Genomic DNA, 72089 nt, shown 5'->3' on the forward strand with positions numbered 1-72089 from the left:
GAAGTGCGGAATTCAATTCTTAAAATGACAGGCTTTTTGGAGTCATGAGAAGCTCACTTTTGGAGATTTCATTGTCGTTACCTAGCACACAAAAAATGTCAAAAAAAGGGAAGGAAAATGTCAAAAAAAAGCAAAAAGTCATTTTCCATTTTTCTTCTTTCTCTTCATCTCCATTTTCTTGCTGTCTTTTCAGTTTCTTTATAGATAGTCATGCAGTGTAATGGAAAGGAGAACTTTGGATTCAAAATGGGAAATGTGTAATTGTGGGTTCCTATGCAATTCATACTACTTCCCTAAAATTCATGTACAGACAGCTTCTTGCATTAATGGTGGGTTTAATGTGTATTGTCTGAAAACCCTACCCGTGCAGCTGTTATATGAGGAAGGGATTTTCTTTATTGTATGTGATAAATTGTACAAACAGTATAGTTGAAGGTATTGCAAGCCTTTGGAGAGAAGGAAAAAAAAGGGTATTGCAGGTCAGGGGCTTTTCAGTATTAATGAGAAGCCATTAATATATGTATGTAATTAATAGTGGAATAATACAAAATTGGTATATTAAGTGATATGGTAGATTTTGAATGATTGTTTAAATCAATAAATTATGTTCAAAATCCAATTTATGAAGCCTATCATGTCATTTCGTATATTAAATATTTTAATCTGTCTTGCATACTGCCATGGTAATTACAAAAAATTGCTCGTCTTAAATAACTTTGAATTAAGTATATGGCTGTTATGGTATGTAAAATATTGGTTGAATAATCGCAGGAATTTAATATTGAGGGTTTTCGGCAAATAAAAGAAACAATGTATATTTCTGGGTTGCTACCGGTCCGTGGTTTGGAAGATTTCTCTATTCATCTAAGCAAAGTTGACGACACTCAACGATATAAATAATATAGAATTGAACCGGTATGATTATGTCTTTTAATCTTATCTAATGGAAGATGTAGATTGGGCTCTTCTTAGGGCCATAAAATATGGGATAATGCGGCGCGTGTCATTTCACAATTGTAAAAAAGTAGCTCCTTCGACCGGTACATAATCACCAATGTTAAATAATCATGGTCAATAGAAGCATTCGTTTTCATGAGATTGTTGATAAGCATACGAGGAAAGTAACTAAGAGACGACAAGATTCTTGGACACTTTGGGTTATGATTGCATAGTGCTTTACTACGTTGTCTACTGTTCATGCCCAGTTTTGGATGGCTGTGATTGTCACAATCATGTCGAATAACAACAAAACTAGGCATCACAATTGTATGTTCCATATTGCAATGATCAAGCAATAGAGGAAACATGTAACATGTCGAGAATTTCTCTAGAAACTAGTTTTTTTTTTCTTTTTTAGAAACTAGTTGGTTGATGAAAAACGATTTATTGAAATTTTTTTCAGGCTTTCAGGCGTTTGAACGACGAAAAACTACTTGATTGGCACTTCCATTGACTGAAAAGAACAAGCTTAAATTTTGAAAAAACAACTTATCTTTCTGACAAGAAAGATTTCACTATCCTTCTTTTTCTTTTTTCTTTTCTGATGAGTCCTGTGTGTTTTTTCCGTAAATCTTATGTAGCATCTCTTGAATACTTCATTAATTCTCATGTTCTTTTATATTTGCCGAAGAAACATGATCATAAGATTTTTTACAAATATGATTTCAAAAACTATTTCCTAAATTTTTTTGATAATTCTTGTTATTTTGATAGATTAGAATAAATAAAGAATATTTTAGACTCTAGTTTGTTGGTCTTTACATGTCGTTTCTAACTATACAAGTTGCCTTTAGTAGAATCGCTGATTATCAAATACCATATAATTAACTTTTTTCAACTAATTTTCATCGCAAATAAATCCCAGAAAATTATTTACTTCTTGTGAAATTGAATTTCCTAAAATCACTTTCCATGGACAAGAAATTTTCAGTTAAACAAACATATCTAGGAAAGATAATTTCTTTCAATTGCATGCACTAATTAACAATTATCAATTAGTCACTACCTATTTCTAATCAAAGATTAAAGCAAATTCTACAAAATTAAGAAGGGGCAATTTACCAGTCAACAATTTCTCTCTCTCTCTCTCTCTCTCTCTCTCATTTTCTCACAAATCTACTGTTTGAGCGCATGTCAAATACAGAAAAGTAAAAATAAATTAATTCTGATTACAAAATAATTTTCAAATAACTCATGTCTTACCCACATGTTTGACTCTTTTTTTTTTTTTTTTTTGGTCAGCAAATATTATATCTTATACTCATTCAAGTAAAAGTTTGCGACAATATACATGTTTGACTCTTTACATGGCATATTTAGCTTTCTTACGGTAGATGGACAGAGGCCCCACATCGAGCGTAGATCAACGACCAGCACAGCGTGAAAAGCGCGAGGCCACGTGCTGACACGGCTTCCATCTATATTATAAGAAGATTTTACGTGTTCTATATTAATATTAATGGTTTCACACTGTCAGTTTTTCATTGGTTAACTTCTATATTGGGAGGGAGCGTGTGTGTTTATCTGTTTCTAGATTATAATAATTGCTTTCGCAGATGAGGAAACAACGAGGAGAGAGTGTTATGTGAGAATGGAGAAGGAGAAGGAGAAGGGAGAAGAAAGTCAACTCGTTTTTATTTTGTGTGTGGGTATGTTGCAGTTCACGACCCAATCAGATCCCAAGACTGGAGAAAAGTATATTATAATGAGTTTGAAGCGGGTGCTTGGTTGTTGGGATGCATATGGATTGGCATGACGAATGCTAATTCTTGTGGAAACTTGTCAATCTCAATTTTGGTTGGTCAAACATTGAAAAATGAAATAGGTGAACAAGATAAGGTGGGTTGAAAATTGCTAGGAGTAAATATTTACATTAACACCTTAAGTTTACTCGGAGAATAATAATAACTATAGTTGTTGTTGTTGTTGTTGTGGTGACACTAACATTAGAAGTGTACTTCATCGTCTTTTCTCGCCATTCACCGAACTCCCATAAAAGCAAAACCGGACTATCATTTTGAGCAAACCAATTACCTTGAAAACTTTTGTTTTCATTCTTTTTTGGTTACTCAATTACTAGTCTAGCTTTTAATGAAATTAAAAACTTTATTTATTATAATTTCTAGCATATGAGATTCCGTTACTCGATACGACAATTGTAAATTACACTCATTAAGATATGCAATATCAAACTATATATATGTGTGTGTGATCAATAATTTCTTATTGACAACCGAGTAAGTCAAAGTGTCTTAACATAAAATTGTTCAAATATTTTTAGTTTTGTGTTATTAGAGAAATAACTCAAATTTCTCTTGAAAGAGAAAAGGGCAACTTAAAGAAAGGGAGGACAACTCGATCAATCATATAATTATATCGTCGAGTGAAAAAAAAAAATTCGCCTTTCAAATAAATTGTTTGCGAATTTGGGAGTGCAGAAACCAAACATAACCAACCAATGAAACGTGGACCCGTCAATCAACAGTAAATAAACCATTCCCTTAGGGTGGTCTCCTCAGAATCGTTCTTCCACGTGGCTTAATGTTCTTTAGTTTTCATGCAATGAGGTTTCTCCTGAATCGAATTGCTTTATTCTTTGAAATTTGGGTTTTATAGGTTCGACTTTGCTATCACGAAGATGATGAACAATCGTTTCGTGTCCTCAAAAATAATGAAGAACTGATTTTGAGAGAGAGAGAGAGAGAGAGACGTGATGGAAGGAGTTGCCCACAGTTTGCGCTACTAATTACAATTGGCACATGACCTTTCCTTTAATCTTGATTTCATGGGTTAAGCAAGCTCTTGGAGAAAATATTGTGTAAGATTGTCTTGCCACGTCATCGCTAAGACAATCCATTATGTGTGCGACATGTGTCAAAGTGAGTCCCACCTCTCAGGGGATTTTGAAAATTCCCTCCCATCTCTGTCTCCATTAGTTTCGTTAACGCTTGCTCTCTCTCTCCCTCCTCCCGAGAAGAAGCTCTCTCTCTCCCCATCGCTCTTCACGTCAAAAACACAAACAAAAGCTTCACGAACAGTAGCTTTCTCTCTCCCAAAATTGCCTTTGTCTTCTCATTTTCTCTGAAATCTCAAGGAATGAAGCCGCTCCATTCTTGCCGTCGCCGCGGCCATCTTCTTCCTCCTCTTCTCGTCATTGCCGCTGATGGAAATTCCGGAAATGACCTTGAGCTTGTGCTCGGGCTCGCCCTGCCTCTCTCGCTTCCCTCACTCTTCCTCCCTCCACCTCTCCCGATGTTGCTCCCCGAGCACCAACACGATCCTGCTGTCCATTCTCCTCTGCAGCAGCGGCGGCGGCGGCAATAGCCACTGCCCACCGGCTCCGCGCCATCTCCGGGATTCGGTGGCTCCTCCCCCCGCCGTCTTGCGGCGCTCCTCCTTCGAGTGCAAGGCCTCGTTGAGCGAGAGCAGCGTCGCCGGCATAAAAAAGATGTAAATCCAATCTTGATGTTCCCCTGCATAAAAAAGATTGAAGTTATGAAATAAACTTAAGTATATTAGAATTATTTTATTATATTGAACATTAAATTCTCTGTCGATAGCGTACAACTGGGTGTCAATGAGTCGGTTATAATATCATTTGAATACCAATGTCGTGGATTAATTTTAATATATCTAACATAACTTTTCTAGTTGTATATTCCACAAGTTAGCTTTATGAATATGACTGGTGTAGATATCATCTTTGAAAGCATAGCTATTAAATATGTCTTGAATTTTATGTACTCGCTCCGGTTCATTACCCGATCCGACATATTTTTTGTGCGACCCAAAAGTTGAGAAAAATTGGGATTTAGTTTGTGAATCAGCCCAACCCGGAGCAAGCAAACAAATCTCTATGGCGGTCTGCCCAAACTGGAGCAAGCGAACAAATGTCTTGGGGGGTTTGGGGGCTACGCCCCCGAGGAAATTTTTTGGGGAGCCTTATTTATACTGCGGCTAGGTTTTTTCATTGATTAAGAGAGATTTTCGTTTTGGGAGAGATTTGTGAGCCGTGAGATTTTGTTAAGTCGTTTTTTCGACTTTTGAAAACCGTACTCTCTTTAATTATAGTGTAATCTTGTCTTGCCTCGCCCGTGGACGTAGATCACTTTGTGATCAAACCACGTAAATCCTTGTGTTCTGTATTTATTTTTTCGCGTTTGTTTCGATCAATAGCAAAAACCCAATACTTTCACTTGGGGAGACAGTCAAGAGAGAGCTCAAGTTCGAACCTGTTAACATATCCAGTTGAATCCACCTTCACTCAAAAGCTTAAGCCAATGAGTTATGGGCCAACTAGGATATATTAACTACTCGACACCACATCAATTATTTGATATGAGACTTCTCTAACACATTTCATATGTGCACTTCAACAATCTCCCCCTCACGTGTGATCTTAGTGTTAGTCTGCTCCCCCCTTAATTTAGGTATTATTCTGTATCAGCTTATCTCAACTTGAATCTCTAAGTCATTGCAATGCATCCGTAACTATGCACAACAACCATCATTAACTGCTAACTTAGGATTGCATAATCTATGGTCTCTATCTTGCGTCACCAGACCAACTGTCCATGGTCACTTCTCGCCAGACCAAGCGTGATGGCAATTTCTACTCAAAACAAGGGTCGATCATGAGATTTCTTTGTTGAGATATTCACCAAATACCTAAACAGATTGGAAGCCCACCAATAAACCATCGGTTTTGATACCATTTGTTGGGAATGCGCAGCAAAAGCCCGATACCTTCACTGACGCAGAAAGAAGCGATAATTTGGAAAGCTCTTCCACGATTCGACAGAAATTCCATTCAATTCAATAATGCCCTGAATACAAAGCTGGACGTCCTTTAATAACGATAGGACTCCTAAAGATATCCGAATTAATGAAGACAACATTAAAGCAAATCAAATCTAATCTTATCTAATAAAATTCAAACGAAATATTGATAATTCGAAATAGCCTAAAGTAAAAACAAACTGCCTGAAACTCTATCCAGATGACTTCGAAATGCTAAAATCCATTGTATATTACAGCAATGCTGTGAGTCCGAATGATACGGCCGTTTTGCTTCAACCGACCAATTTTGACCGCGATCCGAGGTCGTTTTCCCCAAAATCAGAAAAATTGCCGAGATTTCCGGCGATCACGGCGATCACATTCTTCAAGATAATCACAGGCTAACTGTTCTACATCATTCCCTCCCTCTTTGGAAAAACTCGCCCTCGAGTTATGATCAGGATAGAGGGGTGTATCGGGAGCATGATACTCAAATAAGTCTGCCACATTAAATGTAGGGGAAATGTTGAGATCACCAGGAAGGTTAACTACATAGGCATTGTTGTTGATCTTCTTCAGGATGCGGCAATGACCAATCTTCTTGTGCTTCAGTTTATTATAAGTACCTACAAGAAAACACTTCTTTCGCAAGAAAACCATTACCTCATCGCCTACCTCAATAATTTTCGAACGTTGTCGTTTGTCAGCATCCTCCTTATACTTTGAATTAGAAGCAGCCAATTGACTAGCAACAGCAACTTGGACTTCATTAATTCTGGTCGCCAAATTCTCCGCCGCGACACTATAGCCAGGAATCTTGGGCAAGGGAACCAAATCCATAGTATGCTGTGGTGTACGCCCATAAACGACCTAAAAGGGAGATGTACCGGTAGAGCGGTTAACCGAGTTGTTGAAGGCGAACTCAGCAGGAGCAAGATACCGGTCCCACTGCTTAGGCATATCACTACAGAGGCAGCGAATGATATCCGCCATAGTACGATTCACAACTTCCGTCTGACCATCCGTTTGGGGATGAAAAGAACTACTATACTGTAAATCAGTCCCAAACAAACACCATAAAGTACGCCAAAAATGGCTCAGAAATTTCGTGTCACGATCGGAAGTGATTGTCTTCGACACACCATGGAGACGGACTACTTCACGAAAGAATAAACTTGCCACATGCGAAGCATCCGAAGTTTTCTTACAAGGGATGAAGTGCCCCATCTTCGAAAACCGGTCAACCACCACGAAAACATAATCTAAACTCCGTTGAGTGCGAGGAAGTCCCAACACGAAGTCCATCGATATGTCTACCCAAGGACCCGAAGGAATAGGCAAGGGGGTATAAAAACCAGTGTTCTGAGAGTGGCCCTTAGTGGTCTGACAAACGTAGCATTTACTGACAAATCGCCTCACGTCTCGCTTCAGTTGAGGCCAATAGTACCGCTCCTCCACCAAGGCTATAGTTTTATCTCGCCCCAAATGTCCTCCGAGAGTACCACCATGAAGCTCTCGAATGAGTTGTTCATGCAAGGAACCACGAGGAATGCATAATCTATTGCCAAAGAACAAGAATTTTTCTTGAATTATCATATCGCCATGACAACCTGTTTCAGAACACTTCTCCCATATCTCACCAAAATCATCATCCTCAGGATAAAGAGAACATAGGTGATCAAAACCGACAACATCAGTGCGCATGGTCACAAGTGTCGTAGCACGTCGACTCAGCGCATCTGCCACTTTATTTAAATGGCATGCTTTATGACGAAGCACAAAATTAAATTGCTCTAGAAAAGAAACCCATCGTGCATGCATTCAATTTAAGTGCTTCTGACTCTTGATATATGTAAGAGCCTGATGATCGATGGTAAGAACAAATTCCTGCTGATAAAGATAGGACTGCCAATGCTTTATAGCTCGCACGACAGCATAATATTCCTGCTCATACGTCGACCAACGCCGGCGAACTTCGTTAAGTTTTTCACTAAAAAAGGCTATAGGCTTACCTTCTTGGGAAAGGACAACGCCAATCCTGACGCCGGAAGCATCACAGTCCAGCTCGAACACTCTCTCAAAATCAGGGAGCATCAATACCGGCGCTGTGGAGAGCTTTTCTTTTATAAGAGCAAAACTGGCCAAAGCTTCATCTCCCCAATGGAATTTGACCTTTTTTAAACAGTCAGTGATCGGGGCCATAATAGTACTGAAATCTCGAATGAAACGCCTATAGAATGTTGCAAGGCCATGGAAACTTCGAGCCTCGCCAACATTCTTTGGAACTGGCTAATTGCGAATCACGGCCACCTTATCTGCATCAACGTGAAGTCCATCCGCGGCAACAACAAAACCCAAAAACAAGAGGTGTTCTGTCATGAAGCTGCACTTTTTTCAGATTAATGAACAATTTATTTTGCTGCAAGGTTAGTAGGACATCCCTCAAGTGCTCCATGTGTTGACGCCCATCCGGACTATGTATGAGTATATCATTAAAGAAAACTACCATAAACTTGCCAATAAAAGGTTTGAGAACCTGAGTTATCAAATGCATGAAAGTACTAGGCGCGTTAGTGAGTCCAAACGGCATGACAAGCCATTCGTACAAACCCGCACTTGTCTTGAAGGCCGTTTTCCATTCGTCGCCAGGACGGATGCGAACTTGGTGGTATCCACTTCGAAGGTCGATCTTCGTAAAAATCCGTGATTCAGCAAGTCTGTCTAGCATATCATCAAGTCGTGGAATCGAAAACCTATACTTGACAGTAATCCGGTTAATGGCACGACTATCTACACACATACGCATGGTGCCGTCTTTCTTTGGCGTGAGAAACGCAGGAACTGCACATGGACTTTTGCTTTCACGCAAGAAGCCCTTTCGAAGGAGCTCTCCCACCTGCTCCTGTAGAATTTGATTCTCCTTCGGATTCATCCGATAATGCGGCAAATTAGGAAGACTAGCACCTGGAAGAAAATCAATCTCATGTTGGATATCCTCAAAGGAGGTAATCCGTCAGGTAAATCCTCAGGCATAACATCACTGAATACCTTTAATAAGGGCTTAAGAATGTCGGGAACACGAACCACAACTTGCTGGTCGCCCTTGTCCACAATCATATACATCCCTTCACGCTTTCGGATGTTTATCATAACCCCTGCATTCTGCTTCTTCACAGTCTGAGGGGAATTACTCTTTGATCTCAAAGTAATTTTAGTCCTTTTCCACACAAAAGAATACGTATTCTCCCTAGCTCGGTGTGTAGCATCAACATCATATTGTCATGGCCCACCCAGTAAAACATGACATGCATCCATCTCCACAATATCACAGACAATAGTATCTTGATATGATTTTCCGATCGAAATAGGTAAACGGCATAATTGGTTTACCTTTAGTTCTGCTCCCTTGCGAATCCATCCGATCGTGTAGGGCGCAGGATGCGGCTCCGTCTTTAGTTGCAAGTGATCCACCAAGGCCCTTGACACTATATTCTCTCAACTTCCGCTGTCAATAATGATATCGCATACTTTGCCGTTGACAGTACAGCGAGCGCGAAAAAGCTGATTCCGCTGGGTATCTTCTATCCGCGGAGCAAGCAATAGACGACGCACAACACAATTAACTTGCTCACCCACTTCATCTTCCACTCCCACTTCTTCTTCCTCTTCCCAATCTTCCTCATACACATCTTCGTCATGTTCAACGATATTGGCCATTCTACGACGAGGACAATCGCTGGAACGATGGCCCAACTCGTTACACTTGTAGCACTTGATCGGTTGGGGCTTGGCATATGGATTCTAGGTATTCTGATTGGGAGTGCGATTGCTTGCTACGACTGCTTCCTTAGGCGTCCCAGTAGTACCCCCTAGAACTCGGCTCGAATCAGGGGTTTGTCGATTAGAAGAACTTGTAACATCAGGCTGTCTTCCTTTCCCGAATAACACACGACCCGAATAATTGCTACCACGAAAACTAGGGCTAGTCCTCTCCAATTGCATCTCAATTTTTCGCGCCATATCCTGGGCGTCTTCGACAGAGAATAGTTGATGCAAAGAAATCCGATCCTGGATATTAAGTCGCAAACCATTAATGTACCTAGCAGTTTGTTGTGCCTCCTGACTCATCCAGGTTATTGCGAGCGGAGAGTCGAAGGAACTCTTCTGTATAAGCTTGGACCGATCTATTTGATTGTCGGCAATTCTGGAATTGCTGAAATAACAGTTGCTCATAGTCCGTTGGGAGGAACCTCTTCTTCAACTTCTGTTTCATCTGACCCCATGATCGAATAGGAGCTTTGCCTTGTCGACGTCGCGTCAATTGAGTCTGTTCCCACCAAGCTGAAGCGCCACCCTTCAACTTGTACGCCACAAGTTTCACTTGACGATCCTCGTCAATATCCATAGCGTCGAAGAATTTCTCGACCTCCCAAAGCCAGTCCAGGAAATCTTCAATATCCAAATTCCCATTGAAAGTAGGGAGATCTACCTTTAGTGATACTGCTCAGGATCTCGTCGATAACCCCCCTGCCGTCGATCCCCACGAACATGCTCCTCCTGGAATCCCCTATATCGGCGACCACCACGAATCTGCATCTCCTGGAAATCTTCGTTTTCGTCTTCTGTATCCTTGACATAGTCTTGACGCCTATGTCGGGGGATTCCTCCACGCCCCATAGCATCTTCGGGATCACGAGCGACAGGAATTCGCTTGGCTGGAAGAACGCCAGGTGCATGTTTTGTGGACAAACGCTGGATGGCATCAAGGATCTCTTGAAACCGCCGATCGTTTGATCCACGAACTGATTGAACTCAGCCCGCGTAATAGGCTCGTTCTCACGGCCCTCAGCAGCGGGGAGATTGACATTCACGTTATTCACCATCGTCATAGGAGAAACCTACTCTGATACCAAATGATGCAAAAAGAAGCGATAATTTGGAAAGCTCTTCCACGATTCGACAGAAATTCCATTCAATTCAATAATGCCCTGAATACAAAGCTGGACGTCCTTTAATAACGATAGGACTCCTAAAGATATCCGAATTAATGAAGATAACATCAAAACAAATCAAATCTAATCTTATCTAATAAAATTTAAACGAAATATTGATAATTCGAAATTGCCTAAAGTAAAAAAAACTGCCTGAAATTCTATCCAGACGACTTCAAAATGCTAAAATCCATCGTATGTCACAGCAAAGCTGTGAGTCCCAATGATACGGCTGTTTCGCTTCAACCGACCAATTTTGAGCGCGATCCGAGGTCGTTTTCCCCAAAATCAGAAAAATTACCGAGATTTCCGGCGATTACGGCGATCACATTCTTCAAGATAATCATAGACTAACTGTTCTACATCATTCACTTGGGGAGATCGCCAAGAGGGAGCTCAAGTCCAAACCTGTCAACATATCCAGTTAGACCTACCTTCACTCAAAAGCTTAAACCAATGAGTTATGGGCAAACTAGGATATATTAACTGTTCGACACCACATCAATTATCCGATGTGGGACTTCTCTAACACAACTCACACGTGCACTTCAACAATCCCGAAGCTCAAGAGCTTGAGGAAATATTTGTGTAGGACTGTCTTGCCACGTCATCGCTGAGACAGTCCATTAGGTGTGCGACATGTGTCAAAGCGGGTCCCACCTCTCGGGGGATTTTGAAAATTCCCTCTCATCTCTGACTCTGTTAACGCTTGCTCTCTCTCTCCCTCTTCCCGAGAAGGAGCTCTCTCTCTCCCCATCGCTCTTCACGTCACAAACACAAACAAAAGCTTCACGAACAGAAGCTTTCTCTCTCCCAAAATCACTTTTGTCTTCTCATTTTCTCTAAAATCTCAAGGAACGAAGCCGCTCCATTCTCACCGTTGCCTCCACCGTTGCATACAAGAGCCCATCAGCGGCTTCGGCTTGTTTTCTCCGTCCGACGAGCGAAGATCTGCTGGAGGTTGGGGTTTTTCTCTCGCGTCTCTCCCCAAATCGCAACAAGCTTCCGTCGTCGCCTCACTCCGTCGCGTACAAGAGCCCATCAGCGGCTCCGGCTTGTTTTCTCCGTCCGACGAGTGAAGATTTGCTAGAGGTTGGGGTTTTCCTTTCGCGTCTCTCCCAAAATCGCAACGAGCTTCCGCCATTGCCAAACTTCGTCTTCTCTTCTCCAACGAATGAAGCCGCCTCCGCCATCACCTTTCAAGAGCCCATTGGCGCCTCTTGCTCGTTTTCTCCGTCTGACGAGCGAAGAACAGGTTAAGGTTTTCCTCCCCTTTCGTTTATATTCGTGAGTCTGTACCCCCATTTGCTTAATTGGAATGAGGTTTACTTAGGTCTCTCTTTGCGGAAAGCATTTAACTTTGTTGGATCAAATGTTGAGGGTTTCTTAGTATGAGGTCTATTGAAGAATCGAAAAAATCAGTTTGGTAGTTTTAATACAATGTTTGGGCGAAATGCTTAGTTAAATGCTTAGCTGCGACTACGCAATCGTCAGTATTTGCGAACCCTTCTTATAATCACAGTTTCAGCTGAAGAGGTCGTCTTCTCTTCGTCTGAGGATGTCGTTATGGGAAGTGCTTGGTTTACCTCCTCCTTTGATCCTTTATTGATTTATTCACTGATCGATCTTTCCATTTACTCGTTTAGCTGCTTCTGGATTTTGTTATTTGGGGAATTCGTAGTGGCTTCTTTCCCATTGTAGCGAACTATTTGTTTGAGGATGTCCATGATGATGAATATGATATCACCGATCAGCTTGTTTTATAGAATTAGGTGTTTGGGCTTAGAACGGGTGATAGACTGAAATCTACTGGTTTTGATTGAAATATATTTCAGTTATTTAATCTTGGGGAGTTGATTATCGTCGAGTCCTAATTCTCTCACAGTTTGGAGTCTTGCCAGACTTGACAAGTGGTGATCTGCCTTGAGCTGATGATTATCTAAAATTAGATAAGCTTTATCGTTTCTAGAGGCAATTATCCAAGTAATAGTTGTCTAAGGCAAATGCATGGATAATTAGCAGCCAAAACAGCTTTCAAATTTTAAAGCAAGAAACAGTAGGATTTTACCTACACACCGGGAGAAACCCCTACTTGGCATATCAGTCACACTTAGAGTATCATAAACCCTTAGTGATGCTGCAAGACCCTGAACTAACAGTGTGTATAAGCGCACGTCAGGCCTGGACCATCTCCACCGGTCGACATAAGTACCGTCTTCACCTGGACCTGGCCATCATCAAGATATCAACACTAGATTCACAGTCACACATTTTAAAAGATCTCCACCTCATTCCAGTTGAATTTATAGACTTGCTCCTGCAAACCAAGCATATTCATTGTCCCTCCCTACAAAAAATTATCTAAACGACATTTCTTCCCTCTTTAAGCCATGGAACAGAAGAAAGCACCCACTAAGTAAGAGAGGAAGTTAAGGCACTAGTATCAACCGGCAATTGCAATAAAGCATTGAGCACTTCACACGTTGCGATTATTGATGAACACTGAGTTCAGAAATCGGAACCCCGAAACACCATGTATATGGAATAACAAGACACACCTTGATCGAAAGTCACGCGTATGGCGTAGAACACGGACATAGCCAACTCGGCATTGCCGTACTCAAGCGCCGCGGCCATAATCGAGCAGCAATCCAACACGCCGACCACGCTGCCCCTCCCACCAGCCTTCTCCACGATGATCCACAGCGCCTCATCGGCATCCCTAGCGCCGAACGCTTCGCTGACCACCTCGTCGCTCAAAACCGCCGAGGAGGAGGATGACGGCTCGCCGGTGACGCTGCTCTCGCTCTCGCTCAATGAGGCCCTACACTCGAAGGAGGAGCATCGCGAGACGGCGGGGGGAGGAGCCGCCGAATCCCGGAGATGGCGTAGAGCCAGCGGGCAGTGGCTGCTACCACCGCTGTTACAGAGGAGAATGGAGAGCACGGCGGTGTTGGTGCTCGAGGAGCAGCATCGGGAGAGGTGGAGGGTGGAGGAGTAAGGGACGCAAGAGAGGCAGGGCAAGCCCGAGCACAAGCTCAAGGTCATTTTCGGAATTTCCATCAGCGGCGACGGTGAGAAGAGGAGGACAAAGACAGCCGTGGCAACAGCAAGAATGGAGCGGCTTCATTCCTTGAGATTTCAGAGAAAATGAGAAGACGAAGGCAATTTTGGGAGAGACAAAGCTTATGTTCGTGAAGCTTTTGTTTGTGTTTGTGACGTGAAGAGTGATGGGGAGAGAGAGAGCTCTTTCTCGGGAGGAGGGAGAGAGAGAGCAAGCATTAACGGAGCTAATAGAAATAGAGATGGGAGGGAACTTTCAAAATCCCCCGAGAGGTGGGACCCACTTTGACACATGTCGCACATCTAATGGACTGTCTCAGTGATGACGTGGCGAGACAGTCCTACACAATATTTTCTTAAGCTCTTGAGCTTCGAGATTGTTGAAGTGCACGTGTGAGTTGTGTTAGAGAAGTCTTACATTGGATAATTGATGTGGTATTGAGCAATTAATATATCCTAGTTGGTCCATAACTCATTGGCTTAAGCTTTTGAGTGAAGGTAGGTCTAACTGGATATGTTGACAAGTTTGGACTTGAGCTCCCTCTTGGCGATCTACCCAGGTGAATGTATCGGGCTTCTGCTGCGCATTCCCAACAAATATATCAGAACCGATGGTTTATTGGTGGGCCTCCAATCTGTTCAAGTGTTTGGTGAATATCTCAATAAAGAAATCTCATGATCGATGCTTGTTTCGAGTGGAAATTGCCATCACGGTTAGTCTGGCGAGAAGTGACCATGGATAGTTGGTCTGGTGACGCAAGATAGAGACCATAGGTTATGCAATCCTAAGTTAGCAGTTAATGATGGTTGTTGTGCATAGTTGCGGATGCATTGCAATGACTTGGAGATTCAAGTTGAGATAAGCTAATGCAGAACAATACCTAAATTAAGGGGGGAGCAAACTAACACTAAGCTCACACGTGAGGGGGAGATTGTTGAAGTGCACATGTTAATTGTGTTAGAGAAGTCCCACATCGGATAATTGATGTGGTGTTGAACAGTTAATATATCCTAATTGGCCAATAACTCATTGGCTTAAGCTTTTGAGTGAAGGTGGCTTAAACTTTTGAATGAAGGTGTGTCCAACTGGATATGTTGACAGGTTCAGAGATGATATCTACGCCAATCATATTCATAAAGCTAACTTGTGGAATAAACAACTTGAAAAGTTATGTTAGATATATTAAAATTAATCCACGACATTAGTATTCAAATGATATTATAACCGATTCATTGACACCCAGTTGTACGCTGTCGACAGAGAATTTAATGTTCAATATAATAAAATAATTCTAATATACTTAAGTTTATTTCGTAACTTCAATCTTTTTTATGCGGGGGAACATCAAGATTGGATTTACATCTTTTATAGAATCTTAGAATTTGATGCTTTATTTTTTTGTTTGCTTCATTTTAGGGATTGTTGGATACTATTCGACATTGTACTTAATTTTTTTAGTAGCTAGCAAATTATATTATATTCGATTGAGTGAAGTCAAGGCTCTTCAAGACCTTGGCACTGCCAAGCTTTCTCGTCCTGGCTGCCTCCTAGCTAAGCGGTCTATTCTATTATTAATCCATCTTTGAATTGAATACGCAATTCTCGAAAAGATATTCCCACCTATCTATCGATTGGTCATCCCAGCCTAGTTTTGGTACTCAATCTTGATATTGTCAGGGCACCTTTCTTTAGGGTATGAAGAAGGGAATGGTTTCGCTCGGCTAACAACTAAGCTAGCTCCACTGAACAATATGCTATTGCTACACAAGATCGCCTTTTTTTGCTACCATGGGGTTGACCTGTGAACAAGGTAAACCCAATGGGAACCAAAAAAGGGAGGGTACCGCATTAGATAGAAGACGATCCACAAAGCGAAAGCTCACCAAGCTGAAAAAAGGAGCTTTGGAAGCCGATAGCAGATGATATAACTAGTAAATGGGTTTCAGAAGCGACAGTAGTTTTGAGAATTCAAGAGGAGGTCAAGGCAAGACGAGCTATTTATCATTATGAAGCTGTCATTCGATCACGGTAGGGGAGTAAGTTAAAATAAACAAAACTTGCATTGGTTTTAGGGATAATACGCTAAGTATTTGTTTCCTACGGTTTGAATTTTTCTCTTTACGTTTTTAATTATAAATATTGCTTCTCAGTTCATATAGAAATAACTTATCCTTTTAACTAATGAAATATTGAGAGATTATCTCTGTTGCACTTCTGTGCGTGCGCGCTTTGGGCGTGTGTTCACAAGTTTTACAAATGTCTTTGCCGTTTCCTCTGCGTCTACCTCAGGAGTATCATAGCCTGAAAAACCGTGAGAACATGTATCGGCCGTTTTGGAGACAACCATTTAATTAACAAATATTGAAAGGTGTGGCTCATCAAGGAGCGTCTCAACAGGTTATAGAACAACGGCCGAATGCAAGGACTATCCGATTGAAGGCTTTTTACCTAGAGAGACAATCCGATTGGGGTGACAAAGCGGCATCGGTGGGGAATCGAGCCCATGGTCAACTATTTGATAAACTTGCCCTAGCAGTTAGGAACATCCGATATCAAGCCTACTCGGAGAGATTTCCATGGTGACTACGATGAGTATAGAGTTCGCAGAGGATGTGGTGACCACGACGACTACTGTATTCGTGATTATTATGGAGGTCGTGATACATACTGTAGACATGATGGTCGTCATGTTGAAGATTGACGTGGAGATTACAAGCAAGATCACGACCATCATCAATGACCAAGAGAGTTGTACAAATTTAATTGCGATATTACAAGTTTTAATCTGTATTTCTAGGCATATAATAATAGGACTCTTCCTCAAACATATGATGCCGTTAATCAAATATCAAGAAATAAAATATGTCCCATAGAACCATAAAAGAGAGCACACTCTAACAATACACCAAGAAGAGAAAAAGAAAAGCGGTGCATAACAACTAAGCCTAGTTTTTCATGGATTAAGCCCGAAATGACACCACACTAAAGAAGACCTTGCATCATAGTCATACAAGACCTTACATAACCCATGAAGTAACCACTAATCGTTCTAAAATCTTATTTCTATTCTCGTAGATTGTAAATTCTTACTTTTGCTAGACAATCCTAAACATGGGGTGTCGTAAATTAGGTTTCATTCCCGTCCACAGTTCAAAAGGAGTCTTTGGAACTGCCTTACTAGGAATCCTATCTAATAAATACGCGGAAACCTTTAATGCATACATCCACACAAATAATGGTAAGGATGAATAACTCATCATACTCCTAATCATTTTCATTATAGTACGATTACGCCTTTATGTTGTGGTGTACCTGGCATCCTGTATTGAGAACAAATACCATATCTCTTGAGAGAATTTAGCAAATGGACGCGGACATTATCTTGATTCATTATACTTTTCGTAATATTCACCTATTTTCACCTTTTTATTTAATTTCCTCTAAACTTTGTTAATGTACCCTTCAAAGGCATTCACTGATTGAGATTTATCATGCAATAGATAAATGTAACCATAATGTGAAAAATCATCAATAAACATGATAAAATAACTTTCCCCACCAAAGAATGAAACATCAAAAGGACCACATATATGAGTATGCATAATTTCAAGAAGCTCTTGCGCTTCTTGTGGCACCTTTCTTCCAATGTTTTGTTTGTATACCTTTTGATATCAATACACACTCCAAGATTAGTAAAATCTAAATTTGGAAGAATTTTATTCTTTACTAATTTTTTTATTCTTTCTTTGGATATGTCACACAAACGTCTATGCCACAAGTAAGCAAAATTCTCATTAACTAAACTGTGTTTGGTGCCAAGATTATGATGTAAGGTCATTAGAGTCTCAACAAAAAAGCATTATGAAGTTTAAACTTGTGGAGACCATCACATAAAATTTCAATTTCAATAAGATTATTATTCTTAAATAATATGAAAGATCCATAACCGAACTTGAAAGAAAATCTCACTACATCAAGTTTTGATAAACAAACTAAATTGCGGGAAAATGTAGGTACATAAAGGGTTCGAAACAAATCCAAATAATATCCAATATCTAAGATTAAACGATAAGTGTCAATGCCTTAAGCTGGATCTTTATTTCTATTCCCTGTGAACAAATAGTTATCATTTGGCTTTATGGTTTGGATCGTAAGAAATCCCCGCATTGTATTTGAAAATGAGTAGTGGCACCAAAATCAATCCACCTAGTATTATGAGGAACTTTAGTAAAGTTTGATTCAAAACATACTAAAGCATAAGGCTTACCTTTCTTTTCAAACCAAGCTTTACATTTGAGGCAATCTTTTTTCAAGTGACCAATTTTATTACAAAAGTTTACTTAATATGAATGTCTTTTAAGAAGCCTTCGAAGAATCGTTTAGGTTTTGTAATCCTTTCTTCTTGCTCTTTCCACCTTTTCTTTTAGAATTCATCTCAACTTCTTGATGACTTAAGTGATGAACAGAATGAGCCTTTTGATTCTTTATCTTTGTTTCCTCTTGAACAAGCATACCGGCCAATTCATTTACATTCAACTTATCCTTTATAGTGTTATAATTCATTTGAAATGGCCTATATTGCTCGTGAGGTAAGGAATTAAGTATGAACTGTACTAAAAAATGCCCATCCACGTTCATTCCCTAAGTCCTTTTGCTACTAAGTTTGTCATCTCAAGTACATGCTCATGCATGATATGTGTGAAGGGACGTATCGAGAACCGAAACAGAACGATCACGCAGAAAACAAAGAAAATAGACGATGCACGAATTTACCCAGGTTCACCCTCGATTAGGGCTACGTCCTGCAAAGAGATTTCACTATGTTTTCGGTTTACAGCCACTCAACTCGTTACAATGATCAGAAAAATGAGCAAAATATATATATGCCCCAAACGGGCCCAAAACCTAAACCTATATGAAATCTCTTAATCTCGCACCATACGGGCCGGCCGTCGAGCGGGGCGGCCGTCCCGTGACCCGACCGGCAAGGAACCCCCGGGGCGCGCCCGAACCCCCGCCCGCGACCGGGCGGCAAGGGGCACCCGTGTGGGGCGCTGCCCCCGAACCCCCGCATTCCGCACGCATGGGTCACATGTCGTCGGACAACACTTCAGTTTCCCTAAGCTCACGTGGGTGTACCCGGTGTGAGAAACAAGGGTCCCCGAAGTATTCGCCAACTCCAACATTCTCCCACTTGGTGGATACTTCGCGCAAATGAGGGCCTTTCCAATATCATTCTTCTTCAATCCAATCGCAGTAGAGCACCATTCAAACTTCGCACCTGTGACGGCTTTAGTAAGGAAGTCAGAACTATTTTCTACCGTGTCAACCTTTACAAGCCGAACCTCTTTCTTCTCTACCTTTTCTCGGATGAAATGATATAGTATATCAATGTGCTTTGTGCGTGAGTGAAATGCTGGATTCTTAGCTAAATAAATAGCCCCTTGATTATCACATCTCACCTCTATGGCACCTTGCTCAAAACCGAGCTCCAAGCACAACCGCCGTAACCATACGGCCTCTTTTCCAGCATGAGTAAGAGCCATATACTCAGCCTCAGTAGAAGAAAGCGCTACCACGCTTTGCCTCCTGCTCATCCAACTCAATGCAGCACCAAACAATGTGAAAACATATCCGCTAGTGGACCGTCTACTATCAATATCTCCACCCCAATCAGCATCTACATGGCCTACGATATCAAACATGTTTCCATTCCCTATACCTTCAAAACATAAAGAAAAATTCAAAGTTCCACGAAGATACCTGAAAACTCTTTTGATCGCATTCCAGTGTTCTCTACCTGGGTTAGACATGTATCGACTCAAGACTCCCACTGCTTGGGCTATATCCGGACGCGTGCATACCATAGCATACATCAAGCTACCCACTGCACTCGCGTATGGAATTCGGGCCATCTCTTCAGCTTCTTCATCCGTTTTTGGACATTGTTCCGCAGATAGCTTGGTCCCTAAAGGTATAGGGGTACCAACAGGCTTGCAGTCTATCATATTGAATTTCTTCAATATTTCTTTTATGTATTTCTCCTGCCCTAGCCACAGCTTCCGTTTCTCACGGTCCCTCCTAATATGCATGCCCAAAATAAAATTTGCAGGCCCCAAGTCTTTCATTTCGAACTTTTTGGCCAGCAAACTCTTCACAGAATTCACCATCTTCACATTATTCCCGATCAACAACATATCATCCACATATAGCGTGAGAATGACAAACTGATCGCCCATTCTCTTCACATAAACGCAATGGTCAGAATTTGAACGCACAAAATTAAGCTGGAGCATGTACGTGTCAAACTTCTGGTACTACATCCTCGGTGACTGCTTCAGCCCATATAAAAACTTTTTCAATTTGCACACCAAATTCTCCTTTCCTCTTACTTCAAAGCCTTCTGGTTGCCTCATATATATCTCCTCCTCCAAGTTCCCATGAAGGAATGCCGTCTTTACATCCATATGTTCTACCTCAAGATCATATGCAGCTGCTATAGACAGAGCAAACCGTATCGAGGTCAACTTCGCCACGGGAGAGAAAATCTCGTCATAGTCAACTCCCTCAATCTGAGAGTACCCCTTGGCTACAAGCCTAGCCTTGTACTTCTCTACAGTCCCATCCGGTTTCAGCTTTCGCTTGAACACCCATTTACACCCAATTGCCTTTCTATCCTTAGGCAATTTACACAAGCTCCATGTTTCATTTTTATCAAGCGACTGCATCTCATCTATCATTGCGAGCTCCCACTGATTCGCATCATCCATAGATCTCGCCTCTTTTACAGAACTAGGATCATCTCCGGTAATGCTCAAAGCATGAAACGTACTTAAAGCACTAAGTGAGTATCGAAGTGGTACCTTTCTTTCCTGCGTCGATCTCCTGAGAGCCGGCATGCTATCTGTATCCAAGTCTTCATCTGAATCTGCATCCTCGACTTCATTAACCGAGTCCCCTTGCTCCGATTCAGAATCAGACTCTACTAGCGTGCCTTGTGGAACCATCTCCACAGTTTCAGTTTTAGGACTTTCTTCAAGCACTACCACTTTTTTGGGCTCATCACCTTTCTGTGTGCCAACCTGGGGTTGTGATTCACGAAAGACAACATCCCTGCTGTATACAATGGTCTTTGATTCTGGATTCCACAGCTTATAGCCCTTGACCCCTTCCTTGTATCCGACAAATATGTTCTTCTCAGACTTGTTGTCAAGCTTGCCCCGCTTCTCCTTGGGTACATGAACATATGCGTCACACCCGAACACCCGAACATGGGACAGATTCGGCTTCTTCCCAAACACTGCCTCATATGGTGTGCGATCCTTCACTGATGAGGTCGGTGATCGGTTCTTCAAATAACTGGCTGTGGCTACAGCTTCTGCCCAAAATTCTGTCCCCAAACCTGCCCAACTCAGCATGCATCTTGCCTTTTCTATGAGTGACCGATTTAATCTTTCGGCTACCCCATTCTGTTGAGGCGTATATGGAGTCGTCTTCTGCCTTGCAATACCATTATCCACACAAAATTGCTCGAACTTATCCGAACAGAATTCACCTCCGTTATCTGTACGAAGAACCTTGATTTTCCTGCCCAATTGGTTTTCAACCAAAACCTTAAATTCTCGAAATTTCTCGAATACATCTGATTTACTTTTAATAAAATAAATCCAACTATATCTCGAAAAATCATCTATGAACGATACATAGTACCTGGATCCTCCAATAGATGGAGTCGGAGTAGGTCCAAAGATATCGCTGTGAATCAGCTCGAGAACCTCAGTTGCTCTTGTACCAGTGTGTTGGAAGCTAACTCGGTTCTGTTTTCCATGGAGACAGTGTTCACAGAACCCGAAACCCATAGAGCATTTTGGAATTCCTTCTACCATCTGACTTGAAGCTAAGGTAGACAGTCCCTTTTCACCGATATGCCCTAACCTCTTATGCCACAATATGGACGTATCATGTCCATCTTCCTTGGCCTCTTTAGAAACGAACCCGCTACCAACAGTCACTGTTTCCCCGAGCAGCTTGTATAATGTCCCGTAACGGACTCCTCGTGTAATCACAATAGAACCTCGAGTCATCTTGCATGAATCCTTATCACAGCTAAAAATAACCCCCGAATCAGCCATCGTACCGACTGATAACAAATTTCTACTCATCAAGGGTATGTGCATCACGTCTGGAATAGTCTTCACCGTGCCATTACTCATCCTCAGCTTCACCCTGCCACGCCCGACAATTTGAACTGCAGTATCATCTCCGAGCATGACATCCCCACCATTATATTGCTCATATTCACAAAACCAGTGTCTATAAGGCGTCATGTGGTATGAAGCACCGGTATCGATCAACCATATATCCTTGTCTGACTGCGCCATACACGCAGCAGCCAAATACATATCTCTTGCATCGACCTCCTTTTTACCCGAGGATGATTCAGCTTCTTTCTTAAAAACTGGCTTGTTTTTACAGTCCCGCTTCACATGGCCCCACTCTTGACATTTCCAACACTGTACCCTCCTCTCCCTACTCTTCGATCGCCCACGAGATTTGGTACTGGATCCTCTCAGATTCAGAGTTTTCTCTGCTGGCTTTCCCCTGGCCGCCAATGCCTCTTTACCGGAATTTCCCGATCCCTTTCTTCGTGTCTCCTCCGATAACAAGGCAGAACACACACTTTCATACGATAATTCCTTATCCCCACCATCGATAACCACAATCAGGTTATCCCATGAATCCGGCAGTGAACAGAGCAGTGTTATTGCCTTATCATCATCTTGGAACTTAACACCGATTGATACGAGTTGACTAATCAATGTGTTAAAGTTATACAGATGTGCAGAAAACGAGTCGCCCTCATGCATCCGAAGATTATACAGCTTTTTCCTTAAAAACAGCTTATTAACCAACGACTTATTTTGATACAGCGACTCCAGTTTCTGCCATAGGTCCCTGGCTGTAGGTTCCCCCATCACGTTTGTCAGAATCGAGTCTGCGAGACAAAGCCGAATCAAACCCTTTGCTCTCCGATCAATCCGATTCCAGTCTTCAATCTCCTTTGGATCTGCCGGTTTGGAAGTTGAATCCGTTTCCTTCACCGCTTCCTTGCCTATCACGACACCAGGTTGCGCAGCAACAGGCCTTTCCGTTTCGATTGCCGACCAAAGATCTCGATCACAGAGAAGATCCTCCATCTTCATCTTCCACAGATCAAACCGCGTTCCGTCGAATTTTTCTATCTCAATTCGTGATCCTCCTGACATCTCAAATAAACCCTAATTCCTCGAACAACTCTGGCTCTGATACCAATTGAAGGGACGTATCGAGAACCGAAACAGAACGATCACGCAGAAAACAAAGAAAATAGACGATGCACGAATTTACCCAGGTTCACCCTCGATTAGGGCTACGTCCTGCAAAGAGATTTCACTATGTTTTCGGTTTACAGCCACTCAACTCGTTACAATGATCAGAAAAATGAGCAAAATATATATATGCCCCAAACGGGCCCAAAACCTAAACCTATATGAAATCTCTTAATCTCGCACCATACGGGCCAGCCGTCGAGCGAGGGCGGCCGTCCGGCGACCAGAGGCAGCGGTGGAACCCCGTCCGTGGGGCGCCGCCCGAACCCCCGCCTGGCCGACGGCAAATGGGCACACCCTGTGTCGGGGCGCGCCCCCGAACCCCCGCATCTCCGCACGCATGGGTCACATGTCGTCGGACAACACTTCAGTTTCCCTAAGCTCACGTGGGCGTACCCGGTGTGAGAAACAAGGGTCCCCGAAGTATTCGCCAACTCCAACAATGTGAACCATCATATTTCATGAGGGTCAAAGTGCTCATTAATGTACTAGCAAGTGATTTATCAGCAATTTGAGAAAGTTCTTCCACAAATTTCATAAATTCCTTAGCACTGTCAGTTTTGGGAAAAGTAGAATTTAAGTTGTTTGCAACTATCATTCGTAAAAACATTAAGCTTCATATGTTTAATCTTTCCCAAGCTTAGTGGAAAGGCTTTTCATTATTGCTACTCTCATCGGTAATAGCAGCCGATTCTTCCACTTGAAGTGCTAAATCAAGATCTAGGACAACTAAGTGAAACTGGACTTGTTCACACCAATCAGAGAAATTCATTCCATTGAATAAAGAAACAGATGAAGCATGCGAATGAGAAGAAACAAGTACATATACTGCAAATATGCAAGAAAACATTCATATATTAATACTCTGAGAATAGCACGTAATCAGATTCAAATTAAACAATACATGTACATCATAGTTCTCCATTGGGTGATCCTATGATACAAAAAATACATTAAATCACAATGATGCTAATAACTTTTATTTGGTAATTATAAATACACCTCATTAAAATTTACTTGCTATCTTTGGATATACAATGAAATCTAACAACATATTAATTACCAAATATTACGTTCATGAATTATAAGAAATCGATTAACCTTAGGGTGAATCCCTAAATTCTTACAATAAATGAACGTCAATGTACCCTTGACACCAATAAGGATATGTAACATCTTAATTTTATTCATAGCATCAATTAATCACAGGTAATTATAAAACATTATAATTTTAAACATTCAAGAGAGACCTTAAGATTCGGCCACTTTGGTGACTAACAAACCATTAAATTTTAAATTGTTAAACACAATAATTGTTTCATAATTTGATTATCTCTAAATATCAAGATTTAATCACTTTAGTGATATAATCATTCTAAAGGTATGACAATCAAAATTATACATTATGATGCCTTAAGAACATGCTAGAAAACATAAAAATATATATACACCAAGAGCACTAAACCCAAACAGTAATTTATGTGCGATTTCATTAAGCAAGTACTTATATTAATCAATTCGATGTGTGTGTATCTTTAACGAGAATTAATGGGTGATCATTAAAGAAAACATATATATTTATAATAATAAAAAAATCATGAGATCCAAAATCATGCTCTGATACCAAATGTTAGCCAAAATATAATTCTTTTTATTCCTGAAGTTCTCATATTTGTACATATACAACACGTTCTTTCCATTTAGGATTTTACTTTAACAAAGAAAAGCTTTCATAATTAAACGGTTTATTCACATATTAATTTTTGTATTATCTTTATTTGCGAAGACTTCAGTTTTCAACTTAATATCTTATATATACTATTAGTCAAGTACTAATCCTGAGATATAATATGATAATTTTACTTGTATAATTAAGTGTTCAATTCTAACCAAATCAAAATCTGTATTGCAGACGTAATTTTTCTAATACTTCCGATTTCTTTTTAATTACGAGATAATAAGTACTCGGAAGTTCATTGTTATATGCTGACAATTTTTGACAGACTTATGCGACTTGTATGAGTATAATCTAATAAGTAAATTTTTCTCAGTTAGCATTTGATGGAAAATCATGGAGATTTCATTTTCAAATTTGGTCATATGTGCTTTGAATGACTTTTATTTTTTACCTTTTGTATTTTTTAAAATCTTGCGGCTCACTCAATTTGACTTTTTTGAACCTGAAAGACCTGAAACTTTTACACTACACAAATGTTAATATGTAAGTTTTCACGGTAATTTTTTCTCTAACATTTTAAAATGTGAATAATACTATTTTTTCGGGACAAAACCAAAAAGGTACTTTTTGCTTATGAAAAGTAAAAAACAAACACTCCTAAACCATAAGTTCAGAGACGGTGGTGAATGTATATTTTGCAGCGTATTTTCATGTGGTATCTAATTACTATTAGAGCTCGTACATCCATGAAACAACTCCAAGATAAGATACATTCTAAATGTAATAACATCCTCTTCGTCCAGTGCAAAAATACATGATAATGAAAGCTTATGAATTTTTTAGCATTTATACCATGCAATGCATTTCATATTCCACAATTCATTACCATGAAGCACAATAAACCGCAATTAAAGCCATATCCAAATTTGTGCCGGAAAAATTTTAAATATATGGTCGTATACTCTTTTCTCTATACATTTCACATATATCATCGTTGATTTGGATAGTTGGTCAAATTATCAAATCGTAACTATCCGATTAATGATGATGAAGATAGGTTATGTATGAAAGAAAGTACACGAACTATGTAGCATATAGAAATCTTATTTTTGCCAGGTTAATTGAATAACTAAACAAGCTATAAAACCAAAACAGCCGTGACCCGCAAGAAATGGGGGAGCTGCTTTATTTAGGCAGCCGACTTAGAGAGAGAAAAGGAAGGCAAAGAAAAGAAAACCCCACACTCAAGAACTCGTATAGAGAGAAACCAAGTAAAGGAAGAAGGTACATGGGACCACACTCAATCCCCTTCTTACAATAATCGTACTTTGACAAAACATCATAAGCAATTGCAAAGTGTGCTCACTACGGCTTAGATTCTCCAAGTTTAATTCTTCACCCATCACTCTCTCTCCTCCACCACCGCCACCACCTATAAATCACCCCCATTCCCCCCTTCACCACTAATACATCCTCTCAAAATCCCCCACCTCTGCACCCTGTTCATATCATCACAATTCCCATCTCTCCCTCCTCAATCTTCATGGATTTCGAATTTCAAGAATCCGACATAGTTTTCACCGATCAAGATAAAGCAACGATGGATCGGAGCAGCGATGAGGACAAGCACGATTACTACAGTTTTTGCGATACAATGGTGGCGCAGATTCACGACAACTCGTGGGCACATGGCAAATCAAAAAAGAAGAAGGTCAAGAAGAAGAAGATGACAAATTCGCAGCCGGTTGATATCCCAGAAATTTTCATCCGGTCCCCAGAATCTGATTACACATTCAAGGAAGGTGATGATGAAGGGAAGGTCGTGCCGCCGCACTTGATCGTCGGGCGGCGCATGGCTGCAAGGATGGCATCATCGGTGTGCTTTAGCCATGGGAGGACGCTTAAGGGGAGATATTTGAGTAAAGTGCGGAATTCAATTCTTAGAATGACCGGCTTTTTGGAGCCATTATAAGGTCACTTTTGGAGATTTCATTATCGTTACGCAGAACACAAAATATGTCAAAAAAGGGGAAGGAAAATGTCAAAAAAAAGCAAAAAGTCATTTTCCTTTTTCTTCTTTTCATCCATCTCCATTTTCTTGATGTCTTTTAAGTTTCTTTCTAGACTGTCATTCGGTGTAATGGAATGGAGAACTTTGGATTCAGAATCGGAAATGTGTAAATGTGGGTTCCTGTGCAATTCATTCTACTTCCTTAAAATTCATGTACAGACAGCTTATTGCATTAATGATGGGTTTAATGTGTATTATCTGAAAACCCTACCTGTACAGCTGTTGTCTAAGGGAGGGATTCTTTTTATTGTATGTCATATAATTGTACAAACAGTATAGTTGAAGGTATTTTACGTCTTTAGAGAGAGAGAGAGAGGAAAAAAGGGGTACTGCAGGTCATGGGGGATTTTCAGTATTAATTAGAAGTCAGTAATATATGTATGTAAATAACAGTGGAAGAATACAAATTTGTTATATTAAGTGATTTTTGAGTGATCGTTCAAATCAATAAATCATGTTCAACATCCAATTTATAAAGTCTGTTATGTCATTTCAGAGAAAATTGTCTAAAAAGTCCTAAACTTATTGCACTTTTGCTAATTCAGTTCTGAACAATTCAATTTTGTTAATTGAGTCCTAAACATTTTTCCATTTTGCCAATTGAGTCCATCTGGCCAATTTTGGCCGAAATTCACTGAGATGAATGCCGACCATCTTACGTGGCGCGGCCGACGCCAACGTGTTCAATTTTTAATGATATTTTAAAATTATTTCATATTTTTTGAATTTTTTTTCTTTGTTTTTTTCCTCTTTTTTGTTTCCTCTTTTCCTTCTTTATATTTTTTACAGTGGCCGAGGAGGGCCCAGCTGCCCTCACCCAGATCTGGGTGAGGCTGCCTCACCTCCTCCTCGTTGGCCGGAAGCGAGTGGCGAGGCAGCTTCGCCCAGATCTGCGAAGAGAAAAAACGAAGCTTTAGTAGCAAACCCAACTCATTCTTAGTAGCCACTGGAGAGAGGAAAGTTGAAAATCAACATTGACAAAGCTTACCTAGAAGGTAGGAGCGAAGGAGCTATCAATGCCATGTGTAGGGACAGTAATGGGCACCCGGTGACAGATTTGCTCAATTGATTAAGGCTTCTTCGGCGGCAATGGCAGAGGTGAAAGCTTTTAGTCCAAACTCGCAACCACGATGGCCTTCTAGGTGAGGATCGTGGCGAGGCTAGCCTCGCTGGCCGCAGGCAAAGTAGCCTCCCTTGTGGATGGCGAGGTTGGCCTCTCGCAAATTTGGGTAAGGCCCGTGGTTTGCAAGGGTTTGGTGGCCCTCGCCAGCAGCCGGCGAGGCCCAACTATCGTCGGGCCTTGCCTAATGGCCACCGAGCCCTCCCCGGTCACAATTAAAAAAAAAGAAGGAAAATAGAAAAAAAAGGGAAGAACAAAAGAAAAATTAATAAAAATATTAATAAAGTATTTGAAAAATATTAATATATTTTTAAAAATTATCCACGTCAGTGCCGGCTGTACCAAGTAGCATGACCGGTGTCCACATCAGCTAATCCCAGTCAAGATTGGCCGAATGGACTTAATTGATAAAAAGTGAAAAGGTTTAGGGCTCACTTGACAAAATTGAAAGATTTAGGATTAAATTAGCAAAAGTGCAATAGGTTTAACACTTTTTGGACAATTTTGCATGTCATTTCATATATCAAATATTGTAATGTGTCTTGCATATTGTCTTGATAATTACAAAAACAAATCCTCGTCTTATATAATTATGAATTAAATATGTGACTATTATGGTATGTAAAATATATGGAGGGTTTACTGCGAATAAAAGAAATAATGGATGTCTCTGGGTTGCTACCTGTCTGTGGTTTAAAAGATTGCTCCATTCATCTAAGCAAAGTTGATGGTATGATTAAGTCTTTTAATCTTATCTAATTGAAGATGTAGATTGGGCTCTTTTTAGGTCAAAAAATAATGGGATAATGTGGCACGTGTCATTTCACAATTATAAAAAAAAATAGCTCTTTCGACTGGTACATTATCATCAATATTAAATAATCATAGTTACTAGAAGCATTCATTTTCATGAGATTGTTGATAAGCATAGCGAGGAAAGTAACTAAGAGACGGCAAGATTCTTGGACACTTCGGGTTATATGATTGCATAGTGCTTTACTACGTTATCTACTGTTCATGCCCGGATTTGAATGGTTGTGATTGTCGCATTCATTTTGAAGAAGAACAAAACTAGGGCATCACAATTATATGTTCCATATTGTAATGATCAAGCAATCGAGGATATATGTTTATGTTGAGAATTTCTTTACAAACTAGTTGGGTGATAAAAACTGATTTCCTGAAATTGTTTTCAGACTTTCGAACGTTTGAATGACGAAAAAATACTCAATTGGCAGAAAGCATTTTCCATAGACCGAAAACAATAAGCTTAAACTATGGGAAAATAACTTCTCTTTCTTACAACAAAGATATCATCGTCCTTTGATGTTTTTTCCTTTTCGAAATGTCTTGTCTGTTTTTTTCTATAAATCTCGTCTACCATCTCCCGAATACTTCATCAATGCTCGTGTTCTTCTACATTTTCCCAAAAACATAATCCTATATGATGTTTTACAAATATATTTTCTAAATTTGTTTCCTAATTTTTTTTTGTAATTCTTGTTATTTTGATGGACTACAAGATAAACAAAGAATATGTTTACATTCTAGTTTGTTGGTCTTACGTATAATTTCTAACGATACAAGCTGCCTTTAGTAGATTCGCTTATTATCCAACACTATATAATCAATTTCTTTTCAACTTATTTTCATCACAAATGAACCCTGAAAAATGATTTACTTTCTCTCAAATTGAATCCCTAAAAATACTCTACAAGGATAAGAAGTTAGTCACTACTTATCTCTAATCAAAGATTAAAACGAATTCTACAAAATTAAGAAGGGGCAAATCACCAGTCAACGATATCTCTCTCAGACGTACACGCACAAATTTACTGTTTGAGTGTATGTCAAATACACAGAGAATGAATAATAAATCAATAATGAATAGACAATAATTTTCAAATATAAGCTATCATTTTTTTTGGCATTTTTACCCATATGTTTGACTCTTTGCGTGGCATTTTTAGGTTTTCTCAAGAGAGATGAACAGAGGTCCCGCATCGAGAGTAGATCAATGACCAGCACATCGTGAAAATCGCGAGGCCATGTGCTTCCACCTAATGATGACCCACCACGTGTCCCATACATACAAAAAATTCTTCAGCCCCAAATATAATAAGATTTTACATGTTGTATATTAATATTTAGGGTTTAACAGTGTCAGATTTTCATTGGTTAACTTCTATTTTGGGAGAGAGCGTGTGTGTTCATCTGTTTTATAAATTATAGTAGTTGCTTTCGCAGATAAGAAAACAACGAGGAGAGAGTGACCTATGAGAATGACGAAGCAGAGAGGAGAAAGTCGTGACCTATGAGAATGACGAAGCAGAGAGGAGAAAGTCCTATTGGTTTTTCATTGTGTGTGTGTGTACATAGGCTGTACTTCATGATTCAATCAATCACAGGAGAAGAATATTACTATAATGAGTATGAAGCTAGTGATTGGTTGTTGGGATGCATATATATTGGCATGACATATGCTAACTCTTGTGGAAACTTGCCAATCTCAATTTGGTTGGTAAGTCATTGAAAAATGAAAGTAGTTGATCAAGATAAGATGGGTTAAAAGTCGCTAGGACAATTTTTTCTACATTAACACCATAAGTTTATCCGGATAATATACTATTACTGTTATGGTGACACTAACCTCAAAAGTGGACCCTGCCGTCTTTTGCGTGACTAATGCTAATTCTTTTGAAAATTTGTCAATTCCAATTTGGTTGGTAAAGCATTCAAGGATAGATGAGATGGGTTGAGAATTGCTAGGAGGAAAATTTTTATACATTAAACGCCATTAGCTCATTCGGGAGCAAGAGAATGGAATATTCGGTCTAACTGCGCTAGGGTTTTCGTCCTCGACAACCATATTTTGTATTTCCTAATTTTGTTTCATTTCTTGGTTTTAATAAATCAACTGACCATGGATAGAGTGTTTGCAAAATCGGGTTTCGGAAAAGCATAATGCGGGTTCTTTATATTTTTAAAGAATTCATTACATTAGTAATGGAAATTCTATCTTCAGTCTACTCAATTACTAAGTCTAGCTTTCAATGAGATTATTAACTGTATTTAGTGTATCTTCTAGCACACGAGATCCCGTTACCCAATATGACAGATTGAAAGTAATGCTCGTTAAGACAACAAATTTTTTATATTCCATCGGCTGAGAATGATCGATTGGTCTAAGCAATATGATGTAGTGGTGTACTTGAATTTATTTTAATTACTAGCTTCATTGATATGAAAATTTCTGCTTTGGATTCTTGTTAGAAAAAAAAAAAGAATGGCTATGCGGATTTATATATGGCTGAATTGGTGATTGGAAGTTTAAAACTTATTAGTGTAATAAACTATATATGCTAATTTAGAGATCTCATGCCTCTTAAAAATTTTATCATTACACAATTAGAGTACGAATGATAGCTATTATGTTTCCCTATTTTTCTATTTTCTGTTCTCGAGAATAGATTTGGAACAGAAATTTGTTTAGCAACACAACTTCATTTTTTTATTTCCGAGACAAATTTTTAGCCCAGAAACAAGTTTGGAGCAAAAATAAGAAGTAGATTTTTTTTTACTTTTCTATCTCTGGAACAAAAATAAAAATAACAACTCTCTTATCGCTCGCCCTCGCCGCCCGCCGGCCGTCTGCCACCGCCTGCCCACCGCCGCTTGCTCATTGCCGCCCACCGCCCATCCACCAGGAACAGAAATTTAAGGATAACCTATCAAATAAATTTCTATTTTAGAAACAGAAATTTTGTATTGTTATCAAATACTATTTTTTGCTCAAAAACTCGTCCAGGAAAGAAAATTTGATTTTTTTATTTCTAGCCCGAAAAAGGATCAGGGAGTTGAATGGTTTTCATTTATGCCCCTAACTGCAATGCCTCTCTCTTTTTCCTTTTTTTAAATTTTCACTTTTTAGAAGATCAAGCATAAAGAACTAAGGGTTAGCAAAAGGAACTATCCGAACCGAATCAGACCGGCCGGTGTTAGGAGGTTCTCGAGAGCACATGTCCGGTTCTCGGTTTCAAAAAATTGAAACCGATGATTTCGATTCAGTTGCCGATTCCACACTTGAAATCGGACTGGATCGATTTTTTTTTTAATTTATTACAAATCCGTAAAAACTAAAAAGGGCTAATGCGTTGAACACAAACCCTCGGCCGCTGACGCTCCGTCGCCCCCTCTTTCACTCTCACTCTCTCGCTCGACTCACGCGCCGTCGCTCGCCACCCTCTCCGGGCGGCTCTCACCTGAAGAGTCTCTTCGACCCTTTGCTTCCCACATTCACATTCCTAAAATACGTCCGAGGTACGAACCTTCTTGCTGTTTCGGCGAATTATGTTTAAACGAGAGTCGAGCAGTGATTATGGACCTATTCGTTTATGCATGTTGGTGTCGCTGAGATTTGTTTGGATCGGAATTGGAGCATAAATGAGGACTCGGTGTTCTGCGTTTGAACTGATCACCATATGTTCGTAAAAATGCCTGAATGAAACTTCGAGTGTATTTGAGAGCACGTACGTTCTGTTGGTGTCACTGAGATTTGTTCGGATCGGAATTGGAGTATAAATGAAGACTCCGTGTTCTACGTTTGAATTGATCACTACGTGTTTGTAAAAATGCCTGAGTAAAACTGCGAGTCCTTGTATATTTGAGAGCACGTACGTTTATCTTAGGCTCGCATCGTGATAAATGCATGTGACTCGTTGGTTTTGTAGCTGGTTCCGTTTAATGTTTCGTTATGGCAGAGGCTTTCCAATGTCTGTGTATACTTCATTTTCATTTTCCAGTCTTTGATCCTGATTCGCTTCGTAGACAGATCAATGCATAAAGCACGAATCTCCGTCACCGGTTCCATTGGTCGGAACACGAATTTCGCATTCATCTTCTCTTCTTCTCCATCTCTCACAGGTTGTGAAACTTCACGAATATTATGGTTTCCATGCCTCCGGGAAAGCACGATCCATCTCGGGCAGAGGATGACGGAGCTCGACCGCCGCATCAACGACCTCATGCTCCGCTCCTCCCTCAACTTGTTACTCTACCTCGTTGGCCTGGCCCCGATGTTGGCCCTCTCCAAGTCGCCTCATATCACTTGCGGGTTCGCTTGGATGCCTCTCTCGCTGTCCCTCGTCATGTTCGCCGTCAGCTGCTTCTACTTGTACCGCAGGCTACGGCTCCTGCAGGCTCATTCCGCGGAGATGAAGCAGGTCGCGGCGGAGCTGGATAAGAACCGGCGGAGACTGCTCGAGCTCGGCATTTACCACGACGCCTTCTTGGCGGAGATGGCCGGGGTATGGGCGGTTCCTGGTTCGGCAACCCGGCCTCCTTCGGGGTATTGTGAACGCCTTGTGTTTCATGGTCTTCTCAGTCCCTCTCATATATGCAGAATACACATTCGAGTGCGGCCATTGAGTTTGTGCGCGATCATCTCTGTGAATCCAACTATCTAGTATATATGTCTTTATGTGTACTTTGACATGAATGGACTTTGACAATTCGAGCTAGCTTGAAATGATGGCATCTTGAATCTCTAAATCTGTCATTGTTCTTTTCTGGATGTGCCTGTCGGATATTGGAAAAAGTTCCTCATGTGTTTTTTATCCATGGGGAGGATGATGGTACATTGGTGCGTCGGCTGTAAACGTGATCGCTTCATTTTGTGCTTCAGTTCTTCCAAAGTGGACACCCTTCCACTCTCTTGATCTCGTTGTTTTTTCTAGAGGACACCAGCAAATTGGGTAATACAAAAACCTCCACTTCCCATTTCTTATGGCACACACCATTCTAAGGCCATGCTTCTTGTCTGTCCTATGGGAGTGCGGATCATTGTACATACCCGCCAATTTGATATGTGTTGACTGGAACAATAACAGCCAAGATTGTGGCCAAGTAATGCTTGCAAACGGTGTGAATTCGAAGATGATTTGGTGGATTATCTTAGTGCACTGAAGGTATGGCCAAATCACAATGGCTATCCATCCGACTTATTATGGTGTGCTGTGCTGTTTTGACCTAAAAATTGATTTCAATCTTGAGATAGTCAATTGGATTAACTTTAGTGACTACCCTTCAGTATCATACTTCTACTTGCACCATAAATTTGATGCAAAAGAAACCTCAAAGTTTCTATGATGTCACAACGTGAAAAGTTGTTAGTATTATCCCTTCAAATGGGTGTGCAATGGACAAAACCTCTATTCTACTTGACAAGAAGAAATCTAATTTCGTTACGATGTTATTGTGGTCATACTAAGGAATTTAGGAAGACTGAAGAACTTAAAAATGTTGCTTTCTGACTTACAATTCTCTTGTTTCGCCTCAAGTTCGTTTGACTTAATTTGGCCCTGTTTTCATTATAAATCAATTTGGGAGTGCTTCTTGTGGAGCATATAGGAAATCTTGCGCTCACCTATTCAATTCAATGATTGAACTGACTTCTTGCCTGCTGTAATTTGAAGTTCTAGATCTCTATTCTGTCAATTTAAAGTTCAGGGTAAAGTCAATACTATGTTGTGTTCTGTCCGAACCCATATACTCGATCACAGTTATTCTCATTGAAGAATGCTGCAGATATCCACTAAATTCATTAGAGCAGTGCTGTAACTGCAAATAAAGTCGACTAAGCCGTCCTTTATCTTATTGCTCGGTGGGACTGATCACAATGACCCGAATTCATCATAAATGCACTAGCTGTTGGCAATGTCACTATTAATCCTTCTTTCTTCAAGAAGTTCGACTATAGAGATTTAGCGGTATGTTCTCTGTGGTTCTAGGTTAGATTAATTGCACCAGCGCATGGATAACCACATGGGTTCCAACATGAAAAATTGAGGTCACGTGAAGCTGTGCAGTGCCCTGCAAGAGTGTACTTTTGACAAAGATTTTCAGAAGTCTCCTCTTGTTTATCAGGTAAGATTTGATGAAACCTGTAGTTCTCGACTTGTGGAGAGTTCAAAATGTTTTCTGCATTCTGCTACATGTGCGCACATGCAAACAAGCAGACATTCCCCGCATACAAGAAAGATGTACCTGCGAAAATGTAAAGTCCACCTTCCAACTTAAACAATCTTCTAACTTAAGGGTGTACCTCCACCTTTCTTCTGATGGCCGCGAAGTTGAGTCAAGCTGCCTGGGGAAGCTCGATAAAGGAGTTTAATGGATAGAATAAATGCAAAGCATATTTATAGTGGTAAGGCCTATGCACTTGACCTATTCCACTCCCAGCTCCAACAGCCCAAATCAAGGCTGGGATCCACCGAGTAATACGTGAGATACTACAACGTTTAAAGATGCTCCCTTTAAATTGCAGCTCTGCTTCTACAGATACAAGTAACCCTTTCTACACTAAACAATCTCTTCTTTGCTAACAGACTCACATACTTCTAAAGGGAAATGTAATCAGATTTACATAACTTCTACACACAAGAACAATATGAAGATGAATACTCAGGGCATCGCATAATTTTTGTTCATCTGACCCCAACTCTAATACTTCCCTAGGGCTGAATTTATAGCCATCAGACTTCAGATGACCATTTAATATTAAAATCCCAAGAGTAGTCATTGGTTCTACCATCTACTGATGTGGAATGTTACTCTACAGCTCTACAGAGACAATTTCGCAAAGTAATTCTGTAAAGTTTGTCATCTTAGTTGCCTGATGAAATATGGTAAACTGTCTTGATCTTCTCGGGTCCGCTTTTTGTGGATCAATTTGAATTCAAATCAAATTGATATAGAGTCTAGGTCTTCCCATCAGGATTGTAGAGGCTCATAGGAGAACCACTACTCCTTCCGTAGAGAGAACAACATATATAGTCAGGTCCATCCAGCTTATTCTCCTTCTACATGTAGGTACCTCCAAGCATATTAACATCCTTATGTTATGTTGACCATTCACCTTCTACTTGGTCCGTCCAAGCTTCTACATGCCCAAGTATATTCTCCTTTTAAATTTTAGGTACTTCCAAGCATATCGACATCCTTTTATTGTGTAGACTGTTCACCTTCTCCTTGGTCCATCCAAACTCTTCAACCATAACGCACCCTCTAGTTTGTTCACCATCCACAAGGTCCATCCAAGCTTATTGACGCCCTCACATCCTCTGGTCCGTTCACCTTCTATTGGATCATCTAAACCCTTTTGATGATGATATGTCTTCTAATTTGTTCACCATTCAGAAGGTCCTTCCGAACGTCAAAATATTCATCGTCCAATCACTTGTTCACCATTTGCAAGGTCCATCTAGTCATCGACATATTCTATGTTTAATAGCTTGTTTATTCTCTAAAGAGTAATGGTCATTATAAATTCTTAGACGTCTTGTTACTAACACCATCCACATATAGTGTGTATGTAGAGACAATATCTTCTGCATACTCAATTACACATATTAGTATACTTAGAACGTTTTGTAATCCTCAAAACACCACATGGATGTTTTTTAGCATTCTAGAATCTATTTAGTAGACAAAAGATGATAATGTGAGAACCAAATAATTGTTCCACGTAGATAATTGGACAACAATTACCCTGGCTCTAATTGTTTCCATTTTCTTTCCTCATTTTATCATATAATTTTTCAAAGTTTAAACTAATAGAGTTAATAAATGTGTACTGAAAAGAAAAATGGAAGGGAAAGCCTTTTTCATATATTTATTCTGTATAATTACATTGTTTTATTTATAGTCTAAGAATGTAAGTAAATAGAAAAATAATATACAGAGAATTATGAATTTCCTGTTCACTGTATCAATCACGGATTTATCTAATCAATCAGTCCTTAATTAGAATCGGCACCACAATTAGGATCTTCAAATATATCTTCCAATAATAACTCTAATACTCCCCCTCAAGTTGGTGAGTGCGTGAACGTCAACAACTTGCCCTTGAAAGAAAGAAAAAGAGCACGAGAAACGACTTTTGTGAATAGATCCGCGAGCTGTGAATGGCTAGGAATATGAAGAGGTCGAAGTGTGCCATCCTGAATTTTTTCACGAATGAGATGGCAATCAATCTCAATGTGTTTGGTACGCTCGTGGAAAACTGGATTAGTAGCAATATGGATAGCCGCTTAGTTGTCACAAAAAAGGTCGGTAGTGGACAACGGGACGACAAGATCGGTGAGAAGCATGCGAAGCCATGTAATCTCACAAGCTGCAGATGCCATGGCTTTGTATTCAGCGTTGGCTGAAGACCAAGCAACATGTGCTATTTCTTAGAACGCCAAGAAACAGGGCAAGAGCCAAGGAGCATACAGTAACTAGAAACTGAACGACGTGTATATGAGCATGCAGCCCAATCAGAATATGTATATCCTTGTAATGCAAGGGATGAGTCAGTCGGAAAAAATATTCCAGAAACCGGATCAGATTTCAAATACCGGACTATCCGAAGTGCAGCTTGCCAATGATCATCATGTGGAGCATGCATAAACTGGCTGAGATGCTGAACAGAAAACAGAATATCCGGGCGAGTAGCAGTGAGGTACAAAAGATGTCCAATCAAGCGACGATAAGAAGCTGGATCGGCTAGCTCGGGGGACTCACCGAACCGAAGGTTCGATTCCATGGGTGTGTCAATGGGACGCTCGCCAAGAAGACCAGTATCAGAAATAATGTCAAGGGCGTATTTCCTTTGAGAGAGATAAATGCCCTTGTTTGATCAAAAAACTTCTATGCCGAGGAAATATTGAAGAGGACCTAAGTCCTTGATGCGAAAATGAGCATGTAAAAAATGCTTGAGCAAATGTATGCATACCGGATCATCCCCTGTGATCACCAAATCATCAACATAAACTAGAACCACGGTAATAAGGGAACCGCGTGTAGCCATGAATAAAGAGTAATCGGCCTTAGACTGAGTGAAACCAACATCAAGTAAAGCGGATGAAGACTTGGCAAACCATTGGCGGGAAGCTTCTTTAAGTCCATAAAGAGACTTTTTTAAATGACAAACCAAGTTCTCCCCCTTAGTGTGAAGTCCTGGAGGTAGAGTCATGTAGACCTCTTCATCAAGGTCACCATGGAGAAACGCATTGTTAACATCAAGCTGATGTAAAGGCCAGCGGCGAATAGTGGCTACAGCAATGAGAGTTCTTACTGTGACCATTTTAGCAACGGGGGCAAATGTGTCATGATAGTCGAACCCTTCGGTTTGAGTATAACCCTTTGCAACCAAACGAGCTTTATGTCGCTCAATGGTCCCATCAGATTTGTACTTGATCTTGTAAACCCATTTGCAACCAGTCGCCTTTTTACCGTGTGGAAGAGGTACAATATCCCACGTGTGGTTTTGTTCAAGAGCCTGTAATTCCAAAGACATTGCCTCCCTCCATTTGGAAGATTGACATGCAGAGTCATAGGTGATGGGTTCCTGCTCAGTACTGATAGAAGCGAAAAAAGCACGAGAAAATGGAGAGAATTTGGAGTATGATAAATAGTTGGAAAGGGGATAGGGTGTACCCGTAGCAGGACTCAAGTGCTGAAGACAATTGGTTGGAAGCGACAATGGCGCAGTGGTAATCTTGGAGATAGGTGGGTTTGCGGCGAGTGTGGGACAGGCGTTGGGGCGGCGGTGCCGTGCTGCTCAAAGAGTTGGGAATTTCATCATTCGGTTCGGCCATGGATGTATGAGGGGATGGAACGTGTAACAGCCCGAATTTCGATGTAATTTCGGGATCAATAAAACTGATATTATTTCGCATTTCATTTTAGTAAGTCTCGCCCAGAGCTGATCACTCTCGGGATACTAACCAATGGGGTAAGGCTAACTAGAGAACGGTACGTGGACCGAGGACTCTATCGTGAAACGGACACCGATCACGAGAGATACTGAGGGAATATTTTGGGCCAACGTGGGCCGATCTTAGGAAAGAGTAATGGATTGGGTTTGGCCAAGGCCAACGATGTACAATAGGGACGCAGGCGATTCTGTAAGACCGAAAGTACACGTGGCCAACCAGTCCTGAACTTGAACCGAATGATCGTGACCTCTGGGACTAGTGATAATTTCTCATTCTCTCAATGATCGAGACCATTACGATACGGATGCCCTAGGTCGATACGCGTAACCTCTAAACAGCCGCCCGTTAGTGAGAAACCCTGAAATTGAAAGTTTAGCGAGTCTTGTTCACGGAATTGGGCCCGGATTTCGATGTCGATTTTCGAAGGCTTAAGAGACTATTTTTGGAAATCTGACGTCATATTACGCTGGCCACACACATTTGGAGTTAGTACGAGTAAAAATTGAAATTTCGGTCCGGGGGTGAAAAATTACGATTTTGCCCCTGTGGGCGCCGGTGTTGGATTTTGAGGCCGTTTGAGGTTATTTTTCGAGGCCGATGCCATTTTTGGGTGGCCACGCATACCAGGAGTCGTTACGGACAAAAATTGGAATTTTGACAAAAATTGGAAAAATAATATTATTTTATTCCCGGAACTTTGCAGTCGATTTTCGAGGGCTTAAAAAGTGAATTTCGCGAATCCGACGCCATATTATGTTGGCCACGCACATATAGAACGCGTATGTGCAAAAATTGGAATTTCGCCCCGGGATCGGAAAAATGACGGTTTTGCCCCTGGGCTATTTTCGGGTCCGAATTTTGTTGGGAAAATTTTAGGATAATTACCAGAGGTTATCAGCTCAATTATTATGGCCATTGACCATTTTACCCCTCACTTTTTGGATAAGATCAAATTTAAACCGTTAGATTAGGGGTATTTTCGTCAAAATTGCCGGATTTGCGACACGTGTCACCCTAGGCTGCCCCTTTTTGACCAAGTCTGATCTCTCTCTCTCCTCACTTCTTCCCCACGTCCAGAACTCCCACAGAACAGAAGCTCTCCTCTGTTTTCTCTCTTTTCTCCCTTTTTTTCTCATTTTCTTCATCTTGGCCGAGCCTCGCCGGAGCTTGTCGCTGGCCACCGGAGCGCCGACGCCGGCCGCCGTGCCTCGCCGTCGACCACCTCAGTCCCCAGCCTCAGCCCCACCTCTGTCCGACCCCTTTCTCTCTCTCTTTCTCTCTCTTTTTCCCTCTTTCTCTCTCTTTCCCCTTCTACAAATAGGACCGCCAGAGCTTCGCCGGAGCTCCGATCGCCGTTCTGTCGAAGCCCAGACGTCCAGCACGTCCGTACGTCCCCCGTACGTCACCGTCCGTACGGTGTCCGTACGGGGGGGTGGTACTGTAGCTGTCCGTACGGTCCGTACACGTCCGCCGTACGCCGTCGTCGGAAACGTGCCGCCGGTTCTACTGTTCACCAGTAATCGGCCGCCGTTCCTCGTCGTCGTGGTCCAAGATTAAGTGAGTAAAATTCCTAAACCCGGATTAGGACTGATAGTGCGTTTTTCTGGACTGGTTTAGGGATGCTAGTACTGGCAGTGAAAACTATTGTGTACCGATCGATAGGAATTATGATCGGGAAAATTGTGGTGAATCATTGAGGATTTATTGGGGAGAGTAATTAGATTAAGGCTGCGCATGACAACTTGCCAAACAGTGTTTGATTCTGTTCTTTTGTTCCCAGAATCAGTTTGGGAACAGAAATGCGTTTGTTTAATTTTTTGATTCTGGGCACAATTTTGTCAAAAATTGTTCCCAGAATCAGTTTTGGAGCAGAATCAAGAATAAAAAAAAAGTAGCTTCTTGATTCTAGGAACAATTTTGAGAATCAATTTTTTTTTCTTCTTCTTTTTCTTGGTTTTTAATTTAGCTTCTAATGTCCGGCCCGAGGACTGCCCTCGCCGGATCTGACGAGAATAAAATATTTTAATAAAAAATATTATTAATAAAAAATATTTTACCGGCCATGGCCGGCGACCAAGCCATGGCCATAAAAAAGAAAAAAATATATATTTTAATAAAAATATTATTAATAAAAAAATATTTTACTTGTCATGGCCGGTGACCAGGCCATGGCAAAAAAAGAAAAAATATATATTTTTAATAAAAATATTTTTAAAAAAAATATTATTAATAAAAAAAATATTTTACCGGCCATGGCCAGCGACCAGGCCATGGCCAAAAAAAAATAAAAATGTATATTTTTAATAAAAAAATTTTAATAAAAAAATTATTAATAAAAAAAATATTTTACAGGCCATGGCCAAAAACAAGAAAAAAAATATATTTTTAATAAAAATATTTTAATAAAAAAATATTTTACTAGCCATGGCCGGCGACCAGGCCATGGCCAAAAAAAATAAAAAAATATATTTTTAATAAAAATATTTTAATAAAAAAATATTTTACTAGCCATGGCCGGCGACCAGGCCATGGCAAAAAAAAAATAAAAATATATATTTTTAATAAAAATATTTTAATAAAAAAAATATTTTACCAGCCATGGCCGGCGACCAGGCCATGGCCAAAAAAAATAAAAATGTATATTTTTAATAAAAATATTTTAATAAAAAATATTATTAATAAAAAATATATTTTACCGGCCATGGCCAAAAAAAATAAAAATATTATTAATAAAAAAAATATTTTACCGGTCATGGCCGGCGACCAGACCATGGCAAAAAAAAAGAAAAAAATACTTTAATAAAAATATTATTAATAAAAAAATATTTTACCGGTCATGGTCGGCGAGCAGGCTATGGCCAAGAAGGAGGAAAAGAAAAAAAGAAAAGAAAAAAAAAGAAAGAAATATTAAAATATTTAAAAATATTATTAATAAAAAGAAATTTTGTGGCGTTATCAAACGCATTTATGTTCTTTTTCTATTCCAGGGATGGAATTTTGGGCCGTTAACAAACGCCTTAAAATGCTCAGAATTAATTCCGGGCACAGAATCAAAAAGAATCATTTCTGAGCAGAATCTGCTCCCGGGCACAGAATCGTTGTCATGCGCAGCCTAAATGACCAATTTAGGAGCCCATTGGAAAATTACCGGATATGTCCGGGTTGACTGGTGGTACGTAATTTGTACTTAAGTGTGATTAATTATGTACTGCCATATAGCTTGTTGTGTGGCTGATTATTGTGGTGTGCGATTGGCCATTGTTTGGCTTGCAATTACTTATTGATTTGTGAATCGCACGTTAGGCCACACGGTATTAATTGGGCCAATTGAGCACGTGTTGTGATATTGAGTGTTTGAATTATGTTGGTGCTCGTGGTGCATTACATTGCATAACATGGACACGCATTGTGTATGCCAAGAGTGAGGCATGTGATGAAGTTGTGCGAGAATGCGTGTCTGCCATGAGCATGTGATCACCTAAAATACCCTGAGGCGTTTTACGCTGGGTTCAGATAATAATGAGTTGTGTGATCACCTAAGGGCCTTCGGGTCGTGACCTTTGGGTCGATACCGTCCTCATGCACTTTGAAGCAGGACGATGCCCGGTACGTCCGGAAGGCGACCATCCTCATGCACTTTGAAGCAGGCTCTGGTTCGCAAGGAGAACAGTGTTGCGCCTCATGCACTTTGAAGCAGGCTAGAGACACTGGGCCAGATCGGTTGCTGCGCCTCATGCACTTTGAAGCAGGCTAGACGCACCGGGCCATGAAAAATTAATGACTCGAGTCGTAATAATAATGAATTGGGCAAGTGTGCCAGTGTGGGCCAGCGGGCCGGAGAAATGCGCATGACATGTCGACGACATTTGCATGCATGAACATGCATAGACTGGCATACGAAGGTGTGAGAATCAGTGCATGAGCATGTGATTGACATACAGGTGATCATGCGTGTCACGTATGTGCCGTGATTATTATATGTTGATCCGTCTAACCTGCAGGGTCTGAGAATGGTTTGATTATTGTCGTGTTGTGATTATAAATATTTGTTTCCGGTCAGGAGATTGCATGCTAGCCTAGCCTAGGTTTAGGAGTTGAACTCACTGAGATTTATCTCACGGTTGTGTAAACCGAAATATTTCAGACCCCCAGCTGTAGGATGCCGAGGACACCACCTCTTTTTGGTATACCGCAGTTCATCCAGCGGTCATCTAGTGTGCACCCTTGTGGGGACGGACCTGCAGCCATGGTCGAGGAAGCTGAGGAGCCGAAGTGTTTTACACTGACCCCTTTTGACTGAGTGGCTGCTGACTGTGTGTTTCCTATGCTGTTGTATAAATGAATTGTGTAAAAAGTTTTCTTTGGTAATACTAGTATACATACTTTCAGAGGTGTTGTTTGCTGGTTGTGCTACCTTGGCCTCATGTATTTTATTGTCAGGGTGTATATATATATATATATTTATATACGTACTTCCGCTTGTGCTTGTGCTTGATCTCTGTTTGGGGTTTGGGTCGGCGACGCTTCCTGGGAGCGTTGCACCTTAATCGACCGTGACAGGATGTTGCGCTTCGTGGGGTACGGGGCGTGACAGAACGGGCAAAGGGTCGTAAGGAACGGCAAGTGGGATAACAATGTTGGGTTGAGGTGATGTAGTTTCATGTGTGGCACGAAATGAAAAAATATTTTCATAAAAAATGACGTCACGGCTAGTGAAAATTGTATGGTCGCGGAGGTCAACGAGGCGATAGCCTTTATGGTTAGCCGAGTATCCAATGAAGACACAACGACGAGAGTGAGGACCGAATTTGTCGAAATGAAGGTGTCCAGAAGAAGCGTAACAAAGAGAATCAAAGACTCGAATGTGGTCATAAGTGGGCGATGTTTTGTGAAGAATTTCGTATGGACTTTTATTTTGAAGTAAAGGTGTGGGTAGACAATTGATTAGTTGTGTTGTGGTGAGAACGCAATCACCCCAAAAAGAAAGTGGAATTCCCGAATGAAATCGGAGAGCACAAGCCACATTGAGCAAGTGGCGATGTTTGCGCTCAACAACTCCATTTTGTTGTGGAGTATGAGGGCAACTATGCTGGTGGCGAATGCCTTGTGAGTGAAACAAAGATTGCAATTTGGAAGATAGAAATTCGGATCCGTTATCAGATTGAATGGTTTTGATTGCTATTTGATGATGTGTTTTAACAAAGGTATGAAATTTAATAAGTGCATCAATAGCATCAGACTTAAAAGTGAGAAGAAATACCCATGTATAACGAGAAAAATCATCCACAATAGTCAAAAAATAGTGACATGTCTTATGAGTAAACTGAGAGTAAGGTCCCCAAATGTCAATATGAATAATATCAAAAGGTTGCATACTAGAAATAGAACTAGAATGAAAACTTAAACGAGTTTGTTTGGACAAGTGACAAGTATCACATGGACCAGACTCTTTATTTGAACCAAAACCAAGAGAATCTTGTAAGGTACGGAGGACTGACTCAGACGAGTGGCCAAGACGGGCATGCCATAAACTGTGAATAGACGAATGGGCGGATAAAGCGGCGTGTTCAAGAGGGAGCTCCAAGTAGTAGAGACCACCACGTTCAAGGCCCTGACCAATGATCTTCTTCGTCGAGAGGTCCTGAAACAAGCAATAAGAGGGAAAAAATAACTGAGCAATTTAAGTGTTGAGTAATTTTGGAAATGGATAGGAGATTAAATTTAAATGTTGGAGCACAAAGAACATCAGTAAGGGTGAGAGTTGGCGTAAGAGATATCGAACCGTGTGAAGTGATGGGAACTCCAACCCTATTAGGTATGCCAATAGTGGGAAAAGGTTTTGGGTATGCTTGTGCATATTGAATTGATTCAAGATTATATGTAATGTGATTCGTGGCTCCGGTATCAATAACCCAAGTGGAAGAATTTAATGAATTAGAATTCAAGTCAAGAACAGTACCTGTGAGATTTGCCTTGGGAATGTTTACCTCTTAGAGTAATCGTATGATTTGTTTATATTGCTCACTGGTGAATGGTGGTGGAGGCGCAGAAGAGAAGCTATCGGGATTGGTGACAGGCTTTTTGTTCGAGGGCTTGGTAGGGGGCCGGTCACGACACCGTTCCTTATAATTAGCGGGAAATCCATGGAGGTGGAAGCAAACATCACGGGAATGGCCTGGTATACCGCAATGGGCACAACGTTCACTGGCACGTGATGGAGGGCCGCATTTTGCAAGGTGAGCAGAAGCTATCTTGGTGTGCTTATGGGACGGAGCCGAGAGTGACAAATCTGTTTGAGGTGGGATATTTCGCATTGAACCATATGTTAATAGTGTGTTCTCGGTAGAGGAACGAGTCGAGTGAACATGGCATTGAGATTCGTCTTGAAGAGTAAGTGAGTAAGCCCGCGTAACAGTGGGTAATGGATTCATGAGTAGAACTTGACTGACCACATTGGAATACTTTGGATTTAAACCCATTAAGAATTGATAAAGGCGTCGATTCTCAAGTTGCGTCACAAACAATGTCCTTGCCTCACAAGAGCAATTTGGCAAGGGTTCCAAATTGTTCACATCATCCCAATAACGCCGCAAATTATTGTAATACCTAGTGATGTCGTCTTCACCTTGTTCAAGAGTGCATATTTTCTGCTCGAGGTGAAATATGCGGGGACCATTAGATGGTGAAAAACATTCACAAAGATCAGTCCATACTTCCGCAACAGATTCCGTGTACAACACGGTTGGGACAAGATCTTGGTGGATGGAATTCAGGATCCATGATAGTATCATGTTGTTGAAGCGAACCCATGGGGCATATGTGGCGTCGGTTGATTGGGGTTTCGGGATATCTCTCGTGACGAAACCCATTTTGTTCTTTGCGGATAAAGCAATGGTCATGGCTCGTGACCAGCTGTTATAATTATCACCTGTCAAAACCATGCTGACTAAATTCAAACTTGGACTATCCGAGGCATGGAGGAAGAACGGACTGCTGGTATGTTCATGATCTGATGTGTGGCTGGAGAGTTCCTCAGTTCAGGAGTTTTGTTCGGTTTGGGAGTTTTGTTTGGACATCATAATCAATCCAAAAAAGACGGTGCCCAGAAAAATCAATCAAAGCAAACTGAATGAAAGACGATTGATCTTAAGGAGAAATGGACAGATGGCTGGTGGCAACCGACAAAAAAGAGAAGGGCTCAATGATCACCGTGCTCTGATACCATGAAAAGAAAAATGGAGGGGAAAGCCTTTTTCATATATTTATTCTGTACAATTATATTGATGTATTTATAATCTAAGAATGTAAGTAAATAGAAAAATAATATACAGAGAATTATGAATTTTCTATTCACTGTATCAATCATGGATTTATCTAATCAATCAGTCCTTAATTAAAATCGGCACCACAATCAGGATCTTCAAATATATCTTCCAATAATAACTCTAATATGTACACGTTTGAGAATTTAAGCGCGCATATTTCCTCAGTTGGCCTTTTTGTGGGCGAAGAGTGCGTCGGATTAGAATTATGTGACCAGTTTAGTGTGAGAGATGACCCGTTCTCTTCAAGTTATTCATAGAAAACTCAGGTCCAGAAAGTACTTCGAGAATTTGCAATCAATACATAGAAGGTTCACTAAAATTTCCTTTGTCTTTTACCATATCAAGAGCACCCTCTCTCTTTAATAAAGTTCATACTCTCTTCCTTTTGCCCTGATAAAGAAAAGGGGAGACCTAAGGGGGGGTGGGGCTAGGGGAGAGAGAGAGTGCGTGCTTATTGACACGGTTTTTTTTTTTTTAGTCTGTTCTACTGTAATTCTTGATTTACTCTTAGACTTTTGCCATGCATCCTTGTAGAGCGTGGAAGTCGAAACTCATATTTAAAACTAAACGTCACCATCCCTAACCCTACTGAGAATATGAGGAATCGAACTCCCAACCTTCCCTTTCTCAAGTCGGAAGGGTGGCCACTGGGGCAAACCCCAGTGATTTTATTGACACAGTTTCACATGGTGAAGTAGGGAGACCCAAGGCTTATGACCTATAGAAAGACAATATCCGAACACAAAAATAGAAGAAAAAAAATGGAAGAGATAAAAACATCTAAGTGACAAAGGCACCTCTTAGAAGTCTGCCGTAGACATACATTGTCCAACCTGTCTAGCCTTGACACTTGGTCCCCACATTCAGTGGACCAAATTGCTACAAATGCAAATTTTGATTTTTCGACAAAATTTCTCATGTATTGCACAAATGAGTTCAGGAGGTCATGTCCATTGAACCGTTGAATTTTTAAATGATGTGAGGAGAATTCTTACCAAGTGTATGGGCGAAGCGAAAGATGTGTTAAGTTTTGTGGATCAATTGCTTTTTAAATCTGCTGTTTTGGAGTTTGGATCGAATCCCAACTCTGTAATACATGAGAGAGAAGATTATCCCGAAAATACTTCGGATCAGCAGCCCAGAAAGATAAATGCTTTCTGGACATTCAAGGTGTCTGGCCAAATTGTGCGAGGGTACCTAGTTAGGGGCGCATGTCCGGACAGGTTTTGTCCGAGTTCCTGGGGAAGACGCGTTTTGTCGCGGTATCCCGTGTTTAAGTAGGATTTCTCTCCTATCTTGTTTGGAACACAATCACAAGTTGATTAGAGTGCCTCTTAGAGTTGTTCTAGCAAAACTCGGTGAGAGAAACACGATAGGCTATGAGGTTTTGTGCCTTGGGACTGGGGAAATACGAGTGATTAAGCAATTGTATGTAACTCTTGAGCTCTCCGATTGGTACTGGGTTTTTTACGACCGGCTCATCCTGTGAATACTTGAACCGAACCACGTAAGTCTCTGCTGTTCTTTCAAAATTTCTTGTTGATTTGATTTGCAAGATTCACCAGCTTTCTCGTTATTTCACAACATGATGTAAGTCAACCAAAGAAGCAGTTGCACGAATAGGTAATAAGCCCGTAGCGGTATATCGGGGTTCAGGGATGGGCACGGAGCATCTCGAAGAAAAGGGAAATCAAACTGAACTTGAAGCATGATGGTATTGAGGATATACATAGGACTTTACCACTAGAGGATCCACGTGTCTTAGCTTTAGCTTCTAGTAATTGTCCTCATGGCACTACGCTTTACTATATACAAAGGTAAAGAAATTTCTTTGAAATACACTTGGAGTAAAGAAACTACTATCTTCAACTGAACATACTGCTTTCTGACCTGTTAGAGATGATTAGGGATTTTTTTAGGATAATTTTCTATATTAGAGAATCATGACCAAAAAAACATGTTGCCAGATTATTAGGGGACAAAAGGAACAGATCAAACGAATATAAGAAAGAAAACTGAAAGGACCAGTCTGAATCTATATCCAATTGACTCTCCTCCACCGTCCTTGCTTTGGACAAGCTTAAATAGAAGAACGAGAACACAAAGCGTGAGATTCGGGGAAAGAGTATGCATGATTCATATGATTTTAATCGGACTGTGCTTGAAGGTCTCGATACGATTCCGTGGATTAAGGCTCTATCGACCTTCATAGCCTTGCCTGTGCATCTTTCTTAGCATCTTAGGCACGATGAGGCGATGTAGTTGAAATGGAGCCTTTGGGCTCATAACTTCGCCGCTGCTGTCACCTACACTCTTGGCCTCGTCAAAGCGCTCTGTTTTGCTTCGTGATATACCTGATATGGTTGTCTACTTTGCTGGTGGTTCTCGGAAATGTGGACTCCTTTAATGCATATATTCTAACAAAGTGTTAATAGAAAAAGAAAAGCATTGCATATCGTCCATGTTCAGCATAAAACAATCTCAGAAATGCACAACCAATTTGAGTTTGCGATAATATATTCAGGATCAAGCAACACATTACACCGCATAAAAGAAGATACCATGCAAACTTAACTAGAAAAAATGTAGGGATTATGATATACATTGTCTCTTAACTTTGGCCCAATATACAGTGTGGTCCCTGAACTTTGTTCAATGTGATTCTTGAACTTTTGATACATATTTAATTCAGTCCCTAAATTATATGAAAATGTTCAATATTATCCTTCCATTAATGCAAATTTAAGGACCACATTAAACATTTTCATGTAGTGACAATATTGAATATTTTCATATAGTTCAATGACTAAATTAAACATGTATCAAACAGGGACCACATTGAATAATTTAAAAATTCAGGAACGACATTGCATATTGAGCTAAAGTTCATGGACTATATTGCACATTGCGTCAAAGTTCAAGTACCATTTGTGCCATTTTCCCAAAAATGTAAGAGATGTCCATATTATAACTCATCAATCAAAGGTCTATTGATGGAGGAAAACATGACCAAAATGATTTATTTCCAAAACGAATACCTTGAAAATATTTTTTATTCGATTACACCTGCAAATGGAGCTATCAAAGTAGAAGAAAGTGATAAAAGAACATTACTCTCTAAACTTTTGCAAAAGTGCAACCTTCTTGAGTTTCTTTTTTGTCCATTTAGATTCTTGACAAAATGACACTAGAATTGTCATAACTTTCATATAGTGCTCACTTTGATGTCAAAACTCTTTGTCGAATCATTTCAATGCCACTTTTGTTATAAAAAAAACAAAATCACTTAAATGTTATCTTCGATTTGGGACGCCGAAAATCCAACATGGCAATATTTTATCATTTTTTCCAATTGACATGGCTCACCGACGCTCCGAGTTAGCATTAATAGTCCTAAACAATGTTACTCAACATGTTTGCCCCTAATTCGGACAAATCAAGCCATTTCCCCTCTTCCTCAAACCCTAATTCGGACCTGGCAATTTGGGGCAAAATTAAGAGTTGAATCCTGGCGTGACGAGCATGAGCAAGACAAGCAGCTCAAGTTCATTTCAACAAGATGCAAAATTTTCAGATTGAGCAATAGAGGTGATCGAGGGAGATTTAGGCAAAAATTTTCATGTTGTGCAAAGTTCTCACCTCTTTCTTCTCATCTTTCTCGCTCCACTTTTGGTGAAGAGCCTCCCCATGCCATGCCCATATCCAAGTTAAGGTGTTTCGTCACATGCTATGAGCTCAAGCTCGAATCTTCCGTTCCTGAGCTTCGGTATGAAGTGACAGTCCATCAATGGCAATCTGCTGGTCTTGAGCCTTGCGCTCTTGCTGCTTTTGGGTTCTACTTCTTCGGCTCCTTTTGTCTTCGCTTGCGAGTGAGTTCTCGGGTTAGCGCTTGCATGCGGACCAGGCAAGTGAGCGAGTCGGAAGAGAGAGAGAGAGAGTGATCCTTTACTGTGCAGCATTGTTTTTTATTCTTAGCATATGTGGACTTTCTTCTTTTTTTTTAAATCCACATATTTAACATTTAATTAAAAAAAGTCACATAATAGTTTTTTGCCGGATTTAATGTGGACTATATACTTTTTCGTTCATATTGATCTTGCCATTTGAAAAATAATCGGCTATAAATATGCTGTTAAGTGCCATGCTGGCATCCTGGGCAGCATTAGTTTGCATAAAGGGAGCTTCCATCGTCCCACGTGCTTTAAGCGTAAGGAAAAAAGATTCCATTTAGACAACTTCTACACCAAACAACGGGTGTTGAATCTTCCTGTCTCAGCTGCCTTGACTTTGGTCTTCACCTCAAAATGGCTTTTGAGAAGGAAAAAAAAAGAAAATAAACACACTGTTGTCTTGGTACAAAATTCATAAAGGTAGAAAACCCTAACCGCTTTCTCTTCTCACCCACCTCTTTCCGGTTCCTTTTTTCCCTTCCACTTCAAGCTTCCTCTCAGTCGAGGGAGATTCCATCTTCTCAACTTGAATTGAGATGTTCTCTCCTGCTCAGATCTAAGAGTATTTTATTGTTTTTATCTAGCTTTTTTTGTTTTTTTCTTTGCTCCCTGCTGATGCTCTTCTCTACTCGCTGGATGTATCTTCCGCTTCCATCATTAGAAATCAAGCCACTGCTTCAGATGCTCCAAACCAAGAAGTCTGACAGGATCGAGGAGGAATACGATGAATTCATACTATACTGGAAGAGGTTATATGAATAATCCAAATTGAAAGATGTTTATTTAATCGAATAATCCAACACTTTAGGTCGAGTTATGTCCGACCTATGGTGTATGACTTGGAAGTCCATTAAGATAACGTCATGATTTGTAGCTGATTTATTAGCCAAAGAATTGATTTTTTTTATTATATTGTGAATATAGGATTTTAGTATAATCTTATTTGATTATATTTAAATAAGGCAATGTATATCTATTACTATTAGTTACAGATATAAGTATGTTCTTTCATTTTGATGGAAGTGAGCATATCTTTGAATTAATGACAGGATTATGAGAGATTTTTCTCTGAATTTGCGCCTTTAAGCGTATTTGACCCATATATGTGTTTTGTGAGTTATACTTACGTTTATTTATCGTCTCTGTTGTGCCACGAATTTACGAAAGTTTTTCTACACTGAGAAAATCATCGGAAGAAGTGTTTCGGAAAGGCATGGGCTTCTTCTTAAACACGCAAAACCACATAATTGAGGGCAAGATTGGGAACCAAATAATGGACGGCGAGGATGAGGGCTGGGTCCTCTTGAACGAAAGGGAATCGACGGCCAGCGGCATGTTCTCGGGGAACCGGGTTACACTTGGCGTCCTACGCGGATGCCAGCTGGCGTCAGACGAATGAGCTAGCAGTCCCTGTCCAGCATTGGGCCCGTTCTGTGGCTAGAATCTCCGGTCCCATCCTTGGATACGCCTTTGAGCTGCTCCAAGGAAAGAGAAAAGATTAGTCATGATTAGCATGAGGGTAATGTTACTTTATTAGGCATGGTTAGCCTGAATGAACTCGCTTTTTAATAATGTGAAAAGGAGTTTATAATAATGCTTTTGAATTCCAATGGAGGAGCACCAAGAATGGATGCAGACAAGCAGAGGGTACAGGTTTGTGGTGTGGATGCAAACGTGGAAAGGTAATGGAAGAAGGAATCTACAGTGGCCATGTCAACAAGGTAAAAATTATTGACTCGAATCATTGTTTGCAGAATAAACGACATTGACTTGACGGGAGCCAAATTGATTTTCATGTTGTATGGCATTGTTTGATCTTGATTAGGACGTGGGAGCAAGAGACAAATTCTTGTATATATAGATTCGATTTATCGTGAGTTTTGAATGAAAATGAATCTCAGTCGTTGTCCATTCCACTTGCTCCTTCATGTCCTACACCCGATAGCTATAATGTTTCCTGCTTAATTGTTTATCTTGGATGTCAAGTCATACGTTCATGTTTCCTCTTCAATCATTGATCCTTTAAGTGGCGCCAAAACATATCAATAGATGGACAAAATTAGCAGTAACCAAATCATTAGCAATTTAGCATACCTTTGAATACGCCGAATATTGAAATGAGCAATTAGTTATTACTAAAAATCATTCTACAACATGTGTACTTAACGTTTATCCTTTGTTTGATCGCTGAATCACATGGGCGCACACGCACATATATAAAGCTTGTACGAGAATAAGTCACATGGGATGCTCACGTGCCAGCTTTACTTGGTTAGCTTCTTTGGATTATGACTTTAATAAATTTCTAATCCATCCTTGCAAATCTCTATTTTTGCATCTCTAATTCTATGAATAATTTGACACTAACCTCTAAAAGGTGTACAAGAAATAACATGATTGTGTATATTTTGGTAATAAATCTCTAATAAATACAAAAAAATAGAATAATGCATATTTTGGCAACATGTTTAAGAATAATTTTTATTTATATATAGACTATATTTTGAAATGCCTATGTATTTTATATGTGTAAAAATGATTGTTATGATGATGTTTTGAAAGAGTTTAACGATGTAAGAATACTTTGTCTCATATTTGACAAATAATATCAAAAGATCTCATGTGGGGCTCATATTGACAAGTAAATTATATTAAAGTCATATTTGGCAAAAAATAGTATCGATAAATTTTCAATGTACAAAAATAATAGAACTATGCATGTTTTGATAATAAATGTTTAAATATAATTGTTATGCATAAATATACTCTATTTTGAGATATTCACATATAATTAATGAATTATCAAAGATCTTTGGTAGATATAATCCCTTCTACTTCCTAATTGATGTGACAAAAATCCGATACCAGATATAAGTCTAATTACTCTCTAATTCATAAGAATAAAGTCCCATATTTGCAGTAGTCACTATCATCGATCTTATTTATATATTGATTTTTTTTATTATCTCATAACTCTCAAGAGAGCCTATAAAGAAAAATTAAATGTTTAAAAATTCTAGTCCATGGTTGTACAGATGTTGGTAATAAATATTTGCAGTAATTGCTTCATTACACATAGTATCTATTTTCAAATATTTGAGTTGATGGAAAAAAAATTTCCATCAAAGAAACAAAAAGAAAATTCAAGAAGAAAAATTAAATGTTCAAATTTTATACATGATGAAATTTATTTTCGGTGATTGTGCATATTTCGATAATAAATATTTAAAATGATTGTTCTCATTTATATGTACATTTTGTCATTTTAGTGGAGGAGCACCAACAATTAATGCAGACAAGCAGAGGGTACGGATTTGTGGTGTGGATGCAAACGTGGAAAGTTAATGGAACGACAAATCTACAATGATCATGTCAACAAGGTGATAATTACCGACTGGAATCAGATTTTGCTCTCATAATCTTGTCACATTGGTATACCATCATTGATCCTTATCGAGACCCAAACTGATTTTCATGTCTTTTGGCATTTTTTGATTTTGATTAGGACGTGAGACCTAGGGACAAATTCTTGTATATGAAGATTCGATTTATCGTGAGTTGAATGAATCTCAATCATTGTCCGTCCCACTTACTTATTCGGATCAAACATGAAACATATATCTTTCGATAGCTAAAATCATGTGTTCATGTTTCCTCTTCGATCATTCATCTTGGATGTGAAGTCATAGGTTCATTTTTCCTCTTCAATTTGGATGCCAAAATGTCATTTTAGTTCTCCCTCATTTTTTGAAACATTACCAAAAAAGAAGGTGTCAAAATTCTTATTCGATCCGAAAGTCCATTTGTTCAAGTGTTGAAAGGGCCAAGCATCAAACAATAAGTGGCCCCAAAAAGTATTAATAGATGGGTAAAATTATTTGTCATCAAATCATTAGCATACTTAATATGCCGAATAATAAATATATATATCCCTCACCAGTGAAATAAGTAGTTAGTTGCTTACTATAAATGAAACCACCAATGTCAATTGCTCGCCCTACGCAATTCAATCTCACGCGAGATTTACTCAATAAGCTGATTTTGATTATCACTTTTGCAAATTTCTAATCCTAACAGATCTCTAATTATGCTACTTGTTTCATCTCCGCATGGAATTTTCATGTATGTTGGAGTACGTACAATTAGGGGGGAGCACGGTGCGATTGGTGCAGTTTTATTGTCAAATCAAACCAGACTAAATAAATATTGTTTGAAAAAAGTAAAACCAGATCAAAGATATTATAATTGGGAATCAATTCAAACCAAATCATTTTTTGCAAATCGAACCATACGGGTTTTTGCTTTTTCATTTTTTTGTCTTCAATTTTTCTAATTTCACGAGCTTAAACTTGCTATAGTAGCTTAAAAGGAGCATTCATTATTATATGAAAAAATCAGAGTTTCAACTCATAACAATTCATAAATTTACACAAAATGAAAATCAAATTTGCTTCAAATAAAAAAAGTAGGCTCCTTCCTAAAAATAATTTAATAGGCTGTATGATACGGTTTCACGATTCAATTTGGTTAGAGAAAAGTTGAAACAAATTAAACCACAAAAAAAAATGGTTTAGTTTGTGAATCGTTTTTTCCTCCAAAGAAGTACTATTGAACCTGACCAGATAGCCAAAAATAGTTTAATTCGGTATGGTTTAACGGTTCGAACCATTTTTTTTCTGACCCCTACAGATAACACTCGGCCCAATTATTCGCCGTAGATAGGTGGAGAATATTGTGTTCCAAGCCGGCTCTCCTTTGCTATGAACAAGCCGAACAAATTAACTTGGTTGGATTAGGGTCTAATAACACTAATTATAGCATGAAAACAAAATAATTATTCATTCTACTTTGCATTTGATTTTGCATAGGCATATTGGAAGCCCGCTAGGATGTGAAGAGAATCATAGAAGTCAAAACTCATACAAGTAATCGCTTTGTACAACAGGGTCACAAAAGTCTTGGGATTCCGCTTATAGATTGACAATAGCTGGAATGGAGAATGATAGTCAATTCATTTGCTTAATTGGACAATTATGCTATTCCTGTTTTTTTTTCTTTTTTATGGCCAAAGGATGATTATTCCATTCATTTAGGTATTACAAAAAGGCACATGTGATGTATGTGACTATGCGGTGATCGAGTGACTGAACTTATCAATTTAGGCTTAGGAAAAGGCACATATGATGCATATGATGATCAGGCTTTTTCTTTCTTTCTTTTTTTCGTATATGGGATTTTTTTTATGCCAACTTATGGTTCGGACGTCCGAACTTGAAGAATTTGATACCCAAGAGTCCAAGCAAGTCGGACCTCCATCCACACCACAAAAAAAAGGTTCGATTTGTGAACCCTTTTTCCTCCAAAGAAGTACTCATGACCCGGACCGAACCGCCAAAAATAGTTTAATTCAGTATGGTTTGAAGGTTCGAACCATTTTTTTCTCACCCCTACGAATAACACTCGGCCCAACTCTTCGCCTTAGATAGGCAGGAACATCGTGTTCCGAGCCGGCTCTCATTTGCTGCGAACAAGCCGAACAAATTAACCCGATTTGATGAGGATTAAATGACACTAATTATAGCATGAAAACTAAATAATAATTCATTCTAATTTATTTATGAATTGTTATGAGTGTCAAATCTTTCGCCGGTTGGATTAGGATCTAACCCCCCTGAATAAACACGCGTCTTAATCATGTGAACAGGAGTTTATAATAATTCCACTTATAAAAGGTATTACCAATTGATGCAGACAAGCAGACGGTACGGGTTAGTGGTGTGGATGCAAACGTGGAAAGGTAATGGAAGAAGAAATCTACAGTGGTCTTGCCAACGAGGTAAAAAATACCGACTCGAATCATAGTTTGCAAAATAAACGACATTGACAGGTAGGTGCTGTGGTGTTGCAACGCAGTCCGATAGCAACCTTCGTGGTTCCGTCTAGAAAGAGAGACAACAGGGATGAAGGCGGTAGTTGTTGCTGTTGTTGTTGTTGTTGTCCTCACAAAATAACAACAATGAGATTCAAGTTGAGACTTGTTGACGCATAAGGGTATTTGATTAAAAGGAAGCAGACCTAACACTGAGATTATATATGAGGAGAAGATTATTGAAATGCACATGTAAGTTGTGTTTGAAAAGTCTCACATCAAATAATTTGTGTAACATTGAATAGTTAATATATCTTAGTTGGTGTATAATTTATTGACTTAAACTTTTTGATGAAGGTGGTTCCAATTAAACATGTTAACGGACTGGGACTTGGGCTCTCCCTTGGCGATCTCCTAAGATGAAGGTATTGGATTTTTCCTAGGTGCTTCTAACATTGTATACTCCTTCAATGCATATACTCTAACATGCAAAAGTATGAACAGAAGAAAAAGAGAAAAAACATTACATATTGTCCATGTTCGACATAATACAATCTTAGAAATGCACAACCAATTCAAGTCTTCGCTAATATTTTCTGGATAAAGCAACACATTACACCACATATACTCTATAACATGCAAAAGTGTGAACAGATGAAAAAGAAAAAAAAACATTGCATATCGTCCATGTTCGACACAATACAATCTTACAAATGCACAACACGCTAATATTTTCTGGATAAAGCGACACATTACACAACATAAAAGAAGAGATCATGCATCATACACGAGAAAGTTTTCTAGAGTCTGACCAGGGATCGATGCAAGATAAAGGGACTGCTACAAACACACACAATCATATAGACATTTTAAATAGTTAATTAGGCATAAGGCCAAGTTCAGTTCCTCTCTGGATCATCATGTTCCTCACCATCACGTGGATCTCTGGTGATGCCCGCGTGAGAGACCAAAACCCAAATGTGAGTCACAAACTCGCCCCCGGTGGTGAGGTACTTACCGTGAGCCGCCGTATCATTCGAAGGAGCCACATACAACAACATATCCGCCCAGAAGTCAGCCAAGACCTTCCAAATTTGCCCCTCACCCGCTACTACATTCACAAGCTGCATTCCTAGCCGTGCGCCTCGGCCCACGCTGGTTTCCTGGTATTGTTCGTTGTCAATGACCTTCTTTAGCTTTTGAATCCTCTCTTCCATTGAAACCAAGGAACCTCCAACTAATTCCCTGGCTTCACTGACAGCACGACCAAATATGTATTCGGTCCTGCAAGGGTGGCCAGGGAGCAACCTTGGGGCGAAAGCAACCAAATAAGCAAGATATTGTGATAGCTCAGTCGCTACGTCAAAGTCGTCTCTCTGTTCTTGTGAAAGTTGAGCGCGAGGCACTTCATGCTCACAGAAAGTGGTTGCTATGTGCCAGACCATTATAACATGAGTAGCCGTCTCAAGATTACATGCCCATGAGAGCACATCAGACAAGTCGTTGAGCCTCAAAGACGCTTGCCCCTTCTCCAAATACTTCTCTAAAGACTGAGCAATCGCCTTTTTCACTTCCGTAGACAAATTGGTGGGAGCAATTTGTTTCTGACCGTCCCTTTTCTGGTCAAGATAAGCAGCAGTGAGTCTATTGTATATACACTTCCGTGGAGAATAGCTATACGATTTGAGGAGCGAGTATTGACGCAGTTGTCTTCCCCAAGGCTTCACTAACCAAACTCTGCATATAATTTCGATCAACTTCCCAGCACATTTGTTCCTTCGCCACCACTCGCTGCGCACATACTTGCATATGTATGTCACCTTCGCCCATTCCGAGAAGATCATGATGCCAAACTGTGTAAGCTTGACAACGAGGATTGACATTAATAACAAGACGATTGCGATAATAGCAAACACGTCCTGTTCCAAAATCGCAGCGTAGAGTAAAATCAGAGGAACAGCAACCACAATGGGGAATAGAAGCAATTTATACACTGAAGGACGGCAATGGAGATTCACTGGATATTTGGTGTAGAATAAATCAAAAAGAAATGCAAGTTCTACTTCGATGACTCGGAAAACTCGCTCATAACCATTCTCTTCGGAAAGCATATGTTGAATCAAGCGCCATAACTTGTTGTGAGCTTCTCGGGGCAACGAATAGCCAGTGAATCTCAGGCAGATGAACTTGAAGAGCGAAAAAGACAGGCAAAGATCCTTGAGTCGGCCATCCCGGTCTCCTCCGCTTACACTTAATAGCCTACCTTTGCAATTCCAAACCTTCTCAACGGTGATAACTTCATCCGTCACCTCCAACAATTGTCGATAATGCGGCGCGTCCCCATCAAGCCACGGAGCTGCCTTTCTTCTCCATTTCGCTTTTGAGCACGATGAGTGCACCTTTGCCTCTCCTGCCACTATCACCAAGTACCTGTACCCACGCATTGTAGCAGGATCTTCATCACTTGAATTGCTCCATTGGTGCTCGGTGCTCATGTAGTCTCCTATGAGCCTGCATTTCTTCTGCATCACAGAATTGCTTGCCAACATCAAAGCTCGTGCTCTTTCATCGACATTCAGGAATAGAATCACGAAAAGAATGCAAACTAGTGGGTTCCTCCATAGTATTGCATATGTAGCGATCATCCAACTTGTCATGATACATTTAACAGCGGAGTCGACTCTAAATGACTTCCACCGTTCAATGTCCTCCATGCTGTGCGCAGTGTAGGAATCCACGTTTCCGAGAACCGCCACCAGATAAGTCGCCCAAATAGGGAAAAGCAGACTGCAGTAAGGAGTACTTTGGAAAAGGCCAAGCGTGTACGCAATGACAGCGGGCGTAAGGGTATAGGCTGCCAATGTGACCATTGCGAATGCGCCGTTTCTGCAGTGTCGCCTGAACGACCCGGAGATCCCAAGAAAGACTAAGATTGCAGGAGCGATGACCAGCAGTGCCTCAATTTTTAACAATCGGATCCCTATATCTTGGGAACTCATGCAGCGCTCCCCCAGCTTCTTCTCGATCAAGTGAAAAAGCCCTGCCATCTCCGTTTTTTTCTTTTTTCGCCAATAAGTTCTTTCTTTTCTATTTTCTTACCTTCTGCTAACGACACGGACGCGTTGATGAAGCCACATCGATTTTGCTCTAAGGTCCCTTTTAACTGATGCGGGTCTGGCCGAGCGCCAAGAATTAGGAACTCCTGAAGTAAATTACTTTAGCTAATCAATCACAAGCATTAATTAATTTTAGAGTAATTATAGAATACTATGGTACACAATTTTTTTATATCACAAGACACTGCTAGAATACTTAAACATCAGAGATTAAATAGAACCAGCTCAAGGAGCCAAATCTTATAGTAGCTGAACAAGTGGAACTGGGAAGGAGTTGGTAAGTCAACGAGAATGGGTTTCCTATGTGTTGCGACCTACCCGTCCTACAGGATCACGCCAAAACAGGACAAGGAGACAAAATATTTGTGGAACGAGCATTTGCCCGCGGGGTCCCTACCCGGCTTGGAGACGGCGGTTTCAAGGTGCGCTCGACAGAAATCGTGCCATGGCCAACCACCTCGACGCCTCCAAGCCGAGATCCTCGGGTAAGGGGGCTCGGAACCAAGAAAAGGGACTCACCGGAAATATGGACGTCGGGGAGTGGGCTGTTGGGGACGTTGGCCAGGAGAGGTTGTCAGCCAAGGTCCGGGCATGGTGGTGATGGGAGGATGCTTCGTTCGTTCTCGGCTCCGGCTTCTCACTCTCGGACTCTCTTCTCGAAAACTCACCACTCCCTCTTGACTCCCTCTTCTCCCCCTATCTCTCCATCCCCATTTCTTTGTTCCCTCCCTCTTTTTTAACTTGGTTCTGCACGTGAATTGGCCGAGACAAAGAAGAGAGCTCTTCCCTATTTCGTCTCTTGTGCTTCTTTTATGAAAGTGTGCATGGAGACCAGGGAAAGCGGGCCTGTTCATGGGGAAGAGCTCCCTTTTGTCTTCTCTCTTTTATTTTTTTTATTTTTCTTAAATTTTTATAATGATTTTTTAAAAAATAAAATAAAAAGAAAATATATTCTACTAAATTCTATTAATGCAAATGCGTCGAGTGTCTATATGCTATGCAATTTAATGAGAATCATTTTTGTTTAGGGGGCTAAAATTTAATCCCTAATTTTCTATGCAATTTATCACCCTTATAAATAGTCAAAATTTAGATGTCTAACACTTTGTAAATAAGATTTTGAGTTTGTGCTGAAAATCTTCAACCCAAATAAAAAGAGGGAAAAAATAGAAATTACTGAAGTTGGGGTGACATTTTGAAAGCGACAGTAAAATTAATTCCTGTCGACTCCATTCACAATTTCTCATTGATGGATTTATATTTATGCCAGTTAACATGCCCGTACTAGGTTCACTCTAAAAATTTAATTAAAATATAGGGTTAATATCATGAAAAATTCCAAACTGGTATACCTGTGAAAATTTTACCACGAACTATTTTCTTGACCATTAAAAACCCTAAACTGGTACACCTATAACAAATTTACCCCGAACTATTTTTTTGACCACTAAAAACCCCAAACTGGTACGCTTGTGATAATTTTATCACGAACTATTTTTTTGACCACCAAAAACCCCACACTGGTACACCTGTGATAATTTTAGCACCGAACTAATTTTTTTATTACTAAAAATCCCAAACTGGTACATTTGTGACAAATTTACCCTCCGTTAGTGTCTGTTAAATCGGATTAATATCACGAAAAATCACAAATTGGTAAACTTATGACTAACAGATGGGTAAAACCCAAAATCGGTACACCTGTCAATTATCACGTGTCATTAAACTTAACAATTTGACAGTAAAATTTAACGGAAACTAATGGAGGGTAAATTTGTCACAGGTATACCAGTTTGGGGTTTTTGGTGGTCAAAAAATTAGTTCGGGGGTAAAATTGTCATAGGTCTACCAGTGTAGGGTTTTTGGTGGTAAAAAAAATAGTTCGGGATAAAATTGTCACAAGCGTACCAGTTTGCGGTTTTTTGTAGTCAAAAAAATAGTTTGGGTAAATTTATCACAGATGTATCAATTTGGGGTTTTTCGTAGTATTAACCCTAAAAAAAGATGATTACAATAGATATCAATATATATATGTAGTTACTCAACACGAAATCTAATTGTTCAAACATTTAGGTAGCCGTGATAGAGAATTAACTAATTAATCTATTACATATAATTAAAGCCGGAGTTGAGAGAGTATTTGCTATTTTGCCCACCACGTAACACTTCACTTTGTCTTTGTGATTGCTATATGGCATGACACTTGATTAGAGGTAGCAAAATGGGCCAGTAGCCCATTTTTTCACTCATATTTGCTGAACTGGGTTCAAAATGGGTTAATCTAATTTTATGGACAGGTTAAAATGAACCGTGAGAAACAAAGACGAACTAAAAATGGGTTCGACTTAGACCCATTTTTAAATTAAATCAAGATCTTTCTAGTTAGGAAGCAATGGTGGTTCTAATTCAATTCATTCTGGTCAGGAGAGTTTCTCCCGTAATCTTTTCCAGGTGCGGTCAGTCTGTATGATTGTAATCATCTTGTACATTGTTGAAGGATGAATCTGCAAGTATCTTTAATCCAAATTACTGTAGTTGCTTAAATTCTCCACATACTGATCCAAATCAATGGGGTGATTTATGTGGAGTTGTGTTCTGGAACTACTTCTGAAGTTGATCGAGGTCTCGGCAGTTTATAGAAAAAAGTATCCAGTTGATTTGATGGTTAGTAAGAGAAGTTGAAATCGCTCGTTTGAAGTTATTTTTACATTAGCGGCATATCCCTATTTTTTGCTTAATTTTAAAGCACTGACATGACAATTGGGATTGATTATTGTGATAATTCTCGAAATACCAAAAAAGAATGGGCTGTATTTTCCTTGTCCTCAAACCAAACATTTGATTCGTAGGTTATATTAACATGAACATCACCCACATGCAAAATTTAAGTAAAACATAATATAAGAGATTTCCATATGTATAACTCACAAACATTTCCAAGTGAATACCTTGAAAATTTTTACGTTTATTAGGTTGCACTGGCAAATGGAGCTATCGAAGTAAAAAAAAAAAAAAAGGTGATCCTCAAACTATTGCAAAAGCAGTCAACTTTTGGAATTTCATTTTTGTCCGTTTGGATCTCTGGACTATATACTTTTGCACCAGTACTCCTCAAACTTTTGCCAAAGTAATCAACTTTTGAAATTTCTTTTTCGTCCACTTACTTTTTCATTCAAATTGATCTTGCTGTTAGAAAAATAATTGCTGTTAAATGCCGCGATGCCTCATTTTCCTAACTTAACTTATCACCAGATTCAAACCTGAGCAGGTCATTAAAAGGGTCAAAGAGAGACGGGGGAAGGAACTTTCCAGTATAGTGGAGGGATCTTCCTGTAAGTTTTCTCCATATTCCTTCTCTTCCAGGAAGAAAAACAATGGGAGAGAGTTTGCAAACAGAGAGCTTCTGTCCTCCAATGCACTTTAAGCGAAAGGAAAAAAGATTCTAATTAGAAATTTTTATATAAGGGCATCTTCCCCTCGGTTGTCTAAACCAAACCACGAGTGTCGAATCCACCTCTCCTGTCTGCCTTGACTTTGGTCTTCACAGCAGAATGGCTTTTGAGAAGGAAAATAAAATGCAAATAAACAAACTGTTAATTATTGCTCGAAGTTTCCCGTTGAAATTGATATAGGCAGAAGTTTATGATTATAGCGATGTTCTAAGTGTTTGCGAGCCTTGGAGACGGAGACTAACTATCGGAGAATGCAAGAAGATGGCTCGGCAAGCGCTTGGACAAACCAGGCAACTCGTGGGCACTTATTAACACCTCATTTTGATGTCTACTTTGTACATAACTTATCAGAACCCTAGAGAGTTTTTGAGAGCCATCGTTGAAAGCTTAAGAAGTGGGCCTATGACAACTCACGGAGAACAATTTAAGCCTTGTTTGGTATTCCGAACTATGACTGAGTTTTAATGGAAAGAGAATGCTAGATTTATTAAAACTATTTTATAAAATTAAGGGATAAGTGCATTGGAAGTCATAAAACTTGTCATAAAAATGCAAGTGAGTCCTAAAACTTATCACGAAAGTGCAATTGAGTCCTAAAACTTGTCAATGGTTCAATTAGATCCTTCCGTTGGCTACATTTTTTAAAGTTTTAGGATTCAATTGCACTTTTGTGACAAGTTTTAGGACTTGATTTCACTTTTTGAAATTTTTAGTATTTAATTGTACTTTCGTGACAAGTTTTAGAATTTCCATTGCACTTATCTCTAAAATTAATTTAGTAAAGAATGAGTAGGATTATAAGTGACCCTTTAAACAAATGCGCCTCAAACAACAAACAAATATTGTGATACATTATTTAATAAAATAATTTTTCAGTTACAGTAAATCTAGCATTTTTCTAATGAGAAAAAGTCATTATTCCTTTCCTTATTTTTTTGTTCAGATTTTTTTTATTATTCTTATTGTGCCATTCCTATAATTAAACGGTTAGAAATTTTTCATACTAGGTATTCTAGGATATCAACAACTAGTATATTGCACTAGTAGTTCGCACATATATTAATTAAATTGCGTCAGTAATGACTCGTACTTTCGACGTAGATAGAGATTAATCATCAAAGCATCAATCCTTACTAAGATACGGCTCCTAATAAATTTCTAAAACGGTGAATTAGCATGAATTATTAGTAACATATTGAAGAGGGTGTAGCTAGTATACAAGGGGACCTAAATAAGGAATCCAATCAATCCTATGCCCTTTATTTACAGCGATATAAAACTTGTTGCTGTCTTGTACGTCAGAAAGCTTTCTTTTCTTCGTCTGGTTCTATCCTATCCTAGCTACCGTGTGTTATGTGTTGTGCGTAAGTTTCGAAACCCCATTCCTTCACTCACGCGTCCCTACCCTAGCCCCCCGAGAAGGTGAAAAATCGAACTATCCATCTCTCCTTTCCTAAGTGAAAAGAGTGGTCACTGGAACAATCCCCAACGGTTCAAAAAGCTTTTTTAAGAAGTTGACTTGACATATGAAAAGCATGATCAAGTGTCCAAAAAAAGGTAAGCTAACACGTTTTAGATGGAGACAACACATTGAATGGGGTGTAACAAGTGTACAAGGGGACCTAGTTGAGGAATCTAATCCATCCAATGGCTTTTATTTACAGCCACATAAATCTGTCCTGTGTGTCAAAAATCTTCATCTCTAATGAAGTTGACCTGACAAAGAAAAAGCAAGACCAAATTTAAAAAGAAAAAGTGAGCTAACACGTTTTACATGGAGCACTAACGCTATCCTGTGTGCCTTGGTCCGACATTTCCTAATCTCACGATGGTATGGAACATAACTCAACGACATCAACGATCCTTAACGGGACCCAAAACTGATTTTCATGTTAATGGCATTTTTGGATGTTAATGGCATTTTTTGATGTTGATTAGGACGTGGGAGCAAGGGACAAATTCTTGTACATGAAGATTCAATTCATCTTAGTTGAATGAATCTCAATCATTGTTCGTCCCACTTACTTATTTGGGTAACTTTCAATAGCTGTAATAATGCTATCATGTTTCCTCTTTAATCATTCACCTTAGATGTCAAATCATAGGTTCATGTTATCTCTTCAGTTATTGATCCTAAATGTCATTTTAGTCCTCCCTCAATTTTTTTTAACATTATCAAAAGAGAAATAACCACCAAAAACTCCAAACTATGTCACTTATGATAAATTTACCCTGAACTTTTTTTTTGTGACACGAAAAATTCCAAACTAAGTCACTTGTGACAAATTTACCCTAAAATTTTTTTTGTGACACGATAAACTCCAAACTATGTCACTTGTGACACATTTACCCCACAATACTTTGGCCCATGGGCATTTTCGTCTTTTTCCTTTTTTCTTTCTTTTCCTTTTTTTTTCTTTTCTTCTCTCTTCCCTCCGCCGGCCATGGCGAAGGGAAGCCGGCGAGGGCAGCCCTCACCTGAGTAAGGCGAAGTCAGCCTCGCCCGACGCCGTATCCGGGCGAGGGCGACTTCGCCCCGACCTCGCAGCGTAGAGCCGTCGCCGGATTCCGGGCGAGGGCGACCCTCGCCCGACACCAGCGAGGGTCGCCCGACGCAGGCGAAGGTAGCCCTCGCCGGCTTCCCTATGCCATGGCCGGCGAACGGAAGAGAGAAGAAAAGAAAAAAAAAGGAAAAAAAAAACAGAAAAGGAAAAAGACGAAAATGCCCACGGGCCAAAGTATTGTGGGTTAAATATATCACAAGTGGCATAGTTTGGGGTTTTTCATGTCACAAAAAAAAGTTCAGGGTAAATTTGTCACAAGTGGCATAGTTTGGGATTTTTCATGTCACAAAAAAAATTCAGGGTAAATTTATCACAAGTAGCATAGTTTGGAATTTTTTGTGGTATTTTCCCTTATCAAAAAGGTGTCAAAATACTTATTCAATCCGACACTCCATTTGCTTAAGCCAAACATCAATATATAAGTGGCCTCAAAAAGTATTAATAAATGGATTAAATTTCTGTCATCAAATCATTAGCATACTTTTGAATATGCCGAATAATAAATATACATTATTGACTATTGAAATGAGTAGTTAGTTGCTTGCTATAAATGAATCCACCAATATCAATTGAGAGCCTAACGTGACTCAATCTCGTGCAAGATTACCCAGTGGGCTGCTTTTGATGATCACTTTAGCAAATTTATAATCCTAATAAATCTCTAAGTATGTCACCTGTCTCATCTCCGCATGGAATTTTCATGTACGAAGGAGTACGTACAATTAGGGTGAGCATGGGTGTGATTGGTGCAACTTTGACATCAAATCAAATCAGACTATATAAATACTGTTTGGAAAAAAGTAAAACCAGACCAAAGATATCATAATTGGGAATCAATCCAAACCAAACCATTTTTGCGAATTGAGCCAAACGATTCTTTCCTTTTTCATTTTTTTTTTGGCTTCGCTTTTTCTAATTTCACGAGCTTAAACTCACTATAGTAGCTTAAAAAGGAGCACTCATTATTATATGAAAATATCAGAGTTTTCACTCATACTCATAGCAATTCATAAATTTATACAAAATAAAAATCAAACCTGCTTCAAAGTAGGCTCCTTCATAAAAAAAAAATTTTATAGGCTGTATAATACCGATTCACTGTTCAATTTGGTTTAAGAAAAGTTGAAACAAAAACCGCAAAAAAATGGTTCGATTTGTGAACCCTTTTTTCTCCAAAGAAGTACTCATGACCCGGACCGTACCGCCAAAAATAGTTTAATTTAGTATGGTTTGAAGGTTCGAACCATTTTTTCTCACCCCTACGGATAACACTCGGCCCGACTGTTCGCCTTAGATAGGCAGGAACATCGTGTTCCGAGCCGGCTCTCATTTGCTGCGAGCAAGCCGAACAAATTAACCCGATTTGATGAGGATTAAATGACACTAATTATAGCATGAAAACTAAATAATAATTCATTCTAATTTATTTATGAATTGTTATGAGTGTCAACTCATTCGCCGGTTGGATTAGGATCTAACCCACCTGAATGAACACGCGTCTTAATCATGTGAACAGGAGTTTATAATAATTCCACTTATAAAAGGTATTACCAATGGATGCAGACAAGCAGAGGGTACGGGTTAGTGGTGTGGATACAAACGTGGAAAGGTAATGGAAGAAGAAATCTACAGTGGTCTTGCCAACGAGGTAAAAAATACCGACTCGAATCATAGTTTGCAAAATAAACGACATTGACAGGTAGGTGCTGTGGTGTAGCAACGCAGTCCCGATAGCAACCTTTGTGGTTCGGTCTGGAAAGAGAGACACCAGGGATGAAGGCGGTAGTTGTTGTTGTTGTTGTCGTCCTCACAAAACAATAACGATGAGATTCAAGTTGTGAGGACAACAACAGCAACAACGATGAGATTCAAGTTGAGATATGTTGACACAGAAGGGTACCTGATTAAGGGGGAGCAGACCTAACATTGAGATTATATGTGAGGGGAAGATTGTTGAAATGCGCATGTAAGTTGTGTTTGAAAAGTTTCACATCAAATAATTTGTGTAATATTGAATAGTTAATATATCTTGGTTGGTGTATAATTTATTGACTTAAACTTTTTGATGAAGGTAGATCCAATTGAACATGTTAACGGACTCGGATTTGGGCTCTCCCATGGCGATCTCCTAAGGTGAAGGTATTAGATTTTTGCTAGGTGCTCCTAACATTGTATACTCCTTCAATGCATATACTCTAACATGCAAAAGTATGAACAGAAGAAAAAGAGAAAAAAACATTACGTATTGTCCATGTTCGACATAATACAATCTTAGAAATGCACAACCAATTCAAGTCTTTGCTAATATTTTCTGGATAAAGCAACAAATTACACCTCATATACTCTATACCATGCAAAAGTGTGAACAGACGAAAAATTAAAAAAAAAAAACATTGCATATCGTCCATGTTCGACACAATACACTAGGGGTGAGCATGGTCCGGGTTGGGCCGGTCCACCCCCTAACCCTAGGACCAACCCGCACAGTGTTGGTCTTCAATTTTTGGGACCGAGGACCGACCCTATTGAGCCTAGGACCGAGGACCGGACCGACCCAATGGGTTCGGTCCGGCCCAGTGGTCAACCCGGACCAACCGATAATTTTTTATTTCATTTTTTGTACTGTGTTTAACCCGGGACCAACCGACCCAATGGGTTCGGATCGGACCGAGCGCGGCGAGTGGCGAGCGGCAAAGGCTAGCAAGCGAGCGGGACGAGCACTTTCAATAACAAGACCGCAACCCACAAGATGTAAGGAAATTCACGAAAAGACTAGCATTTTCACGACCAAATCGCTAGCAAATGTCAACAAAGGGAATATGTTGTTGAGGAAAACTCCTATTGATTTTGAAGTTGACAAAACCTTCCATGTTATTGTAAATCGATACTTATTCGAACTATTCTATTCCAGGAATGTATATATATTATGAAAGCTAAGGAAGTTTTTCGACTTTACAAGCTGGTAAATACATTATTGAAGACCCATATAATCTAAGTTTCGAGACTCGACATCGAAATTATTCGACGCAGACGGAGAAATTTTAAGAAGCGGTATGCAAGCTGAAATTTTTCGTAAGCAGCACGTTGACGCAGAAATTCTTCGATACGTAACTCGTAACGAAAAACAATAGCTAGTGATCCGTATGGATTTCACAGAAGGAAAGCTTTGATCTCAGACGCTGAAATTATTCGGACGAGACGGAGAAATTTTAAGAAGCGATGCGAAGCTGAAATTTTTCGAGCGGACGCAGACGCAAATTCTTCGATGACGTAACTCGAACGAAAAACAATAGCTAGTGATCTGGTATGGATTTCACAGAAGGAAAGCTTTGATCTCAATCAAATTGATTGACAATCAAAGATTACGACAAGCATGCATAACAACTTCACAAGCTCCACATCAAATACATCCGTAGCTTATATTATATATCACACATGGGAGTTTGCCACAAGTTCACAATAGTCAGCAAGTAAACACAACAACAACTTTCCTATTCTCAGGAATCAAAAGAGCAAGCAACTTATTAAGCTTTGAGAGCTCTTTCACTTCAAGTTCCAACATCCTGAAAACAAATAAGTATAGATGAAACAAGTCTGAAATAATAGTGTTTACAATTTACGGACACTTTGTATTGAAGAATATGAACTTACGCATGAATAAAAGCAAGCAAACAACTTCTCAGTGCTTTGAGTGCTCTAAAACTCCAAGTTCCAACCTCCTGAAAACAAAACAACAATACGTATAGATGCAGATGATCACACAACATTAGTTATAAATTAGAACTACAAATTGAAATCAAACAATTATTGAAAAATCTCACCACATATATTCCTTTCGCTTCAACTTGTAAACTCTATGTACTGTTAATCTCCATGTTAACATGATCCATATCTAATAAAAAGAAGATATTAAATAAAGCATTCACTCATTAGATATATGAAATAATTACAAGATGAAAAGATATGGCCTTACCCAACTCAAACTTTTCCGCATTCTCGATGCACTCTTCAATATTAATCGGCTCGATAACCGCTCTCAACCAATCTTGAGTGCAAATCAAAGCTTCCAAGACTCTAGGAGTCAAAGAACTTCTAAAGCCATCAAGCACACGACCTGATGTACCGAAGGTAGACTCAAGCAACATGTAGTTACGTGAAATGTACAAAATATCCCGAGCCATCAAAGATAGAATTTTAAACTTTTGACCGGTCATGCTCCACCACATCAAAATGTCAAGATCGCGAGCCTCTTCAAGTTCAGCTTTAAGATACCGATCGAGTTCAGATAAGTTGCCCTCAGACTTCTTTTTCTCCTCATTAAGAAAGGCTTCATATGATGGCTCTTTTGCACGTAGAAATCCAAACCGCAATCTTCCCTTCATTTCCTCATCGCAATAAGGATCGCAACTACTACCAGCACTAGTAGAACTCAAAAGTTGACCACCCAAATTCTTATCACAAGACCCAAGAGAAGATTTCTCATAAAATTTAAACAAACGTTCCATGGCGAACTTCACCTTGTCAAACATCTCATCAACTATTGCAATATCATCATAAATGAGTCTACAACAATACCTCACATAATTCATTTTTTTTCTAGGATCCAATGCTACAGCAATCAACACCATCATATTCACTTTCTCAAAACTCCCATAGTATTTGTCAAACTTATCTTTCATTTTCGCACCCATAACTCTCACCCTAGGATCGAAAGCCTTCGCCGCTTCTTTCAGATAATTGAATAAAGAAGCTATTCCCTCAAAATAATCATTTGAAGTGATATACAAAGTCCCGACATCTTGTTGGTTGCATCATAAAACTTCTTCAAAAATTTGCAAAGAATAATGGCATTTTCCCAATCAACACTAGTTGGAGTATCGGAGCTAAGCTCAGTTGAGAAAGAAATATCTTCTTCATCCATCCTTTCAAAAGCTTTTCTTAGCTTTATGGCGGTGTCTAACATTAGGTAAGTGGAGTTCCACCTAGTGGAGACATCAAGACAAACTGAACCCTTATAAGTGATCCTTGTTTTCTCAATGCAATCTTGAAATGCTTTAGCTCTCATGGGAGAACTTCTCACATACCTAACAACGTTACGAATACGTGCAATAGAATCGCGTACCTCAGCTAAGCCATCCCTCACAATCAAGTTTAATATATGAGCCGTGCACCTCATGTGTAAAACTTCACCATCTAAGATCAAAAGTTTATCTCTTGCAAACTTTTCTTTCAAATAACCAATGGCAACATCATTCGAACTAGCATTATCCACAAGGATTGTTGACACTTTTTTCTCTATTCCCCACTGTAAATGCATTTCTCAACCATTTTCCCAATATCCCTACCCTTGTGACTAGGCAACACCACAAAATTGATGATTCTTTTGTTCAATTCCCGTTTCATCAATAAAATGTGCGGTGAGACATAAATAGTTCAAATTCTGAAGGGAACTCCATGTATCATGTGAGTGCGATTCTAGAATTGCTTATGAAAGGAAGCCTTCAAACTCTTTTTTTCACAAAAATACAACTTCATACAATCTCTAGCCACCGTAAATCGCGACACATGCTTGAAGAGAGGCTGTAATTGATTGGTATAATCACGAAATCCAACATGCTCAGCCATCGAAAATGGTTGTTCATCAATTATAATCATTCGAACTAGCATTTCCCTACATTTCTCCCGATCAAACTTCCATGTCGTTAAAAACTAGCACTTCCAATACTAGTATTTCCCCTATCATTTGATTCCCACATACTCGTATGTGATGCAAACAATTTTTGCTTCTTATCTATATTGCGAGGATACTTAGGGCACTTTCTCAAATGTTTCAACATAGTTGAAGTGCCATTATCAACATGGTACAAATACTTGGTCCCACAATAATTGCAAAACATTTCAAGTTTCCCGTTCGCGTTTTGCCTTTACGAAAATGAAGCCAAGCTACCGATTTTCGCTTACTAGATCGAGGACAAGAACCGGATACCTTATCTCGATGCCTCTTCAAAGTCATCTTCCTCCTCCATGTTCTAGTGATTCTGATTCAATTATTGGTGTTATCTCATCATAGGATTTCTCTACTTCCATTGACATGTTAATAGATCACCCGCTCAAATCAAGCAACATGTCATTAACGGATAAAATTTAAGGTCATCAAGATTCAAAACTAAAGCTAGAAAACCCATCTAAACGACTCCGAAACGCAAAAAACGACGCGATCACGGCGTAGCCGTGATAAAACTTATCATGACGGGTAGGCTTGATGGGTCTTGTTAAGCCTCCCAACCAGGCTTGAAGGTGAAAAAACATTGAGACCATATAAGAGCTCAAGCACTTGTCAACTGAATACTTCACAAAAAAACAAAAGAAATTTACCAACATAGCAAACTTAATCGAACATAAAATACCAAGAATACCAATTCTAGAACACCAGCAGCTTGAACATACTAGTGACTGGTAAAAGAAAGCATCTTTTTGGGCATGGATGTTCCAAAATTTTGCCCTAAAGTTCTACTATCATGTTAACAAAAGTATAAAACTCGAGAATCACTCTGTGAGATACGAGAGCATGGCTCATAATCAAGGCAAGCATTTATAAAATTGCACAAGTACCTGAATCGTTTTTCTTTTATTCAAGAAGCTTGATGCAATTTAGCAATTGCTATTGTACACAAAACCAAACTTTCAGAAGGGTTCAAAACAAACCTACAAGATGCAAATCACCAAAAGAATATCGGCGTAAGAACAAGCTAATCTCGCTTGTGTTCTCTGTTCGATTCTCCGGTGTTTTTTTCTACTGTCGGGATTTATTCAAGAAGTCCAAGAAGAAGATCTCTTAATCACTGGCTTCATCTCGCTTGTCCTCTTCCAGGGAAATCATTCCCAAGTGCGAAGGATCCTCCAGCATCATCTTCGCTACCAAATATCCTGCTATAGACCATGATTGGTACTTTCTTGCTTGCTTGCCAACATATCTACCCGTT

The 72089-nt window shown here is 39.7% G+C and overlaps 3 protein-coding genes and 1 pseudogene across 4 annotated transcripts in view; 3 read left to right on the forward strand and 1 right to left on the reverse strand.

Moving 5' to 3' along the window:
* The window catches only part of LOC115682134 (protein S40-1-like), a 1063-nt gene extending 660 nt beyond the window's left edge, over nt 1-403 (forward strand). The window contains exon 1 of the mRNA XM_030606278.2: nt 1-403. This exon is cut by the window's left edge and continues 660 nt beyond it. Coding sequence (XP_030462138.2) covers nt 1-48 — 48 coding nt within the window. The 3' untranslated portion in view covers nt 49-403.
* Nucleotides 404-26362: 25959 nt separating this feature from the next.
* Nucleotides 26363-26875, forward strand: LOC115682141 (protein S40-1-like). Its single transcript, XM_030606285.2, has one exon. It carries the CDS (start codon nt 26423-26425, stop codon nt 26849-26851), a length of 429 nt encoding a protein of 142 aa, XP_030462145.1. The 5' UTR covers nt 26363-26422; the 3' UTR covers nt 26852-26875.
* Nucleotides 26876-32483: 5608 nt separating this feature from the next.
* LOC115682121 (uncharacterized) lies at nt 32484-33751 on the forward strand (annotated as a pseudogene).
* A 22886-nt stretch (nt 33752-56637) lies between these two features.
* LOC115663033 (uncharacterized) lies at nt 56638-59900 on the reverse strand. 2 transcript variants are annotated; one of them, XM_056319769.1, is made up of 2 exons: nt 59610-59900; nt 56638-59176 (listed from the first exon to the last, which is right to left on the reverse strand). In XM_056319769.1, the coding sequence occupies exon 2, from the start codon at nt 59019-59021 to the stop codon at nt 56874-56876; it is 2148 nt and encodes a 715-aa protein (XP_056175744.1). In that variant the 5' UTR covers nt 59022-59176; nt 59610-59900; the 3' UTR covers nt 56638-56873. The 2 variants fall into 2 exon arrangements, with proteins under 2 accessions (XP_056175744.1, XP_056175745.1); XM_056319770.1 differs by lacking the exon at nt 59610-59900 and adding an exon at nt 59488-59603.
* Between the last annotated feature and the right edge of the window lie 12189 nt (nt 59901-72089).

Source organism: Syzygium oleosum, unplaced genomic scaffold (genome assembly GCF_021117445.2).
Source record: "Syzygium oleosum isolate NSW1041296 unplaced genomic scaffold, Sole_v2.1 Sole_v2.18, whole genome shotgun sequence".
NCBI lineage: Eukaryota > Viridiplantae > Streptophyta > Magnoliopsida > Myrtales > Myrtaceae > Syzygium > Syzygium oleosum.

What these genes read in the sequence shown, in the direction of transcription:
- LOC115682141 (XM_030606285.2), top strand. Translation starts at nt 26,423, where the DNA reads ATGGATTTCGAATTTCAAGAATCCGACATAGTTTTCACCGATCAAGAT.
- LOC115663033 (XM_056319769.1), bottom strand. Translation starts at nt 59,021, where the DNA reads ATGGCAGGGCTTTTTCACTTGATCGAGAAGAAGCTGGGGGAGCGCTGC.